The sequence below is a fragment of the Cheilinus undulatus genome, linkage group 14, assembly GCF_018320785.1.
Source record: "Cheilinus undulatus linkage group 14, ASM1832078v1, whole genome shotgun sequence".
Taxonomy (NCBI): domain Eukaryota; kingdom Metazoa; phylum Chordata; class Actinopteri; order Labriformes; family Labridae; genus Cheilinus; species Cheilinus undulatus.
Genome location: NC_054878.1, coordinates 7796544 through 7868632, shown reverse-complemented (window position 1 = coordinate 7868632; position 72089 = coordinate 7796544).

Below are 72089 nucleotides of genomic sequence, written 5' to 3'. Positions count from 1 at the left end.
AAATGAATAAGATAGCTTGCCTTTTGCGTCATCTCTCAGTGATGAATGTGCAGAATTCCTTTATAAAATCCATGCTTCCCAGAGCTCCATGTGGTGTTTGTTTCCCTGTCCCAGGGATGATCAGGGGGATGAGCAGACATGTGTCACATTTTGTTCTTTTTTTTTCACTGGGAAACTGAATGGTTATCCCACTGAGCAAAGACAGATCGATAATCTTTTGTGTGGCTTTGGCATCAGCAGCAAACATGGCAGAGATTGGTGTATGACTGGACATTTAGAGCTCCAATTCCAAACTGCAGGATTTCTGCGGAGTAGTTCTGCAGGAGCAGGCTGAGTGATATGAATAAATAATGGTCCTGCTGGTGCCAACAGCAGGCATTTCTTAATTTGAAGCGGTTTCTAATCCCTCTGTTCAATGCAGCTCGGTTGATTTTTAAGATATCTCACCATGGAAATATGAAAGCGGCAGATGAGTCTACATGCAATATCCTGTCATGAATCATGTGCAGCGCAGAAGCAGAGAGCAGCGCTTGGATTCTGTCTGCACCCAGCCTCCTCTTCCTTTTTTCTCCCTTTGCACCCTATCTGAATTACAATTTCTCCCCTTGGAACATTCCTCTGGTACAGAAATGAAGACATCTTGAGCTCAACTTCAAACACACTCCTCAGTAAACAGCCACTGTGGAGAAAGTGTTTCATCTGTGCCTCTGGGATATTATTAAGCCTCTCTGGTAGCTCAGACTGCAGAGGAGCAGAGGATAAGAGCCAGCTCCTGTCTCTCCACCTCCAGTCCCAGCAAGTACCCCTACCCTACCGCAAACCTGTTTTAGGATAACCGCTCTATCTGAGCAGTATCTGTGATGAGACATGCCGCGAGAAAGGAGTGTAACCAGGAAAAATAAATAAATAAAGAACAGAGAAACGTTTCCAATTTTTTGCCTCATCTAGTTTGATAATCAGGCGGTGTCGGCGTGTTTGAACTGCACAGATTTTGGGCTCACCTGGGCGTCCCCGGTGGCTCTGACCTCTCCCTCACCCCGGTCGGGTTGCACACACCGTGACAGCCATTAAAAACATCACAATCGCTGCATTCATGAGTGTTCATCCTCATCATGCTGTGGTTTCACATTCCTCGTGAAGTAACACAGCAGGATGTTGAATATGAATGATTTGGACGACTCTGATAAGATCATTTACCGAGGATATATATTAGAGGCACTCACATAGTTTTACTCAGTTAAATTAATATATATATATATATATATATATATATTTCTGGCAGAAATTCAAATGTGAATTTATTTGCAAAACAATCCTTTAAATAAGAACACCCGCCTACTGCTTATTTCCCTCTGTGACCTTGCTAACCATCGCTGTTCTGCTGCATGTTTATTAATGATTGTGTTAATCTACCCCAAAACTTTTTCAGCTCCAGACCAAAATGAGAAGTTTGTTCTCTCCCTGGGATTCAAACTTTCCAAAATACATCACGTATCTCCAGAATATCCACAGATTACAAGTCAAACAGATGCACTTCCTGTGACTTTTATGCTATTTATACATTTTTTTAATATCTCTTCCAATCATTTTTATAATTTAACCCTTTAAATCCTGATACCTCAAATAACAGCTAAAAACTCTCATTTTTGGAAGTGAGATATTTATTTATCCTTCCATTTAAATCCAAAAGAAAAAATTCACATTCATATTTTGGTATCACATCTGACAACTGGCCTTCTTTTGTGGAACTGGAGGCTTTTTTAATCATTTATCTGGTTGTAAACAAAAGGTTTTTAATTTCCAATTATTAATCATGTTAATTAGATAGAGCTCTCATAGAATTGTGTATCAAATGTGATACAACAGGCTTTAAGGCAGTGATAATCAACTGGCGGCCTGGGGGCCACATCAGGCCCCGCACAGCTTTCCATGCGGCCCCCTGAAGATGATTAAATTCAGAAAATATGCAGAGGAGAACACGTTATTTATTTAGGTATCTGTTTTTTCTTTGAACCCCTACAGCCATTAAAATAGTCCCAAAAACAACTGTGATTGAAACATTTTTTTTTTTCATAAATGACTTAACATTTGATCCATTTTCTTAGAAATCTACCTGGCAGCTGATAAAAGGCAAGTATCATGGATTACAGCACATTATATTTGTGTCAAACCAAGTTTTGGACCACCCCAGAAATATCAGACCAAAATATTTCATTCACCCCCTTGTGGCTGGCTGCAGAATAGGTGATCAGGAGTGGTCTGTTGCCGAGCAACCAGAGCAGTTGGCAGCAAGAAAGATGCACTCTTGAGTTATAGCTTGTCTTATTCTATAGACAAAAGATGTTAATTGGACAAAAATATTTCTTTTTTTCCAGCTGTTCTATCTTCATGCCATGCTGTTGAATAGCTGGGAAGTTCATAATTGAGAAAAAGAGAGACAGAGAACCCGTGACGTGTCTGTCTGTGTCTCTGCGGACAGGAACTGCTTTGAAAAATGGCACAAATAGAGCTAATACAAAAAGCTTAAGGACTTTTTTTTAGTAAATATGTGAATATTTTGAAGACCTTTTGTCCCCAGATGGTCTTTATAGTCCCATAGCTTCAAAAAAAAAAAAGTAAAATGACATTACTGCAGCACACGTGTTCTTAAAGCCCAGGTTGTCCTGAAAAAGGGATCTTCAGAGCTTGACTGTGCATCACACTTAAGTGTTTAATGTTGGGTAACCACAAAAGAGGCATTAAGGTTTTTCAGTGACTGCAAGGTTTTTGTGGTTTTATGTGCTTTAAAATTAATCCTTAAATCATTAGTCTAAAGGCCCAAACATACTTGGGCGGAACACATGCGAAACGGACTCCACGGAAGTCCACGCGGACTCAAAGCGGATGTCCGCAAGGCCTGTGAGCGCAAAGCTCAAATTTTAGGACCATGCAGACTCCGCTCCGCATACTGGTGTCACACAAAAAACTGCTCTGCATGTTTTTTTCACATCGACCCACATTTAATGTGACACCGACCTGCATTTTGTTCCTCTGTGCAGCGTTGACGGATGAGCGGTGACTCCCAGAGTGGAGAAGGAGTGGGGCTAGGCACCCAACTAGATCATTAAAGTTTTCATGTGTCATTTGGAAGTATTGAAAATGTTTTTCCACGTCAATACTTCGCATGTCCTTCACCAACATGGCATACTCCCCTTCCTTGTCTCTTGTGGCATTTAATGGCCGTGCATACAACCGTCATTAATTTTATTGCTTTGCAAAGCCAGCAGGCTTCGTCAGTGTAGGACGCCATGACAGAAAAATGTAAACAACACACAAGGATTGTGGGAAATGTAGGATTTCATGGAAATTTTACAGGAAACTACTACGTAGCAGTGCGCTCGACTATGGAAGCTCTGATGACTGCGGACAGTACGCTCGAGTATGTTCAGGCCTTAAGAGTTGGACATTATTTTCTATTCAACCTTCATAACTGTGCACCTCCACTCATAAAACACACCAAGTCTTCTCCTCAGCATTTCCAAAGACTTTGGTAAAGCCAGCATTTATGATCTCTTCTTATGCTTTAACTTTAACATCATGGAAAACATCAATTTTATGTGCCATTCGGACCAAGGTACTGCTCACTTTCTCCCTAGAGGGCATTCAAACCAGAGGGCGTTTGAAAGTGAGAGTGACAGCTGAAAAAGAAAAGCAATTTAACCCTATTTTAAGAACGCCAATCCTGCTGGTTTGGAGAAATTAATTTAGTCATTTTAATTTACTCTGCCTGTTGGCAGCCCATAAAAACTTGTCCCCGACCCATTTTGGTTCCTGACCCTACTTGGGAAAGGCTCATCTGGGGTAATTAAAAAAAGACTAAAATTGCCTGAACCAAATAAAGCTGTTTTTCAGTTTAAAAAAAATGCACAGTCACAGCTAAAGACATCATTTGTAGGAGGTATGGCTCCTTAGAAGCTACCATATTGCACAAGGTCAATTCAACTGCACAATATGTGCAGTAACAGTAACCTATGACCTTTAAAATGTAGTAAGGCCACCATCAAGGACAAGTGAAGGAATGTGCCTTATTTTCAAAAAATCCTGAAATGCACTGTTGAGGTCACCATTTACTAGGATAAACTTGTTTTGTGTCTTTTTTTGGGAATGCAAACACATTCTGAATTTGATACTTGTGATGTATCCCTAAAAAGCTGAGACAGGAGCGAGCTGACCAATGTGTTTCATCACCTTTTCTTCTAAGAACTCTCTGTAAGCGTCTCGGGACTGAAGACACTGGTTTTTGAAGTATTGAAAGAGGAAAACAGCTGTGCTGTTGTAACTGTTGCAGAATATGTCTTGCCATTGTCTCACTGAAATAAGCGGGGGTGTTCCTGACAATATGTCCGGATGGAAGCATATGTTAATTTAAAACCTGCATGTATCGCTCGGTATTAATGACACCTTCATAGATGTGCAGGTGACCCATGCCATGGGCACTAAGACATCCTTGTACCATCACAGAGCTTTGCATTGATAACAATCTGGATAGTGCTTTTCTGCTTCATCGCAACGGACATGACAGACATTATTTCCAAAACAATTTGAAATGTGGACTCCTGATGAGATTGGGCCCAGATAGGTGGGCGGTGCTTCTTGATGTGGCAGATATAGGGCTTGTGCTTTGCATGGATTAACTGCAATTTGTAGGTGTCACGATGTACTGTTAACTTACAAAGGTTTTCTGAAGTGTTCACAAGCCAGTGTTGTGATATCCATCACAGAATCATGCCTGTTTAGAATGCAGTAGCATCTGAGGGGTCAAAGTTCATGGGAATTCAGTGGTGAATTTTGGTCTTGCCGCCGTGCAGACATCTCTCCAGATTCCCTAAACCTTTTCATGATATTCTGGACTGTGAAATCTAGCTATTTCACACACGTCTTGTTCATAAACTGTTGGACTCTTCACCCTTACAGTCTTTCACACAGCTTAGAACCTTACACCATTGTTTATTTTAAATGACAGAACCTTTCAGGAGTGCTACTATCATCTGTTACCACCTGCTCACATGTGGAATGTTCCAGGTGGTTTTGAGCATTTCACAATTTCCACACTTTTCTTTGCCACTGTCCCAACTTTTCTGAAATCTGTTAGAGGCACCAAATCCAGAATGTTTGCATATTTCAAAGACAAAAAAGAAGTCAGTTTAAATATCTGTGCTGTCGAAAACTGAATACAGCTTAAGGTGGAACTGCAAATCACTGTTTTCTGCTTAATTCACATTTTACAATGTCTCAACTTTTTAAAGTGCTTTTCTGTTGCAAAATAATTTTTCATCAATCAAGCCAACCTGAAATTAACAGTGTAATAAATTCTCTTGGGTCTTTGATGATCTGGGTCTGAAACAAAGCCTGATTTCTGATTATTAATCAAATCCAGGCTGAGCTAAGATACGTGGCCAACTCTTCCCTGAGCTGTAATACCTGGAATATGATGTCTGTTCCTCTCAGTACACTGGCAAAGCAAGTTGGCAGTGAGCTTTCTATTTCACTGAGTATGTCCAGCTACTTTATTTATTTGCTCCTGTGATGTTCATGTGCTTGGATTCCTTTGGATTTGTGTAGGACTCTTGATAAGTGAGCTTTCTTCTGTTGTCTTTTTGATGGTTTAAGTAAATACTCTTTTGGTTTTAGTATCTGCACAGGTCCATTTCCTTCACGTTTTCGTCCTAACTTGGCACTCAGTCTTGTGACCTGTGTTTGCACACAGCCCTGCAGTCTCATGCCCTTTTTTGGAATAAAATGAGTGTTTCTTTGATCAGTATAAGAGTAGATATGCAGTCAGTTCAGCTGTTTGAGAGCATGGCATGGATCACATATGCAGTGCTGTGAAAAAAGTAGTTGCCTCTTTCCTGATTTCTTGTTTGTGTTTCATTTTTGTCACACTGAATTATTTCAAAACATCAAACAAGTCTTAACATTAGACAAAGATAATTTTAGTAAATATGAAATGCAGTTTAAAGGATAACTTCATTTATTAAGAGAAAAAGCCATCCAAACCTACCTGGCCCTATATGAAAAAGCCATTGTCCCCTAAGTCTAACCTAAACATAATGGGTTTTTCCAACCTGGCTGCAACAACTGCAAGCATTTATGATAACTGACGAGTCTTTTACATCACGGTGGAGGAATTCTTGCCCACTCTTCCTTGCAGATGTGTTTTAATTCAGCCACATTGAGGGTTTTAGACTGTGAATAGCCTGTTTAAGGTCATGCCACAGCATTTCAAACAAATTCAAGTCCAGCCTTAAGCCAGTATAAAACCTTCAATTTGTCTATTAACTCTTTGGGCGCCCGAGTTTTTTCAAGAAAATATTCATTTTTGATATCAAGATTTAAAAAGGGATGTAGCTTGAAAGTAGTTAGAGATAAAGGTGTACTGTAAATGAGAAAAATCTTCAGTATGACCCAAAGTTTGTGATGGGAGTAAATACACTAATCTAATTTGCATATTCTGATATCACCAGGCGGCCTCCACCACCACTGGCTGTGCATTTTCTCCCATGGCTTCTAACATGGTTGCCCCTACCTCCATGGTGTTTTTCATTCCCTACCTCTGTCACTATTTTGAACAACCCAATATCCCCACCACATCCCCTTCTGGCCCTGGCCTCGGTGAGGCAAAGCATCGGCCTCGGTATGTGCTGCTTGTGGACAATCATGGAGCAAGGACGCGCTGTTGGTACTCACAGACGCACTGTCAGTCTCACCCATGGTTTCACTGAATGACTGAACGTCATGTCAGAGGGTGAATATTCCTCTATTCCTCCTGGCATTGTGAGTATTCTCGCTATAATTCACTCTCTTTCTCTCTTCTCGCTCCAACTACAACCACTACTACCACTTCCTAGTCTCCTTGACAGGGGGTGCATCTTTCAGACTCTCTCTCTAAAACCTTGAATAGAAACACACCCACAAATGCTGCTGGGATTGAAGTTACTCATATCCACCATCTCCTGGTGTAAAGTAGCAACAACATTAGGAACCATATCTGCAGCTAGAGGCTGTTTAATTCAGCAATGTTGCTTGTCGCAGTTTTGCAACTTTGGTGCTTAAAGGGTTAAGTCATTTAGAGGTGGACTTTCTGGTGTGTTTCAGATCATTGTCCTGCTGCATAACCCAAGTGTATTTGAGCCTGAGGTCACAGAATGATGGCTGGACATTCTCCCTCAGGATTTTTTGGCAGAGAGCAGTACTCATGTAGCAAAGCAGCCCTAGACCGTCACACTGCCACCACCATGTTTGACTGTTGGTATGATGTTCTTTCAATGAAACGCTGTGTTAGCTTTACTCCAATTGTAACAGGATGCACACCTTCCAAAAAGTTCAACTTTCATCTCGTCAGTCCACAGAATGTTTTCCCAAAAGTCTTGGGGAACATCAAGATGTTTTGTCGGCAACTGTGAGACCAGCCTTTGTATCCTTTTTGGTCAGTAGTGGTTTTGGCCTTGGAACTCCATGGAAGCCATTTTTGTCAACCCTCTCATGAACACAGACCTTAACTGAGGCAAGTGAGGCCTGCAGGTCTTTAGATGTTGTTCTGGGTTCTTTAGTGACCTCCTGGATGAGTTTTTGATGCGCCCTTAGAGTCATTTTGGTAGGCCAGCCACTCCAGTCGGTCCAAGTTTTCTCCATTTGTGAGTAATGGCTCTCACCATGGCTCGCTGGAGTCCAAAAGCCCTGTCAATGACTTTGTTTCTATAGATGGCATCATGATGTGTTGCTGGGTCTGCTTCACTTTGTCAGACAGGTTTTGTTTAAGGGATTTCTGGATTCAACTGATTTAATTTATCAAGGGAGGTTACTTTTTTTTTTCACACAGGGCCAGGTAGGTTGGATGTTTTTTTACCCTCATGAAATAAAATTGTCATTTAAAAACTTTTGTATTTACTCAGGTTATCTTTGTCTCATATTAAACTTTGTTAGATGATCAGAAAAACACCTGTCACAAATTTGAGTGTGCAGAGATTTATAACCATGAATTTTCTTCACCCTATATTACTTGCAAATATCCTGATTTAGATTAAGTTTCTTCCTCTCATGTGTGTAAAAATAACATCTTGACCTGCTGGTGGCGCTGATGGAATTCTCACTGAACGTGTAAAACATCCCGAGTTCTCTGTAAAATGTTGACCCGTGGGTGATGCCGTAGAAGCCGTCTTTTTCAGCCCCTTCTTTGATCTGAAGTCTTCACATATTCCTGCGGCGTACGAGCCATCTCCTCTGCTTTAGACATATTTTTCCTCCCAGCGCTTCCCTCCGTATACTGAAGCGGTATATTCTCTGTGATGAGACAAACAGCTCATCTATAAATGATTCAAAACGTGATGTGTGCGCCTAAGTGGGCTGATGTACCTTTCACTACCTCCGTGTATTGTGCTGGAGTGAATCAAAGCAATGAAAATACAGCCTGGTTAAGATATTTATCACGGCCAGATATTTATTTTTCACACTGTCTGCCTGTAAATCAGGACTTGAAAGGCAATTCAGAGAAACAGTTAATAAGAGAGGGTGAAAATGGAAAATGCAGCGAGTGTGACCGATGTGATTTGGGACCAAAACATACAGTATGAGGCGACATGACAGATTATTTATCCAGAAACAAAGATCATTAATGGTGGCGTTGTTCCAGCCTTTGGGCCTCCCAGCTGCAGTGCACTGTAAGGACATCTTCATTAAAAGCTGATCATCATTATTAGCTGTGATATTGACGCGCGTGCTGCTGTCTGTCAGGCCTTAAAGCTGATGCCTGTTCTGCTCATCCCTAACGACCACGCCATTGATTGTAGCTGCTTGCTATTCATTAGATTAATGAGTGGGAACAGGAGACAGAGAGCGGCAGGCATGTTGGATTCTGCTGCATTACGAATTCTCTTTAACACATCTGTGAACGCGGCCATGTTAGCAGAGCAACAGATGTCACCCTAAGTTCGCCTGTCAGTACAACGTCTTCATTAGGGGTTTCAAAGTCGGTGCACAAACAGGCAGCAGACGAGGCTCTTCAGCTGTGGATAAAACAAGATAACCCTTCATTCCCAGCCATCATATTAGCATAGCCTCTATTATTCATGCAGTTCAGAAATTGCCCCATTTAAATTGTTTTGGGGAAGTGAAGTGTCCTGTGCAGGTATGTGAACTCACTGAATAAAATATTTTCCTTTAGTTTCAGGGGAAACGATGGAGAGCATTTAATGGTGAGAAACATAGTAAAAACAAGGTATAGTTTCAAAGAAGCAAATGAATTCTTGTGATATGTAGAGTACCTGTCTTCAAACGCAGTGAAGGAGATCCTACAGCCTCTACATCAGAGATCATCAGCTACATCTATACAAGGGCCAGCTGTCTTCCTCACTGAAACTGAAGAGGGTGGATTTTCAAAATAAACTACACAATTTTTTTTTTCCGGCATAAAAGATTGGCAGTGGGATCATGCATATCATGCATACTGCAGCTAGCCACAAGGGTTTGACTGAGATATTTATTTCTAGGGCTGTCATGTTGTCCATCACTGAGTTTGATGCTGTTATGTGATTGGTGGATAGAACTGTATATTTATTTATTTATTTTTTAAATGGAATGTATTTTGTAGAATATATATGTACATATGTAGATTATACATTTATACCGTATTATTTGAATTATTTTACATTTTAAATAAATAAATTATATATGTTTTATACTATATACATGATATACAGTGCTTAACAAATTTATTAGACCACCACCCAAAGTAAGGTTTATGCCACAGCTGTCCTAAATTAACAGCATTGGTAATTACCAAAATCATTTTTTATGTTTCTGCAATGGTTAATACACCAATATGTAGAAGCTCTTTAACCCAAATCATATTTTTAATTCTAAAATATAATTATTATTGTTATCCATGAATTTTCAAATTGACTGATTTACAAAAAAAACTGAAAAAATAGTGAAGCACATTATTATTTCTTGATTAATATGTCAAATTATAGTTATTTACTTGTATTCCTGAACAGAAAAATGAGATTTAGTGGTTGAATGTTACACGTGATTAATTTCTGACTTCTCAGAGAAGCCCAGTGAGCCGGCTCAAATTTGGGTGAATTAAGTTTGAAATTCCTCATTCCTGTTCAAAATGGTAAAACGTGGAGAGCTGACTGAAAATGAAAGAGTCTGCATTAAAGCACTTCATGATGCTGGATGGTCTCTGAGACAAATATGACAGGTGGTCTAATAAATTTGTTAAGCACTGTATACTATATAGATATTATGAATTGGATTATATTTTTTTTAAAAAGTTTATTTTATTTTCAATATATATTCAAAGAAAATATATGAATTCTATACATACATAAAGATACATATGGAATCAATCATGCAGTATGGAGTGCAACTGTCTGTTTATTCCCAGAAACTCACAAATTCACATATTCTGATTCCATTAACATGGTGACGATGCACAAAGAAAACAACAAAGAAGACGGTCAGTGTAAGCGACTTCTGGTTTGAGAAGCTGAGGTATGACGGCCCTAGTTCGACTTCCAGTACGAAGTTGAGGTCCTCGTCTACATCCAGGTCCTTCTCCCTTTTTCAAGGGTAATTTTCAGGTCTGCAGCTGCTGCTTGTGTCAGGAAAGGAGTCCTTTACATTATCTGCATGTCTTCTGTTTGATATATCCCTGAAATATGAAAAAAAAAACTACACTTAGAACTATTTTAAAACAACACTGCAGATTTACAGAGGAAAGCGTGATTCAATTTTTGTAATGTGACAACAACAAGCACTGGTAAGAAACGCTCTTGATTTTGAGGTCGGGAGCGAGCCAGTGAAACAAAAGCCAGCACAGCCTTAAAGAACCTAAAAATGAAAAGAGCGTACTGTGTAATCGCAAAGAATGACTAGAAAGGCAGTGATTTACCTAGATGGAGTATTTGGAATTTTAGGGTGAAATAGTGTTTGTCTGTGTTTCCTGATGTAATACCGATACATTCTCAGGGTCTTATTCACCCATGGTGGCCTTATTTCCCCTTTAACAGTCTATTTCAAGCCAGGCTTTAAATATATATTTATTTCTGTTATATAAACTTGTATATGGCATTTTTAGGTGACCTCTGGTGCTTCTGCAGTTCAGCCTCAACTGGACGCTGAAGCTTTTGCTCCATATTGGCGTCACTCTTCAGCCAAAGGAGGTAACCACTTGGCCGGCCTTGCCAGTCGCTCTTTAAGGGGCCGTGATGATTGGCATCTTCTTTGGCTAGGATACTTACGCTTGAAAAGTCGCACAACCCCTTTGAAAAATACCAGACTTTTCCTTTAAAGCATGTACCAGAAGGTTTTACAAATTAGTTGCTAACTTCTAAATAAGATGTAAAAATTGGGGCATTGATTCTGCATGTAGTGACCAACTACTGTGAGCAGTAGGAGTATTTTAGACCCTAATATTATGTTAAATCACATTTTCGATAAACTTTCATTTTTTGGATGCAGTAAACAAATATGCAGTGATATAAGAAAATGTTTTTCAGTGATTTATACAACGACTTTGGTTTCAGGAGCTTCCTTAAACCTTTTAACACTAAGATTGTGTTTGTAGAGAGCTGTAATATTTGACTCAGTATGTAAACAATCAACATGCTTGTGCAGGTGAATGACAATTATATGTAAAGGTAGAGCAAGATTTCCCTAGAAAATGTTTCACATTAAAACCTGATGATTTATGGCCTGTAATAAAATGTGAGGATGGATTTTTCCTCGTTGGGTCTGTGCCAAGCAGCTGTCCTCCACTCGCGTTACCTCATTCCTCCTTCAGTGCTCTTTGGCCGTGTCAGACCACCGCTAATCTGTCTGCTCAATTAGTCAGCACCATCCTTGGCTTTGATGGCAGGGGCTCTGCCAAGCCTAATTATATAAGCTTCATTTTTGAGGCTTATGTCAAAGAGCTTGTCATTTTTTTCTTGCACTTTGCTTAGGGAACAATTTCATCATCCTTTCAGGGAGAACATCTTTCGAATATCCAACTATTACCAGACTAATATAAAGATGAAAGGACAGAACAAACCCAGGCATTGATTTCTTCCTAGTGGATGGCAGTTAAGGCGACAAGTAGTGTGAGGTTCTGTATTTCAACTTTATTACTGGACTGAAGGAGAGCTTTGCACTGGGGCTACAAGCACAGGCTGTGAATATAAATGCCTCCCCCTCCTACAGGCACAGTTATGTAACAGGGTTTAAGAGGTCTGAAGAAGTTGTGTCTGATTTAAGAGCACATTTGAATTTGGCGTCATCACTGAATGACATACCCATCCATCATGTTTTCAGTTTGGGCACCTAGCAGCATTACGCTCAACACTATGTGGACAACAGTCTACACTCTTCTTGGAAGGCTTTCTGCAAGATTTTGGAGTGTTTCTGTGGGAATTTATGTCCATTTTATACGAGAAGGCCTGGCTTGCAACCTCCAATTCAGCTCATCCCATAGGTGCTTGATGGGGTTGAGGTCAGGGCTCTGTGTGGGCCAGTCAAGTTCTTCCACACTGAACTCATCAAACCATGTCTTTATGGTCCTTGCTTTGAGTCGTGTTGGAACAAAAAAGGGTCTTCCTCAAACTGTTGCCACACAGTCGGAAGCATAGCATTGCCTAAGATGTCTTGGGCTGCTGAAGCATTAAGACTGGCCTTCACTGGAGATAAGGGGTCCAGCTCAAATCTGGAAAACTATCTCCATATCATTATCCCTCCTCCACCAAACTTCACAGTTAAACCAATGCAGTCAGACAGGTAACCTTAACCTGGCATTGGCCAATCCCATACAAAATTATGTCATGACTGCACCACTCCATAGGCGACTCAAACAGCTTTTGAAGCCAATCAGTGTCAGTTTCCATATTGAAATCGCGGTCTCAACAGAACTTTGGATCAACCTAATGGCCCGCCCACTAAGCTTGACTTCCTGTCAGCTAGATAGCTAGCATTCCAGTAGACAGAAACGTAATTTCTGCCTGTGAAGCTATCTGTCAATCAAATGAGAATTGCCAATCAGTGCCCAGTGAGGTTTTTCTTAAATATATTCTAAAATGATTCGAAATGATTGTGGTATAAAAATATTCACCCCCCTGTGAAGTGAGAGCACATGAAGACATTAGATAATGAGACATGCTTGGTTATTTGAACCAGGCTGTAAATTAGTTTCTTTCTAGTGTAAAAAACTGTTTTGTTTTTTTTTTGTTTTTTTGACATTTGTTCAGACGGAACTGCCGGTGTTCCTGCAGCCAGCCTTAAGTGGGCGCTCACTGAACTGGAATTATTTGTACTTTCACAAATGGATGTGTTTCACACATCCATCTGGAAAAACCCCCATAGACGGTGTTTGGGTAATGGAAACACCTGAATTTCGAAAAAACCCTAAAATATCACTATAAAGTTTTTACGCTTTCATAAGGAGGTTTCTCAGGCGTTTTGATATAGAAATATATCACAAAAGTCCAATGGAAAGACTTTTTCCGCATTTGCAAGTCACGGGACATGACATACGGTGTCACATGACCAGTCACTCCGAGACAACATGGCGCGGTACGTGGACAGAAGAAGAGACGAGACTTTACTTAACATCATACTTCTACCCTTTTTCGTGGCTTTTGCCATACATACAGACTTTACCTCTGAACTATCATCTGTTGCCTTCTTCTTTTGGTCAAAATTATCAAGGCAACCGCTGTAGATGTAACCAAAACCGTAACAACACGCAAGAGGTCTAAGCGTCAAGCTTCCCTGCAGCGGATTCACACGAGATGAGATTTTACGAGAATTGCAAGGCCTTTGCCCAAAACTCCCTTCAATGGAAACACATTCAAAGCACAATTGTACTTAACTGAAATTTAAGAAATATCGCTTTTATTTTGCGAAAAACTGTAATGAAAACCCAGCTAAAGAGAAGCAGCAAAAGTGTTTTGATTGCATTTACATTTTAATTGTAGTACCAGATTCTCCCTCTGGACACCTTTATGTCTCAGTAACTTACATTAAAACCACGAGTGAACCTTTGGATGTTTGCTGTTGGGTCTGCAAACATGGATGGATTCCAGTAAAAGAATCAAGGCTAGGAGAGAGGAGTTACAGTCCTAATGTTTTATTTCTGTTAAAGGTATGATATGTGAACTAGAGATGGGATTTATGGCTCTTCGAAGGGAGCGGGTTCCTTTCAAAGAGCCGTTCAAAAAACTGGCTCGTTTTATATATTTTTTTTAATTTGAGAAGCTTTAAGAAGGTCTGCAGATTTCCTCAAGAATAACAATGTGAACTTATTGATGATTGAAGATATCCTTGTTGAGTCACAAAATCTGAAAAAATGAGGAGTAAAAATATGTAGATAAGAAGTCATGAATGTGGGGAAAGTAATTGTGTTTTAATTTTATATTTAATTTAGCATCTCACAATTAGGACTCAAACTTAGGATTCTGACTTTTAATTTTATACTTTGAGCATTTCAATTCATAATTTTGACTTCTCATATAATATTTTGAGCTTTAAGATTCATAATTCTAGTTTTAAGTCATATTTTGACCTTTTTAACCAACTATTTTGTATTTTATCTCATATTTTCAACTCTTTCATAATCCCATAGTTTGACCTTTTAAAGTCAAAATTGAACATTCTGAATCATATTTTAATTTCATAATTATAAATTTTATTTCATTGTTCGATCTTTTAAAACCATGATTGATTTTCTAATATAGTTAACATTTAAAACATTATTTTTCAATTTCAGTTTATATTTTGACCTTTTAGACTCAATTTAAAATTTTAAATGTTTTGACTTTAAATTTTTATGATTATAAATTTTATTTCATATTTTGACCTTGTAGACTCATGATTTTGAATTTCTTTCTAATTCATTTGCCATTAAAAACATAATTTTTCAATTTCAGTTTATGTTTTGACTTTTTAGAGTCACAATTAAAAATTTTGGATCATATTTTGACTTTTAATTTCGTGACTATAAATTTTATTTCATTGTTTGACCTTTTAAACTCCTGATTTTGACTTTCTATTACAGGGTTTCTGCAGAAATCAGCCAGTCAAATTTAATGATTTTTAATGCCATTTTAATGCTATACTTTAAAATTTTGAATGCCATGACCATGAACTAAAGAAAAATTACACAGGTTTGTTTTTTTTTGTAAAAGATGATTTTTATATGAAAACTATCACTACAAATATCTCATCTTAAACATATCAGAACTTACGGAGCTGAGAGAGAACTTATATTACACTGGAAGGTGACCACTAGTTCCCCTTTAAGGCATGTCTGCTTATCCATTGTCACTGTGATGTAGCAATGCTCCCCATTCCTCACTGACAAAAGTTAACAAAAATAAAGTCGCATTTATTGCAGAAAGTATTTATTTCAGAACAACCACTGCTGATGCTAAATCAATAGTAATCCCTTGGAAGAATCGTGTTTTGCTATTATTGCTACTGTACGGGAAGATTCAACCACATTTATAGCAGAAGACCCCCCAGAAATAATGTAGTATCCACCTTATTTACTTACTTACAGCTTACAAAACAAACAATGTGAACATATGATTTCAAATATTTATTAATATTTACAAATTTGCAAATTTGCAAATTTACAAATTACAAATTTACAAATTTGAAGGTCTCTGAATCCTCTGTTCCCAGGCTGCATCTGTTCTGATCCATGCTGTCTTCTGATCCTATATCCAGGATGACATGGGATGGTTTTCCGGTCTCAATTGATTGGGTGCTGCGGTCAGCCAAGAAGGGATGCCGCAAGACCTCCAGAGCTGTGATGCGCTGCTCTGGATCCAAATGCAGCATCCGTTTTATAAGGTCCAGCAACTGACCAGGTTTCTGTGGCTAGCTGGCTTGGCAATAAGTACCAAATTCTGGATCCAAATGCAGCATCCGTTTTATAAGGTCCATCAACTGACCATGCTCCTTGCTGGGTCCTCTAGAGTCATCCAGTAAAACCTCCAGATCATCAAGACTTTCTAGTTTAAATTATCTTGTATCCCGGCTCCCCACTTCACCACCATGTCCTGTTTAGTAAATTCCAAGGAATGGATCGAGGTAGGGCTCCAGTGGTCCACAAGGAGACAGGACTGTTGCAATCATTGCGCCTCCAAAGGTAGAACCAATGGTCAAACCTGCTGTCAGTAGAACTCTACCACAGCGCCACAAAAAGCTTGGTTTCTGAACCTTGGCAGGAGGTACATCCACCTGTGGGTCCTCGTCCATCATCAATTGCTCCCCATAAGCCTCTCTAATTTCCTCTGCTAAATTTGCCACAGCAGCGAATTCCTCCTCTTCCTTCCTCATCTCTTGCTCACACATCAATTGTTTTAATTCTTCAGTGTAGTATTGGAGTTCATCTATAATAAGCTGTTTATTTTCAGTGTCTCTTTGTAGATGTTCAGTCTCCTGATTCTTTTCACTGATTAATTGATCAGCATCCTCCAATAAGAATTGACAGTCTCGCAAATCTGACTTTAGCTCTCTAATTTCGTCTTTTTGTCTTATTGTCAGGGTTTTCAGCTCTTCCAGCTCATGCTTATTCATTTCACTTAATTGATCAGCATCCTCCAATAAAAACTGATGGTCTGGCAAAGCTGTCTTCAGCTCTCTAATTTCATCTTTTTGTCTAATTGTCAGGGTTTTCAGTTCTTCCAGCTCATGCTTATTCATTTCACTTAATTGATCAGCATCCTCCAATAAAAACTGATGGTCTGGCAAAGCTGTCTTCAGCTCTCTAATTTCATCTTCTTGTCCAATTGCCAGAGTTTTCAGCTCTTCCAGCTCGTGTGCAAGGATTTCGTTTAGCTTCCTCTGCTGTTGTTTATGTTGCTGAGAATCACACAGCGCTTGCTCCAGTGCTCGGTTCTCTGCCTGATAATTCTTGTTCAAGGATTGTGCACGATCTAGATCCTCCACCAATCCGTCGTAATCTGCTTGGACTTTCTTCCAAATTTTTAGATCACGCTCCATTAAATATACATTTTGGTTTTGCTGTTCATGCTCTTTACGCAAACTTTCATTCCTCTCACTCAATTCTGACTTTTCCTTATTTAGACCTCTGATCCAGACGTCTCCTAACTCCACGGTTAACTCATAATTATTGATGACTTCCTGCAATTCTATTTCCTTAATCTTAAGTTCTCTAACTTCTTCTCTCAGATTCTTATTTGCGGATTTAAGCTCATCACACATAAGCCTACTGCCAGCAAGTTCCTCATTTAAACGTGTAATATCCTGACTTGGAACTAACTTCTCTCGACTTTGCAGTTGACAGTGAAGTGCACGCACTTCTTCGCGAAGTTTTTCGTTGTCCATTTCAAGCTGTGAAAATTTCGCCTGTCCCATCGCAATCTGTGCAGCCATGCCGGGGCGACGTGACTGCTCATAGAAGTATGAAGAAGTATTCGGCAAATCGTCTTGAGACATTTTGCTGAACTGAGCAGACAGCTCAAACTGGACAGGTTTCTGTTGGCTTGGCAATAAGTACCAATTTAAACAGAAGTGTGTCGGCTTTGAATGAATTGCAATTAAAACTAATGTCTGTGTTGTTCAGTTTGATTAACAAAGCCCCCTCTAGACAATACTATCTAAATGTGGGTTCTTTGCTGTCTCGTGACTTTAGTCCTTTGATCTGTGATATCACAGTCTGAGATGGGATGTTTACTCCAGAATAGGGAACTTTCGCGGGGAAGCTAAAGATAGCAAGCTAGCTTCGTTTTAGCCATCAGCTGGGTGCATGCATAGCTATTATATCGTCGCTGTCCGATGAAAAAAACGTATCTCCACTTTTGACATTTTTGACATTTTACAATGTACGGCATGTCCGCATTCCCCTCTAGCAACTGATGTGTTGGGTATCTGCATGACCAATGGAAAAACACTCTATAACGTCATCTATTTAAAACGTATCTCCATTGGATCCCAGAAGTGTATCCCACGTCTGGTCTTGCGGCTCCGCCTACTGTTGTTCCTCTGTGAAAGGGAAGCCGGCCGGCGTCTTTCGCTGTTAAAATGAAGTATAAACCATAACCATAAACTTAATGTTTGACAGTCGTGCTATTTTATTTGCTGCTGTCGACCTCCACTAACGTTGCCTGTAAGTCAAACGATGTGCCATGTCCGTAACGTTAAACACACGCCATTACAGTAGCCAACGCTAGGCTAAGTAGCCTAAGTTAGCTTTGCCATCATAGCATCGTCGTCTGTGTTTGGATCACGACAGTGTTGTTTACTTGTACTTTAGATTTCTGACTGAGATGTCACGTTATTCATCTACGTCATGTGTCTGATGTTTGCACTGTGTTCTCGTTTCAGGATAGATATGTGTCTCTCTTTAGAAGAGCTTTGTGCGATCGCAAACGTGAGATATGATAGGGCAATTGAGGCAGAGAAAATTGAGAGGCAAGAGAGTGTCAGCAGCACAAGTGATGAAGGTTTGTGGAGGAAAAACATAGGTCAGCCACTGCAGAGGATGCAAACTTTTTGCAACACAAAGTTATGTAAATATTGCATTCAAGGTACTAAAACTGTTTCTCTATATTTAAGAATCACTCGAGACTGACAGAGATGATTCTCCACAGTATGTCCCTGAGGAATCTGAAAAAATATTTTCATGTAGAAACTTACCCACATAAAACTGCACTTCGAAGGACTTTACAGATCTAGACGAAGTGTCTGCAAAATAATGTTTTAAATCCTTACGCTGTGTTATGTTAAGCTAGATCTAAAAAATAGTAACTGTAGTAGTTTCATGTCGCATCCGACATCCCAGAGGGGGGAGGGGGGTGTGGGTCAGTGGTGTCAGCAACAGATCTGTGTGTTTCATTTCAGACTCAGCTGTTATCAGTTGTATCGTTCATGCTTAAGTTGCGTATTTAGAATGATGCAGATGTTCTGTTGACTGTGTTTTGGACCCAACGTTAAGTCAGACTTACAGGATTGCTGCTGTATTGCAAAAGGACACTTTTTCACAACATTGAATTATGTAAATTTTTCATTCAGCGCACTAAATATTTTCCTCTTACTCTTTTTAAGATTCACTTGGAAGTGAACAGGATGATGCTGTTAATGGCACAAATCGATCTGAAAATGAAGGTGGGTATTATTGTTAATAATGGCTTTATTTATGTCATACAAAAACACAGCTAATAGGACTTTACAGTGTGAAGCGGCGGCGATGAGCAGAAGAGTCCAGGAGGTTAATTTCCATTTTTTTTTCACCTTCTTGTGGATGGAGGAAAGAAAGATGGAAGGAGGGGAAGAAGGAGGGAATAAAGGAGGAAGGAAAGAAAAGGAGGGTACACATGTACACATTTTGAAGTGTGTGTATAATATCTCACGTGTGCACACCCAGCTCACACACTTATTTTCTTTGTTTTTCTTTGAATTAGAGGGAGAAGCAGTTGAGGTGGTCTCCTCAGGTGGTGAGGCTTGTCTGGGAAAGCAGAGGAGGAGGGCAAATCCTGAGAACTGGAAGACCAACGTCCAGAAAAGGAGGCGAATGAGGGGCCAATCCTATGTTGGGAGGAAAAATAAGGAGACTGTGTTGAAGGAGGCAAGAAAAATGGGCATGCCATACCAGTCTGCAGCCTGCCAAAAATCTTCCAAACTGAAATGTAGACAAATAGACGAATCAAAGAGAGAGGAGATTTTCAAGTATTTCTGGGAGAAATTAGACTGGAAAGAGAGGAAAATTTATGTCAAGTCATTAGTGGAACTGAGCAATGTGAAGAGGCGGCAGACAGGAGCAGAAGAGTCCAGGAGGTCAGTTTCCTTATTTTCTCATCTTGCTGTGGATGGAAGAAGACTTCGAGTGTGTCAGCGCATGTTCCTGTCCACATTGGGGATAAAACAGTGGTTGTATCTGAAGTGGGTGGGGAGAAGAGGGAAAAGTCCTGAGCAGACTGAGAGAGTGAGAGTGAGGGTGGCGACAGAAGAACAAGACTTCCTGAAGACCTTCCTTCTGGACCTACCTAAAGTTCCATCACACTACTGCAGGTCCTCTTCTTCAAAGCAATATCTGGAGCCTGTGTTTAAGTCCATCAGTCACCTCCACACACAGTATAAGCGCTCTTGTGTAGACCATGGTATCCAGCCTCTGTCAAGGCAAGTGTTTTCCACTGTTTTTCACCATCTAAATCTTTCTCTATTTCACCCAAAAAAAGACCAGTGTGATACCTGTTGTGCCTTCAAGGCTGGGAACATCGACGCTGCCACATGGGAGGAGCACTGCCTTAAAAAAGACAGTGCACGAGCCACGAAGCAGAAGGACAAAGAAGAGGCAGGTGAGAAGACCTTGTTGGTGTGTATGGATCTGCAGGGGCTCCTGCTCTGTCCCAAGCTGCAAGCCTCTGCTCTTTATTACAAGACCAAGCTTAGTGTACATAACTTCACCATCTTTGACATGTCATCACATGATGCAACAAATTACCTGTGGCATGAGGGTGAAGCTGGTCTTTCTGCCAATGAGTTCGCTACATGCATTGTTGATTATCTCGAAGCACACCCATCGTATGAGGAGTACATCATCTTGAGTGATGGATGTGGATATCAGAACCGAAACCTCCTTTTGAGCAATGCCCTCCTCAAGTTTGCGACTGAAAAGCAGAAGACGGTGACACAGAAGTACCTTGAAAGAGGGCACACACAAATGGAGTGCGATTCAGTGCATAGTGTGATAGGGAGAAAACTGAGGCACAGAGACATCCATGTTCCAGCTGAGTACGCTGCAGTGATCTGGGGTGCTCGCTCCAATCCCAGGCCATACCAGGTGAGGTATGTGGACCACACTTTTTTCATGGACTTCAGCCGAGTGAACCTCTGTAAGTCCATTCGACCGGTAAAAACCAATGGTGATCCTACAGTGCATGACCTCCGAGCAATCAGGTATTTTATCATACACATACATTCTCACATAAATATGGCCTTCTTGCCTTGTATTTTCAGATATCACATTCAAAGTAATTACGTCATGTACTCCAATTACACATTAATAGATCTGACAGTTCTTTCCTGAAATATACATCACATAACTGTCCATTGTCTGTCTTTTTCTTGTACCATTTCTTCTGTCTACAAGGTACAATGTGGATGGCACAATGGACAACAAGATGTGCCACTCAGATGACTGGGAACCCTATCCATCCCCATCTCTGAGGAGGAAGAGGAGTATCACCACAGTGACCCCACTGTACACATTAGGGCAGAAAAGTAAACAGCTGAAGTTCTATCACCTTCAAGAGCTAAAGAAGGTTTTGCCTCAAGATTTCCACCTGTTCTACGATGGTCTTCGCCCTGAGTGATTTCCAGTGGACGAAACTGACCCACATGCTCTCTCACACGCATTCATAATCCAACATTGTTGAGTTTTTTTTTCCAAGTCATGTTATGTTTTAAATACTTACCTGTTTTAAAGTTAGTAACACGTAAATACTTACCTGTTCTTAGTTACACGTAAATACTTACCTGTTCTTAGTTACACATAAATACTTACCTGCTCTTAGTTACACATAAATACTTACCTGCTCTTAGTTACACATAAATACTTACCTGCTCTTAGTTACACATAAATACTTACCTGCTCTTAGTTACACATAAATACGTACCTGTTCTTAGTTACACATAAATACTTACCTGTTCTTAGTTACACGTAAATACTTACCTGCTCTTAGTTACACATAAATACGTACCTGTTCTTAGTTACACATAAATACTTACCTGCTCTTAGTTACACATAAATACTTACCTGCTCTTAGTTACACATAAATACTTACCTGCTCTTAGTTACACATAAATACTTACCTGCTCTTAGTTACACATAAATACTTACCTGCTCTTAGTTACACATAAATACGTACCTGTTATAATGACACTACCTGGTTTTAAATTCACTGTGAATTTAAAACCAGGTTATCAAGTTAGTTACCTGTAAATACCTGTTCTAAAGACACCTGGTTTTAAATTCACTTGTTGTAACAGTAAGTAACAAGGAAGGAAAATATGTATTAATTGATCTTAATTGTGTAATTTAATTTATTTTAATTGTGTAAATATGTATTAGTTTCTGATAAATAGCCAAATTTCTGACCTAATTTATTGATTTTTGATCAAATACATACTTTGTGATGATTAAATCAGTTTGACTTAATTTGGTCATCATTGTCTGCTGATGTTACAGAGTAAAAGTTGGCAATTGATTAACATGTTTAGCTTATTTTTTAGTTTAGACAGCATCAGAGGATGTGTTGCTGAATAGAGACAATAGTTGTATTGGAAAAAAGCACCCTTTCCATGCACCTCATTGGTTGTGGCATCAGGGGTGTGTTTCATGTCGGGTGTTTTTTTTTCCGGCACAACCGTGTCCTGTAGTTGCCTACTTAGCGGCATTTCAGGGCTCTTGTAGTAGCTTAATAACTCATGGATGCGCATAGGTCACAAGGTAAGATGACCCAAGAGTCTAGAAGGATAATTTGGATAGGCTAGATATTTTTTAAAGCCAAGGATAAACATTAACCCTCTTAGGACTCAGCCATGTTTTGACAAAATTTCTCTCGCCTGGACTTACTGTCTTTAAAGGCTTGTAAAACATCAACCCTGTGGTGCACAAAGTTTAACATCCTTTTTTTATGACAACCTGAGCTTTAAGAATATGAGGGCTGTAATAATGTCATTTGAATTATAAAAAAGTTATAGGACTCTAAATACCACAGAAAAGAAGTGGAATTTGAAACTTAAGGATTTTTATTTAAAACACATAGTGAACATTAGTGACTAAGCCTTGTCTTTACATACTCATTCTCCCATGTCTTGTGGACAAAAACGGGGAAAAAGTAACATTCTGTGACCAAAGGTTTTCAAGATATGTACACAAAAATGTCCATATGTTTTTTTTCCTTCAGATACTCCAGGGCTTGCTCCCTGTTCATATTTCTTCGGTTTGCCATCATTTAATGCCGCCTTCTTTCTCTGTATTGTGACAGCGCTATCTGCTCCCTAGTCCATCTCCAAAACATGACGCAAGAGACGCACTACCTTCTAATTGGTTAAATATCCTCCCAAGATGCATTGTATGACCTATGACCTCACTTCCCAAAACAGATGGCGGCACCCGCAGACAATAATCAAATCGAGATCGAAAAACTGATTAAAAGTTGATAAAACGCAATGTATAATCAGCTCCAACGTGGTGGATTTAATCTATAAAGACCCTGAAAAGTCACCGAAGTTCCAGACTCGCTAGAATGGCGTCCTTAAGGGCTACAAGGGACTTAAAAATGAGACCGGAGGCTCGTAAACGACCGGACGTCATTGGAGTGCATACTTAAAATACCATGTATGTCCGCTATCGCCGACAACGATGCACGTAAGTCCATTTAAAATAATTTCAACAGTTCAGTGATGACTGTGAAAACAAGAGTTTCATTTCGGATCCTAAATGTGTCTATTTAAACAGTTTTTGGGTTTCCTTTATAAGCTAGTTTGTGAGATTAACAGGTTTTTCATGCTCCTGGAAAAAACAAATTTTGGAGATACGTTTTTTTTCACCGGGCAGTGCAGAAATAGAACACTAGATACGCCAGCGCGCTGTAGCAGCCTGCTAAGCGACGTGCTTACATGGTGGCCATCTTGGTGGGGGCGACTTTTTCATTAAAGGCAATGCATGTGCATTGAAAATGAATTGTAACTTGCTCATTTCTCAACAGATTTTCATGCGGTTTGCTTTATTGTCACCGTCAAAACATGTGTTATCAATACAGAACACTTGATTAAAAAAAGAAAAAAAAAACAAAACAAACAAACAAACGAACAAACAAACAAAAAAAAACGGAAAGTGCTTTCTACCAATGTAGCCTACAATTTTACATTTTTTACATTTTTTATTCATTTAGTCCAGAGGTCTGGAAATCTTTTATGTTCAGCCATTATATATTTATAAATGTATATACATAGTTATATGGTTGTATGTATAAAAATAGAAAGAGAGATATATATATATATATAGAAAATGTTTTTAGATCGAAAGATTTAATTGTAAAGGTAATCAGATATTCATTTATATTAATTTATTTGTCTCTCTCCCCCTCCTTATCTCTCTCTCTCTCTCTCTCTCTCTATATATATATATATATGTATATATGTTTATAGAAACAAACACACTCTATGGAGATTGAGTAGAATAGAGTTTATTGCCATTTATACAAGTTAGAAACAATTACATTAAAATTGTTGTGCGTGTCACTGAGTAAATAGTTACACTTCACTTCACCTCGAACATAAATAACGTATATAACTATACATATAACTATAACGTATATAACTTATATAACTACTAGTTGTAGTACACCAACTACTACTGCTGATACTGGCACTACTACTACAACTGGTAATACTGTTACAAATGCTGATACTACTTCTATGACTCTAAAGTCTATTTATACTATTACAGCTACTATTAATTGTCTGGTATTTGGCTGTCAGCTACTAGCTCGTGTTAGTGTTTTGCTAGTACCCAGGTAGTTACTGAAGCTCTCAACAAGATTTAGTAAGGAAAAAAGAACCAAAAAATATTTTTGCCTATGAAAGCATATTTCTAGTTTCCTTGTTTCAACCGTATGGTGTAGTGTGCAACCGTATGCAGCACAATGTGCAGGCATCCTTGTTTTTTTAGTTTTCGTGCCATCTACAACCATGGAATGCCCCAACACTTTTGCCCCCACTAGCTTAGCCTCGCCGTAGGCACGCAGCTCAAAGGGGCATGTCGTATCTACTTATTCATATCTGTGGGTGTATGTATAGTAGGGGTGTGACGAGATCTCGTGCCACGAGATTTGTCATCGCGGAAAAATCAATCTTGCGAGATCAATATTGTGCAGACAGAAAGAGCAGCAGCTCTCCAAAAAAAATACCAAACTGGAAATTATAAAAGTTCACAAAGATGCCATGGAGACTTTAAAACTGTTCGAGAGTGAGCTAATGAAGAAACGGAGCTGATCCGTGACCCATTAAGATCACGCTCCAACCCCCACCCCCTCCTTATGCGCTACGTGGAGCCGCACATGATCATAACGGTCCGAGTTGATGAGATTCTACTGCTGGTAACCTGTGCAGTCTCCATGAGGAGAATACAGCGTTTATTTAGCTTGTGTATGCGCGCAGACTCACTCTTAGTGCCGCTATTTGTGACTTTGTAACTTTGAAACAGTCGCTGCTTCCTCATGTCTCCCTCTCGTCTCACCGTCTGTCAGTCACACATCCATCAGCTATTGGCTGTGGCACTGTGCGAAATACGGGGGGTCTGAGACCCCTTAATTGACACAAGAGACCCCTTGAAACCCTCAACTGCAAAATTTTGGGGGGTCTCTTGAGAAGTATTTATAATGTCATTTTTTCACTTGCTGTTGTCACTCAAATGCCATTTGAAAGCACATCATGTTTGTTTTAATTAAGTTCATTGTAAAGAATTTATTCACATATAAGAATAAGCTAGAATAATGTCTCTGATAAAGCTTCCAAACATGGGGGGCACTGTTTCAAATGCTCTGCAACAATGACCTCGCGTAACCCTGCCATACAGCTTGTGTACTTCTTACCGCTTTGGTTACTCTCCTGAAATTGTGGACTCAGTGTGCTTAAATTCAGCGAAATATGTCAAAGAGAAAGCAAAGTTCTTTGCTTGAAAACTTTGGATTCACATCTAAAAGACTAAACCGAAACAGTGATGAAGATGGAGCAGAGATATCCTGAGCTAATTCTGGTGAGGCAGCTGCTAGCACATCTACTGGTGAGTTGAGGTCTCCAAAAAAATCTATTAAACCCAGACTTAATTAACTGATTGTGATAGACCTGCTGTGCTTCATACTGAAATATATATTTCGCCATACGTCGGTTGGCTGGGTTCATATGTGCACGTATGTGTGAGCGCGCGCCCGCACAAGAGGGGCGCGCGTGTGTCCTATTTGATCACGGAGCAGAGTTGCCCTGTGGTCCTGCAGCTGTGTGCAGCTTTGTTGATAATGATGCTAGACTGGGTGATGTGTGTTTAATGTGCGTGTATGCATTACTTGTGGTCCTGTATACTGCATGCTGTGTAAGACTTCAGCCTGATACTGGAGCACTAGTTAGGGTGGACCCCCCGAACAAAGCTTGGCGGGCCATTTAAATGAACTGCTTAGCCGTGATTTCTGGTAACTACCTACCAAGCCTTTGTGATATTCCTGAGTGGGAAAACATGTTCAGATGTTTCAAGGACAATGTCTATGTTGTAACTTAGCTTTATTAACTTTAAGCATGTAGGAAACTGTATTGTGAAGTATAAAATATCTAAGTGATCAATCTGTAGTCCATACACAATAGCTGTTGCTAGATATTCCAAGCTGCAATATGCTGTTGTGGAGGGGAAACAATCAGAATCGTATTCATCTACTGTATGTTTATAAAAATATGAAAAAAAAAAAAATTAGGGGGGACAAGAAGAAAACCAACCCACGGTTTTGTGTTATTTTATACTAGTTGACTACTTATCCAGATACTTTCTGATAAACAAAAATTAAGCAGTAAAACAATGGCTTACACAATTTCTTAAAAACATTTTATTTAATCCTGTTGTTTCCAGATTAACCATACAGGCCTAATGCAAAAGAGCACTCATCAAAGACATGTAACAAGAAGCAGACCAGTGTTCAACGCCTGTGTAGGCACAGTGGGAATTTTACATGACACCCTCTAATTTAATAAGGAAAAACAAAAAACATGAAAATCTGGAATTATTAATAACAAGCAAAGTGTTCCATTCAATTTACATATTGGGAGACTATCTTCACAGCTGCTGTGGAGCCCCTTGTTGCATCGAGTCTTCCAAGAGCAAGAGAGAAGTAAAGGCTGGCTGTCTTCTTTGGATCTTGCAAGTTTAGAAGATCGTATTTTGAATACTGTGTAGGTACTCCAGGGCAGTATCTCCTCTGTGCAGGCTGAAGCCTCTAGCTGCCAGATGAATGCTGAGAAGCTGCAAAAGACTACACATTTAAGCTAACATTAGACTGCTACTACATCTTATGCCAAATAATTGCTAAACAAGGTATTACATCATCATACATAACCTTATACCTAACATTTAAATAAACTTGAATTGCAACAAACTATGACTATTATTATTATCAAAATGGTTAGCTTACATATAAGAATATGGAGATTTAGCCAAAACAAACTTCCAAAGGCAATAATTATCAACATCATCCATTTACCTCTTCTGAGGCATAGCTAGTGGGGGGTTCATATTTGGGGTTTGAATAGCAGAATAACCACAAACACCCGTCAAACTAAGAAGCTAACACTTCGCTTCAGATGAAACATTATATTAGCGAATTATCCTTAATTAAACGAGACTTTCGGTAGGCTACAAAAAGTCCTGCAGTATTCTACTAGCTAAATTATTGATGGTGATTTCAATCATAGTTCAGCAAAAGCAAAGGTAAGTTACCTGTTGGCATTAGCCATGAGTCTTTACTAACGTAACATTAAAACTAATATTGTGTTTAAAATTGAGGAGCTATCATGCTTTGAATTACATCGTTAATTTGATTCAAATGTGTTTGTAAAACGTTCATCATTAAAATGTCAACTGTAGCTTTCTACCTGTAAATTAACCTTTGATAAATGCGAGAAACATACCTTCGCCATAGGAATCCATTGCATTGAATATGAGATGTCAAACACAATTTTCGCTGAAACTTTTGGGTTTACCATCCTGCCTTGGACTATAAATCCAAACCGTGCCCTTCAGGGATATCCAGTGCTGGTTCCAGGAGTGTGCTGGTCCTTTGATGGTGAGCAGGGTTATATATCCATCGCCCTGTCCCACCCCCCGGTCATCAGTCATGTTTCCTTGGGCCATATTTCAAAGGCCGTGTCCCCAACTCAAGAAATCTTCAGCGCCCCGTGTAGGTCAGAGGAGATGCATGGCTGTCTCCACTGCAGTGTTTGTCATCCACCATTTGCTGGGATTTTCTATGATTCAGATTTGGAAAGTTGACTTTGCTAAATTTGATGAGATTCACCTTCACAGTGGGCAGCACAGTGGGGCAGTGGTTAGTTTCACAGAGGGAGGGTTGCTGTTTATTGGCTCCAGTTCTCTCTCTGTGTGAAGACCACTTTTCTCTTTGCTGGGTTTTCTCCAGGTGCTCTGGTTTCCTCCCATTAAAAAAACAAAAAAAAACAAACAAAAACAAAAACATATGGATACCTGTACTTTTGATACTTTATCTACTTATAATTCCTTTTTCACATAGGGCCAGGAAGGTTTGGATGGCCTTTCCCCTTAAATGAAAAAAATCATTTAAAAACTGTATTTTGTATTTTATTTGACTTCCCAGCCCACTTAAGTGGATTACGTTTAGTCTGTAAAATAATGTCCAACTATTATTCATTTTAAAAATGCATTTAAAGTGACTTTCATTTAGTGTTCAGGTACAGATTTACTGTGTAACTATTCACACTGTAGACAACAGCTTAAACAGCTTCTTGGACTTTCTGTGTTACTGACAGCAATTACACTGAGCTTAATACTGGATCTGGCACTGCTACTGACAGAAAAATCAGGTTTAAAATTGTAAGAATTATTTTATCCAGTCCTCTCTCATGGTTGTGCTTGTTAGTGGTGATGGCTCTTTCACACTTAGTCTGCAGTAAACTGGTTGAGGGGCTGCAGCTGCGACAGAGGGGATGTTTTAGGTGGCTTTTACACTAGGGGCCTGGATCTGAGTGCACTTGAGCCCGATGTCTGGTACTGGGCCCAGGCCCACTTGGGGATGTGGTCTCAGACGCGATTCAAGTGGACTCGGTTACGGATCAGATGAGTTTTGTTTTCACACTATACACAGAGACATTCATGCAGACTTTCATCTGGGCAGTTGGAAACCAGGAAAAAGAAAACATTTTCCTTTCATGCTAAATGTAGGAAAATGGCTGACATTTGGGGACAGACAGGAAAAACTGATTTCAAAAAATTAATGTTTTTTACAGCAATGGCTAGGGGATCAAAAATGGTGGTTTCAAATGGGCATTTTTGGTGACAAGGGTCCGGAGTGTATACAGAAAGTGTACAGAGCTTATTATTGAACCCTTACAGGCTCTGATAGTAAAATTTTAAATGTCTATGAAAAAAAACTTGCCCTCCAAAGTCAATTTTATTGGCACTAACAAAGCCAAATTAATTTAAAATAGAAAGCAGAAAATGAGCAAAAAGAAGCCCAAAAATGGCCTCATGAGTGTCTAAGTGTTAAAATGTGTAGATTTGAAAAAAATGACAACATTTGTAGCTTTGCTAGCCAGCTAAGGGGGCCCTGTGCAGTTTTCTTTCTAGGGCCCCAAAATCTCTAGCTACACACCTGACACTAGCAGTGTGATAACTCTGGTGTGTTAACATGCACAATCAACATTAAAACAAAGCAGCCACACAGCCATAATGTGGCCATCACGCCTTGGTCTGCAACCCAAATTAGGCTGGCGGCCTACTTCGGATTTACTGTTCTGGACAGAGGGACAAAATCCATGGCAGAGAGCAGATTTTTAGACACAATTCAAAGCAGCTGAGCCTAACAAGGCAACACTTTTAAGCAGAAGATTTGAGTTTGAATTCAAATAAAGTCAGTGGTGGTTTAACTTGGGATGTCTCTGGGCTGCAGTGAACATATTCTGTCAGCTGCAGCCATAGCAGTTTGGTTCAGGCCAAATTTGAGCCATTTGGACATGAAACTGGGAAATAACAAAATAAAATGACTCTGTAGTTAACGAAAAGCTTGAACAAATGATTTATCTTTCTACAACATCCTGTTCTGTTAATAAGGAGCCTATCAAGGTTCAAAGGAAAGTTGGAAGCTAACTTAAATTGTATTTCCACCAACACTATACCTTAACATTTATGAGATAGAGACAAAACAGTAAAGGTAGTACTATTTTAGCGGGATATTTTGGTTTTCTTCTAAGGCTGACTGAAAGGAAAGGCAGTGCTGACACAGCATGGCGTGTTTCAAGGTTGTGCTGAAATGCTCCCACCACCGTTTATATTCCTGGAGAAGACGGCGAGAGTGATATTGATTCAAGCTGGGAGGGAACGGAGGAGGTGGCAGGCTGAGAAAAGTGAGAAAACGAAGGCTGAGAGGTGCTCAGCTGGTGATGTACCCAAACAGGAAGCCTGGTGATTGTATAAGTGGATGTGATCAACGTTCCTGCTGTGAAGTCTAATCTCATTTTGAAGTGCTCTGCATTAAACTTCTTTAAGTAAGTGTGTTAAAAGAAGCTGAGAATAGCTCCCTTTGAACTTTTAGCATGACCTTGTAGACATGGGCCTTTATTTATTTAAAATGTATTGGTGCAGGGGCAAGGGTATAGCAAGTAAAGCTTAGCCTCATATTCAGCATTTAAAACAGACAAACCAACATCTGCCATCACACTTTAGTGGTCAACAACTCAGATGGACCAGCATTTTTCTACAGTATTATACTGTATATTTGGCTGCTGTTGGTTATCACATAAAATTAGACTGATTATGTGTACCGAATTTGAACCAAAGTAGAGCATAAAATACCCATTAAAGGTTTCTACAGCTTCTTGATATTTGATATTGACTTGCAGGTGACTTAGAGTAAGGAGGAGGGCCGTATGTGGCCCCTGGGCCACCAGTTGCCCTCCACTGGGCTAAATAGTAACAGCCTTAACAACAACATTGACTGGCATATAAATAGATAAAATACTGACAACATTTTGTGGGTATGGTGCTTTTTTTTTGGCATAGCAATAGGCTAAATTTGGCCCAGCATTGTCCTAAAACTGGGACATACTACGTTCCAAATTATTATGCAAATGATATTTTTCTCTGATTTTCCTAAATATTCAACGCAAATGACAGTCAGTATAATTTTCCATTCATTAACCGTTGGAGCCAATTAAGATTTTATTAAACAAAACCTTCAAATGATAACTGAAAATGGTCATTTGTTGAATTTTCAGCATTAAGAGGTCATGTTTACTGAAATCAAAAGCTATTTCAATCAAGAATATCTTAACAGGCCAAGTTCCATGTTAACATAGGAGCCCTTCTTTGATATCACCTTCACAATTCTTGCATCCATTGTATTTGTGAGTTTTGGAGAATTTCTGCTTGAATTTCTTTGCAAGATGTCAAAATATCCTCCCAGAGCTGCTGTTTTAATGTGAACTGCCTCCCACCCTCATAGATCTTTAGCTTGAGGATGCTCCAAAGGTTCTCAATAGGGTTGGGGTCAGGGGAGGATGGGGGCCACACCATGACTTTCTCTGCATTTATGCCCATAGCAGCCAATGACACAGAGGGATTCTTTGTAGCATGAGATGGTGCATTGTCATGCATGAAGATAATTTTGCTACAGAAGGCACGGTTCTTCTTTTTGTTCCATGAAAGAAAGTGGTCAGTCAGAAACTCTATATGCTTTGCCGAGGTCATTTTCAGACCTTCAGGGACCCTAAAGGGACCTACCAGCTCTCTCCCCATGATTCTGGCCCAGGACATGACCCCCCCCCCCCCCCCTTGCTGACATCACAGCCTTATTGGGAGATGGTGGCCATCCACCAACCAGCCACCACTCCTCCATTTGGACCATCCAGGGTTGCACAGCACTCATCAGTCAACAAGACTGTTTGAAAACAAGTCTTCATGTATTTCTGGACCCACTGAAACTGTTTCTGCTTATGAGCATTGGTTAGGGGTGGCTGAATAGTAGATTAATGCACGACTGCAAGCCTCTGGAGGATCCTACACCTTGAGGTTGGTGGGACTCCAGAGGCACTAGCAGCTTCAAATACCTGTTTGCTGCTTTGTACTGGCATTTTTAGCAGCTGCTCTTTTAATCTGATGATTTTGTCTGGCAGAAACCTTCCTCATTATGCCTTTATCTGCACAAACCCGTCTGTGCTCTGAATCAGCCAAAAATTTCTTCACAGTACGATGATCACGCTTAAGTTTTCGTGAAATGTCTAATGTTGTCATTGGACTATTTGAGGCCTTTGAGATTCTTGTTCTTTCCCATATTGCTGAAACCTGTGGCCTGCTTAGTAATGTGGAACGTCCTTCTTAAGTAGTTTTCCTTTAATTGGGCTCACCTGGCACACTAATTATCACAGGTGTCTAGGGATGGGTACTGAATTTGGTACTTTTTTAGGCACCGAACTAATTCCGTCGGTACTACCGAGTACCGATTCACGTAAAATCAAACGGTACCATGTTTCGGTACCTGAACGCATCCTTGTGACTGCAAAAGAGCAGAAGAGTAGTCAATCTCCCATGCCGGACGCGAATGCAGCATTGCACACACGTGAGTAATGACATCAGTAGCAACTAACTGAATCAACAAAACATTCATGGCTGATCGACTCCGGCTGTTTCCTGCTCGTTCACCTCCCTCCCTCTCGTTCTCTCATAGGGAATCCTCACTTTTAACACCGTGCTTCGTCCGTTTATTATGTGGATGTCAACCACAGAAATATACTTGATAAAGGGATACGTTTGTTCGCTCAGTTACCTAACAGACACTGAATTAAGGCATGGTGGGGACTGCCTAGTGTGACCGCGTCCTAAAACTTGCTCTCCTTCTCTCTTGGCGCAGCTGGTGCCGTATGAAGCGCTCTGTCAGGATGGATTTAGAGCGATTTTGCAGTAGTGACAGAGCCACAGGCTCGTCCTCACTGCTTATTTCATCCCTGAATTAATCCATTTGCCACTTTCTGTTAACTTTTTGCAGTAAATACAAATACAATGTAACAGACCCTGTGTGTGACGTTTATGCTTCTGTGTGGACGGTCACATGATTGATTGAGGAGCAGACTCTGCTCTTACTGGGAAAGATGACATCTTAGTTTTGTTGGAAAAAGAACTCTGCACGAGGAAAGAAGATGTGCCGTACATGTAGTTCATGGTAGAGGAAATGGTTTATTTACTTTCATTTTTAAAACTTTAATCTGTAAAATGTTATACCTTTTGTTTATTTATTTAGATATTTTGACTCCATACTCTATTGTTAATTTGTTTTAAACTTATTCTCCCTCCATGGACCCAACACACATTTTTCTAAGAGGGGAAATTAGAGGAATAGGAGGTAGTGGGCTGGGTTTTCATTTGTGCAATATAAAGAAAATACACTTGGTAGTTACAGTAGTACAGGTTTTCCATGTTGGAGTAATTTTTTTTTAAACACTGATATTTGATAGTGTTTTGATATTGAAATTCAGAAGTTTTGAGGTTATAAATGCATATTATTCACACTCAAAAGTACTGAAAATGGGTACCGTTGTGTACCGGTATCGGTTCACAGGTACCGGGAATCAGTTCCATACCAGTTCAAATGTGAAAGGTACCCATCCCTACAGGTGTCTGAGATCGATTCTAGTGGTCCAAAGAGCCATGAGACACAATACCATCCATGAGTTTAGTTGAAAAACAAAAAATTGAATGTTTATGACACCAAAATCCAATTAACATAATAACTTGGAATGCGGTGTAATTGTTTTTGCACATTTTGATGGGACATGAAGCCTCTAAATGGGAAAGTCTCGGTCCAATCAAGGCCCTGTGGTCACTCTATGTTGTGGACTTTACTGAACACAGTGTATTTTCTTACGGGAAGACCATTTTAAACTGCATTTGAACCTCTAGTAAACCCCAAATAGGCTGCATGTTATATTTGGTTCAGCTTATTTCATATGCATGAGACAGTAAATACATTGCAGGTTATTGCATGTGTTGAAATCCATGTGCATGGAGGAGTTCCACTGCTCTCTGTTTTAGCTGGGTTTAGTAAAGCAAAGTGCTGTGGTTCCATGTTCACTTATCCCCAGATGCTTCGCATATTCATATGTCCCTGGATTTTTTCAACACCAGCCGCAGGAAGAGCAACCTGTTAGAAAGTGGAGTTCTACTTTAAGTGTGATGTCAGATAATGAGAAGATTAATCATCTGCTGGAAAGAGCAGGCCCAGAGCGCCCGTCTCTGGAGGACGAGGAGCTGCAGCGGTCTATAAAGAGAACGCCGGGGTCTACGGGGGGACTCAGTGCTCTCTGTACTCCATGTGTTGGCTAGAGAACGGGTAAGAGATACTTCAGCATCCAGGCTGTGCAACAAAAGAGTCCTGAGACCCGGCCACCACTCAAAAGCAGCGTTGAGAGAAACCAATATCATTACTGGCAATGCAAGAGTATGTGCGCTGAAAAGGCCAGCCGCTGAATGGAGCCCGATGGGTTTTCACTGAGGTCAAGAGGGGCAGCGCTGTAATGGCGTTGGCAGGCTGCAGATGGTGGCGTCTCTTTGTTTTAGCCAGACTCATAACATCATGTGAATGAGACTTCTCTGTTCTACAGCGCTATTCACATACATGAATACCTGTGCTGGGGATAACCTTGTTTGAAAGCAGTCTACTTACAGTGTTTATATTCCCACATACAGCACTTTGGATGATTGCTAACAATGTAGAGCTGAAAATAAATGTTTGGTGATAAAACGGGGAAATAAAAGGTCTTTATACAGCTTACAGGAGAACATACAGGGGCTAGATGCCATGTGGGTGTGATGAATATTTAGCAATATAGTCTGTTTATTTCAGCAACAATATAGTGATGGGAATCTCACATCAGATAAAGTTCTATCTTAGCTAATATCTTTCTATATGCATGTAAATGAGCATTTTAACAGGATATAAAGAGATTTCACACACAGTATAGACTACAGAGTACTGATCTATAAAACAGTGCATGGAGTCTATACTTAAAATGTTTGTGTACAAAATTATTCATATTTATAACTGTGCACATTGGGTAAAATCAAGCCTGATTAAAACCCAACATTTTTTTACAAGTTGGCTTTTACAATTAAGGTCTTAACATTTCTGAGTATTTTTAGTTACAGAAATTGGTTTGAGATGAGATCTGAACAACATGGAAGCATGCACAGATGTGGTTAAGTACAGTGAGGATGAGGAGCTGATGCTCAGACATCACAGTGTACTGAATGCATGGGGTTTTCCATCAGTCTGTTGCGTTACAATGGGTTATTGGTTGTATTGCTTCTTTATTCAGTCCTCTCTCTGTGTGCTTTTAGAATGAAACACACTGGCAGAGCCACTTTTTAACCGCTTTTCTCCCTCATTATGTCAAAATCAGACAATAAATTGCAACAGTGATATAATGTTTAGTAAATGAACCACTTGGAGAGTGGACTTTTTTGCAAGATACATCATGAGTGAACCTGGTCTTGTGATTTGTGCAGTGGGTCTGCACCAAGGGAAATTGTTCTACTGTAGAAAAAAAGGGAAAAAATATAGGACAGATTCTAGAAAACAGCGAGTGTAAAAACATCCTTATGCTGCCATGTCTGACAGAACATCTTTGACACCTCTCAAGCTTAACCTGGTCCAGGCCTTAGGGTAGGAGTTCCCAGACTTTTCAGCCCATGACCCCCCCCCAAATAACTGTGACAGAGACCAGGGACCCCCTCTGTCCCTAAGGGGGATTGCAGCATAGTTGAACATAGCCGTGCATATTAAGTAATATTCATGTGCAGACTAACATTTTTAGGATTTTTTACAACATTACTTTGATTTTAGCATGAATCTCACCAAATGACTATGTTTTTATTTTCAGTTTCATGCATATATTTCTACAAAAAATAGGTAACATATACAATTCAAAACCATTTGAAAATACTGTATGTTTTTGGAAGGCATCTCGAGACCCCCTTATAATGCCTCATGACGTCCCAGTATGTCCCAACCCGGTTCCGTACCAATCTTAGGCTCGGGCAGAGAACCTGTAGTGCACAAACTCAAAGCAATGTTCTCTTTCGACCTTATTCCTAATCAGTATGATGCCTTCTATCACACCTCATTTGGGTTAATGCAGTTTTTCTCCTGCCTTCTTACCTGACAGATGAGAGAACAATCTAACCAAATGGCCTCAGTTAATGTAAACAAGCATATTAAGCAAAATCCATGACCAGTGTTCACATACTTTTAAAGTTTCCCTGTTCTGTCAAACTTTTATGTGAAAAGAGGACTTTCAACCACAAAGCAACAGTCCAAACCTTTTTGCAGTAGCCCTGGTAAGATGCCTATGACATCATCTCTGGTTCAAGAGTGGCTTGACACAAAGAATGTGACAGTTGTATCCCATATCCTGGATCTGTCTCTTAAAGGTGGCTCTTGAAGCACTGACTCCAGCTGCAATCCACTCCTTGTGAATTGTCCCCAAATTTTTGTATGGGCTTCATTTCACCATCCTCTCAAGGCTGCGGTTATGTTTTTCTTTCTTTTCTTTTTTTTTTTACAACATTTTCTTCTTGCATTCAACTTTCCATTAATGTGCTTCTGTCAATTAATATACCAGCACTCTTTGCTGTCCAGCAATGACCTTCTGTGGCTTGCCCTCTTTGTGCAGAGTGTCAATGATCATTTTCTGGACAACTGTCCAGTCAGCAATCTTCCCCATGACTGTGTAGTTACTGATCCAGACTGAGAGACCATTTAAAGTCTCAGGAAACCTTTGCAGGTGTTTAGATTTAATTGGCTGATTAGAGTGTGACATCCTGAGTCCCCAGTATTGAACTTTTTCACAATATTCTAATTTTCTGAGACATAAAGCTTTTCTCGGTGGGGAAGATGTTTTCACTTTTCTTGCATGAGTTTTATCCACCAACAAACTTCACTGTTCATACACTGCTCATAAGACTGATTATTTCCAGTAGCTGCCAATGCCTACAGACTCATTTTGTCTTGTCAGTCTGATTGGCCCAGGAGGAATATGATGGACAAAATGTTCATCCATTTACTGTCTAAGAAATTTTTCCAAACTATTTGTATGGGTATATTAAACAGTCTGCCTGGTTTTATTTTATCTTATTTGGCCATTCCATCTCTGCTTTTTGTGGATGATGTGGTTCTGTTGGGCTCTTTTGCCAGGGACTTCCAGCAGGCACTGGGATGGTTTGTGGCTGAGTGTGAAGCAGTCGAAATTAGCAGCACATTCAAGTCCGAGGCAATGATTTTCTGCCAGAAACACTGGGGACAGTGTCTGCAGCATCTGCGGTATTGCAAACATTGCACCATGAAGAGGAAGCTAAGCTGGAAGGTAAAACTCTTAATTTACCTGCCTATCTTCGTCCCAACCCTCACCTATGGTCATGAACTCTTGGTAATGACCAAAAGAATAAGATTGCGAGTTCAAGCAATCAAAATGAGATTACTCAAGAGGGTGGCTCGGCTCAGCCTTAGACATAGGGTGATAAGCTTGGACATCCAGAGGGATCACGAAGTAGAGACGCTGCTCCTCCGTGTCGAAAAAGAGCCAGTTGAGGTGGTTCGGGCATCTGATCAGGATGCCTCCTGGACGCCTCCCTGTGGAGGTCTCCAGGGCACGTCCAACAGGAAAGAGGTCCTGGGGCAGACCCAGAACTCGCTGGGGGGATTATATATCTTTTCTGGCCTGGGAATGCCTCAGAATCCCCAAGGAGGGGCAGGAAAATGTTGCTGGGGATGTCTGGGTTGACTTGATTAGCCTGCTGCCACCCGAGCCTGGATAAGCAATGGATGGATGGATGGATGGATGGATTACATATACATACCGGAGTTGTTTGTTGAATTCCTTCTCCTTTACATCTCCATGTTAGAGATGATTGCTAAGTTGGTGACATATGAGGACATTAAACCTTAAATTTCTCTAACATCCAAACCCAACTTCATTTAAATCATGTAAAACAAACAGTGATTTCACCTATGTGGCATTGACTGCTCTGCAGTTGAATTTAAGGACAAGCCGGCCATATTTAGCCATCATAATCACAAAGTAAGTCCTCCTCCCGATCTTAAGAGTGACCCTCACACATCGGACTGTCAACTCTGCTGATCTCGGCGTCACTTCTCTATTACAGCACTCAAACAAACAGGTTACAACAGCAAATGCACTGAGAGATGCTGTGGCAGTGGCACAGACAGAAGTTTCTTTTGAAATGAAGATCAAAGCTGCGTCAGGGCTGGTGAAGCACAGAATATTCATGAATATGAGACATCCGTCAGATACTCGACAGCGTCGCAGGCGGGGAGGGAGAGAGGTGACATTTGTCTCCCAACAATGAGGGCCGGGCTTCAAATAGGGAAGTGAATAAACATCCCAAGAGCAAACGCATGGCTTCTTTAAGTTGTCTCAGAGGGAGTTTGGTCTTATCGGCATCTGAAAACAAAAACTCTGAGGCTTCTGGCTCCTCTGTGAATCATGACAGTTTTGCATAATACCCATTTCACTGTGTGATTGTGCCATTATTTATATGACCTCTTTTTTCTCAAATGTTCATCTCCCTGAGTCTGCAGAACATCGTCCTTCCTCCAGGCACCGTGAGACAAATATAAAGTCACCAGCAATGTCATCACAGATTTAATTTTCATATTAATAAAGACCTTTGCATAGCGTCCTCAGCTGTGCCCAGCTTTTGCAGCCAGGAGAGCGCAGTGGAAGGGGAAATAACAACAAGGATCACACGCTCCGGTTACCATGGCGCTTTGGTGTGAGGTTCCAGGGCTGTAATTTATAGAGGAGGGTGGTCACAGGCACAGACCAGGCTACAAAGAGAAGCCCACACCTGCTGCGAGGCTGCTCGTCTGAGGGATGCCAGCGGGTCTGAAGAGGTCACATCTGGAGGAGTATGACATCCAGCAGTGACCGTCCTATTCCAAACACCTGTGATAGTCTAAAAGGAGAATGTCAGCAGAATGGAGATGTCTCTCTTTCTGAGTACCAGAGGAAATCAGAGAGCTTTTCTCAGCCTCAGTAAACACTGAAGTCGTTGTCAGTTGTTATTCGCCTTTTGAGAATGTGAGGGTTGATTGTAAAGAATATCCTGTCTGCTTCAAAATGCTACTAAACACAGTTATTGATTTTAAAAAGATGAGCAGCACTGTTTAAGATGTACTCAGAGAAATTCTTCACCTCTTAAGAATTTAGAGTAAAAGCAACGCATTTATCTCTCAGTGGATATTACAAGAGCTTGGCAATGCTGGTCTATACTCATCATAGCATGTTAATGGTTTTGGATGCTAAATTTTCATTAAAAATGACCCATGTCTGTGTTTACAGCAGAGGACCCTAAATGATACACTTCTTTGATTGGAAATTTGCTGACTTCTCCTAGATTGATCCCTACACTAAAAAAAGTGAAGTGCTGCCTTCATTCATGTTTCCATGTAAGCTGTACAGAAAAACGTACTGCTTTTGTCTTCAGGTCAAGTACAGGTACAGGTGACACTATAGATGAAAGTGTCAAAAAATGCTGGGTACAGCCAGGCTGTCATGATTGAAATATAACAATTTTTGCCACATTGTCAGTGGCTATTCAGAGATTACAAGGCACTGTAGATGACAATACCCCGAATTTAGCGATAGCCCCTGATGCTAGGTGGGGCAAGTAAGAGCAGTTTCACATTAGGCCCAGTTGTTTCGAACCGCTCTTCCCCCCCGCTGGCTTGCTTTCACACTAGCAACTTCGATTCGTGCCCGGGCCCACTTGGGCATGAACTTAGTCTGAAACAGCAGGTGGCGGTATGCACGTAGCTGGTTTACAACCCCGCCAAGGAGGAGAGAGAAGAAGAAGCTACCATGGCAACCACTCGGGTCATGACCTGAGTGAAGATTGTTTTTTGTTTTGAGCATCTATCCTGCAGCCATGGATGATTTAAAATCACTTCTTAAGATGCCAGCAACGTTGATCGTCGTATCTGCACATCTACTAGTAAGTGCAGCTCAGAGCTGGGGGTGGACCCTGGCGCGGTGTGGTTCAAAACAATCAGGCATAATGTGAAATCACCCTAAGTAAATGGGATAAAGTTGTTGGGATGAGTAAAAATACATTTAAATTACTTTTTCCACTGTCCTGCTTCTTTCTTAGGCTATAGAAATACTATTCAATAATAAAGTAAGGTATAACAACTGACAGTGTCATTATTTGAGCATTGTCTCCTGAATAAATGCAGTCTCCCTGCAATGGAAATGGGAACAACTCTTTTATTTACACAGTTTGGGATGTGTGAGAAGTTGTAACTTCAAGTCAAATAGATTAGGTGTTTAAAATTAATTAAGTTGCTTTATTTTGGGTGCTAAGATTAGGCGCAAGGACACAGCAAGTACACAGAATATGAGGATGTCAAGAGGTTGAAATGATGTTACAAGACTCAGGAAGATGGCTGAGAGGATGAGAGGGTGCCAACTTGACCCCCACCCATGGACTTGAATTAAGACTAGTCCTTTTTTTTTAGTTACAACCCAACCATAAAAACCAGTCCCACCTTTCTTCTGGGCGTCTCTTCTTTATCCCACTGGATGTTAAAGCTAGTAGATCGAATCTTTGTTTAGTTACTGGGCTAAGTCCGTAAAAGTCCGATTCTGAGGGGGAACTGAAGGGGATCAGGTTGAGCATTTTAAAGTCATTTGTGATGAACCATTAATATAACAACACTACATAACCAAAGATAATCTAAATAGGATAAAAGACACAAAATAAAAACAGGAGAAGAGCTATTCTGCACAGAATGCACTGATGAATGATAAACCCTTTTTTTTCCCTTACAGTCTTAAGGGAGTGTGTGAGGTGAAGTGTGAGGTGAAGTTATGCTCAGCAGTGATTCTCACAGTGAAACTCCATCTTCACATCAGTTTCATCAATTAGCATTACAAGAGAGCGGTGAACACTGGAAACACGTGGAGCTACTGTGGGTCAGATTATCATTGTGAGAGGGTTTCTGAACCTTGTTTTCAACGACCAATTAGCAGCAGAGCCGTGGTCTAAGTAGAAGGACGGATGAGTCAGTGCAGTGCTAATTAGCCTCTGTGTGTTTTGTTGGATTGAGTATAAATGAAGCAATCCAGCCATGAGTGGAGGAGCTGATTGCATTCGTCCCCATCCTCACCTCCTGCTCTTCTTTCACTACAATAGTTTGAACAGTTATTACTTTTACCGGCAGAGGAAGCTAAACATGACCCAGCGGAGGCCGCTCTGTGGATGCAAAGCATAAACAATTCATTCATTTCTCCTCAGCGGAGACACATATGTTAGGGATGCAAAGGTTTGGAGAAACTCATTTCATGCTCATTGTTTACCTAATCAGAAATTCTAATTGCTTAGTGGGACTAATTAACTTATGAAAAAACAACAAGAGTTCTGTGTACCCCGGTGTCATGCTGTTTGTATACGCCTATGAAATATTCATACCATGACAAGGCAGTTTGGCAACTACTACTTCACTCTGATATGATTTTGTTTGGTCCCAAGCCTCTTGACACTGTCACCATCAATTAGCCTGACGGGAAACGGGAAAGAACGTCATGATAACAACAGAGGGTTTCTGCAGAAAAAACAGAGAGAGATTGAACATCATTCTGCAGGATTAGACTCTGTGATAAAACAAAACATGAGGACTTATAACAGTTCAGACTGTAAAGAGCTTAAGTGTTCCCCAAGTGGTGCAGACAACAACAGAAGTGCTTCTATTAAAGATCATGAACATGGCAGAGACACAGGTAGGGATGTTGTCAATTTCAGCTCCAACCACTTAGCCCTTATCCCTATGATCCCCTATGTTGTGCACCTTCATGTTTAAGGGTAGGATGTCTTGATTCTCACTGGAATTGACGGATGGGGTGAAAAATTCCTTGCCAATAATTGGCAAGATGGTTGCTGGACCCGGTGTTCAGTCTGATTCTGCTACCTACTGAGATCAAACTTTGCATTCCTTCACATGGGTAAATTGTTAGGGTTGAGCTAGGGCTAAGCAGCAGAAAATCATCAGAACATCGGCCCATCCCAGCCAGCATACCCACGTGGGCCCCATATGGTTTACATGCAGGTGGCAAATATGGGTCTCAAGTGGGTTTGTCCCTGGGTTCCATGTTGGTCCCACCTACCTGGACTTCTACTAGAGATTGGCCCAGTATTGGTCTTATAAAGGTTGAAGTCCACATGGGAAATCTGAGGTTGGGCCAACATGGAACCTATATTTCCAGCCAACATGTTCATGCGGGCCTGCCCATAAGGGAATATTGGGTTTAGCCCCCACAGATGAGATACAGGCATCATAGACTGATGAAGCCCATTCTTTAACAGCTTTTCACCCTGATGTGAAAATCTGAGTCTCTACTGTTTTTATAGAGAGCTCCATGGCAGCCTAATTTAATTCTGTGTTTTAAAAGGCAAATAGCAAATCATTATTAAAGGCTTCGCGTTGGTCAATCAGATTTCCTATGTTCCTCAGTACCTGAATGGACTAGATGATGGGATGGGAGACTGCAGATGTCCTTGTGAGGGCTCTAAGCTTGCTGACTGAGGAGGCTGAAGCGTTAGGAATGCACTTCTACTGGGCCAAAACAAAGATCCAGGCATTTGGGGATGCTTTGGATGCCACTATTGATCCTGTCTGTGAATGGCAAGAGCATGGATTTTGTAGAGCAGTTCACTGATCTTGGCAGCGTGAGGCTGAGATCAATCGCAGAGTTGGAGGCGATGTGTTTGCTGAGCAAGACATTGTGATGAAATCTGAGTATTTTGGTTTTAGTCTTTCTGGTTTTACTACTGCTCTTATACAGCCTGGATGCTGACTGATGGCCAGAGGCACCAGCTGGACTTCTTTGTGACAACTTCTCTATGGCGCATCTTAGTGTACGTTTCTTTAGTATTTGGAAGCATTGCCTCTAAGTGGTATGACTTGGGTCAAACTTTTTGGGTATCCTTCCTCACCTTTGCTAAAGAGTTTGCTGGAATTATGGCCCATTCCTACTCTGACAGAACTGGTGTAACCGAGTTATGTTTGTAGAGAGCTTTGCTCACACATGCCTGTTCAGCTCTGCCCACAGTTCAGGACTATGTAATGGCCACACTAAAACACTGTCTTTATTGTCCTTAAGCCACTTTATACTAATCTGGTAGTATTCTTAGGGTCTTGTCCATTTGGAAGACACATTTGCACCCAAGCTTTAACTTCCTGGCTAATGTCTTGAAATGTTGCTTCAATATTTCTACATGATGTTCTTTCCTCATGATGCCATCTATTTTGTGAAATGCACCAGTCCCTTCTGCAGTAAAACACTCCCACAACATGATGCTGCCACCCCCTGAACTTCACAGTTTGGATGGTGTTCTCTGGCTTGCAAGCTTCCCCCTTTTTCCCAAATGTAATGATCGTCATTATGGCCAAACAGTTCAATTTTAACTTCATCAGACAACAGGACATGTCTCCAAACATTAAGGCTTCTGTGTACATTTGAAAACTGTAATCTGGCTTTTTATGCTGCTTTTGGAGGAATAGCACCGTCTTTGCTGAGTGGCCTTTCAGCCAATATTGGTAAAGGACTGGTTTCACTGTGGATAATAACTTACCGGCTTCAGCAAGCATCTTCACAAGGTCTTTACTTTTGTTCTAGGGTTAATCTGTGTATTTCACACCATCATCTCTGGGACACAGAATCCGTCTCCTTCCTGAGCCGTATGATGGCTGCACATTCCCATGGTGTTTATACTTGTCTTTAATTGTTTGAGCAGATAAACACGGCACCTTTAGGCATCTGGAAATTGCGCCCAAGGATGAAGCAGACATGTGGAGATCCACAATTCTCTTCCTGATATCTTGGCTTTCCTTGGATTTGCCCCTGATGTCACACAAGGTAGCAATGTGTTTGAGGTGTGCCTTTAAATACATCTACAGGTGTGCCTCGAATTAACTCAGGTGGTGTTAATTGACCAGTCAGAAGCTTCCAAAGCCATGACATTGTCAGCTGGGCTTTCCCAAAATGTTTAAAGGCATAGTCACCATCATCGGCGAGTGATTGGTCTGGTCATTTGTGGGTCCTCAGGTGGCTATGGAGGCAAATCCTAGATCTACAAACTGTGCTGCAGTGGTGGCATATGCGGATGGTAGGTTGTGGTTTGAGGAGCCTTTTTGGTGGTGGATCTCTCCCTCCTCTGCTGCCTCTTTGCTTCTTTGGCACGTGGAGGTCCTTTTCTTGCTGTGCTGTACTCTCATGGACCATCCTTCTCCACATGTCTCGGTTGAGGGCAGCCTCCTCCCAGTCGTTGAGGCTGAAGCGGCATTTTTTAAGGTGAGTTTTGATGTTGTCCTTGTACCGCTTCTTCTGCCCTCCTTGGGTGCTCTGTCCATCCTTCAGTTGGCCGTAAAACATCTGTTTTGGAAGGGCATACGGATGGCATAGTAATCCCATATGCAAACTTCTTTGTTTTAAGAAAGTAATAAAAAATCTTTAAAAATGTATCTCTCACCTTATTCTGGCATTTACTAAATAGAAATAATTTTGGTAATCCTACTGACATTAAACAGGACATGTTTAGTCTGATTTAATGTCAGACAGTGAGAAAAAAAAGGTTATGCGTCTTTTTATACAGTGTATGTAAACTATTGGTTTCAACTGTATTTGGTACCCAGGACCTGGTGGTCTGGTCCAGATGCCAGGGACAACTGCTTGCACCATGACAGGGTCAGCTGGGAAAAAATGGGATATGGGCCAGGCCTTAAGGATGGCCATCAGGAGGCCAGACAGTACAGGCATATGCTCCCAAACCTGACCTGAACCAGATTTCAGAGGGGCTACCACTGGAACACTGGTAGGTAAACCTTTTGCCTCTATTAATGAGGAGGTTAGAAATCACAACTGTGGTAATTTTGGTTGTCAGTATGTTAACCTGATGTTGTCTTAATTTTGCCATGAAATCGAGGATGCTAACAAATTCCCATCGAAATGTTTGTTTACAGAATTACACAGCAGCACAGTCAAGTGCTGTAGGGCACTTAAATGGCCCCCCTGGCCACAGATGGCCCACAGGACATAGTTTGGGCACCCTGACATAAAGCTTAATGTCTGCTTTTACCTTTTAACCACACAGGAAGATGCTACCATGATGCATTTATCTTCTTTTAGCAGTCCTTCCACCTCCTAAAGAATCATCAAACACAAACCCATGCAGTTAACATCCAAGAATCATAAAGGTGTCTCTTTAGAGCCTCTACAGAGCGCTCCTCTGGCATTTCTGCCTCCTATTTCTTCATCAGACTGATGTATATGCATGAAGACGAGCTGCATCAACCTCAGTGGCAAAATTACCGTCGAGGACCGGGGTCTGATATGACAGGTCACCCATCACATTTGTATTCATGAGCAGGTAAATGAATGCATTGATGAATAAATGCATAACAAGAATACACTAAATTGTCGGGTAAATGTCAGAGAATGCGTGATCTGCTGAAGCTTTGTGATTTCAATCCGCGAGAGAGCGAGCAGCTGATTGGCTGTGAAGTGGTGTAAATAAAACAACCATGGGCTTCAAAACTGCAGCTGTGATGAACATATTATCAGCGGTTATAAAAATGTCTGTACTGGATGTAAAGAGCTGAAGAAGAACGGCTTTGAGGGATCCTTCCTGTCTACAGAGCAGGGTGATGCTGTCCTCTCTCTCTGCTGTTAGTCAGTGTTATCTCTGTGTTTAGTGCTCTGAGGATGGAGACGAAAGGGCTGTGTGAAACATCCAACAGCAATCTGCTCTAACAAGATGGCTCCGTTTGTATACATGCTTATCAGCGAGTCAGGCAGCGGGACCAGCCTTTGACTGTTATTATTCATGATACAGGAAGTCTTTGATGTGGGCTCCAGCGCTCCGCAGAACCCTACATAACCTTCCTGCAACAGCGCTGCTCAGAAACAGCTCACCCATGCTGCCAAGGCCACTCCTTTAACAAGACGGGAGCTTTCATGTTACTCATGGTGGCTGCTGTGTCAGGCTCCGCCCAGGTGTCCTCCCTCTTTGCTGTGAAAAATCATCCAATCTATTCTTGAGAGTTCATTTTTCAGGGTGGAAAAAAGGTCTGACAGCTGAACTGCAAAGATTGTAACGTAATGTAAACAAATTCATGCTCATAAAGCTTGAATGGCTGCACATTTCCTGCAGGAAAATGTGTCAGATCAAAGTAAATCCATTTAAAGACTGTTTTTTCCTGTCAAATTGATCCTTTAAGTAGTACCCAACATCACAACAAAGACCCCTATAGAGTTAGACCATGTTGTTTAGATCTAAGAGGATTTTTCAGACCAGAAATGGCCTTTCATTGAACTCTTAGACCAGTAATACTCAACCAGTGGCTCTGGAGACACACCTGGCTCTTTTGTGATGACTTTTCTGTCTTAATTTGAATTATGATTCCCCCTGAAAACCGTAAAAACAGGAACTTTGACCTTAGAAATAATCCATTGCAAGTCATTTTAATCATTTTTTCCCAGCACTTATACAGTAGGATTTAATTATCAACCTTTATTTTTTGTCTGTTTATGTCGATTGCCCATATTTGCAATCTTTTGCCCCTTTTCTCCTTTTTCTGCCATTTGTAATCAATTTTTACTGCTTTTAGCCCATGTTTACACTTATTCTTTGTCACTTTTAGCCCAGTTCTAATTTTTTTTCTCCAATTTTTGACACCTTTATCCTGCTTTTTGACATTTTTTGCCACTTTTTGCCCATTATTTTGCCAATTTAATTCAGTTTTTTTCTGATTTTGCAAATCTTTGCTGGGTTGATTTTGCCGATATTTCCACCTTTTTGCTGATTTTTACCCAATTTAGTCATTTGTGACTCATTTTTGTCCCTTCTCACTCATTTTTGCCACTTTCTGCCACTTTTTCTCACCACTTTTGCCACTTTTCACCTAGGTTTTGCCATGTTCTGCCTATTTTGCCCCTTTTCACCCATTTTTGCCACTTTTGGACCAATTTTGCAACCATAACTTCTTTTTTTTGCCCCTTTTCACCCATTTTTGCCACTTTTTTTGCCACCTTTGGACCAATTTTGCCACCTTAAGTTATTTGTATTGCCCCTAAAACCCATTTTTCCCCCTTTTCGCCCATTTTTGACACTTTTTTGCCACTTTTGGACAAATTTTGCAATCATAACTTATTTGTATTGCCCCTTAAACCCATTTTTGCCCCTTCTTGCCATTTTTGACACTTTTTTGCCACTTTTGGACAAATTTTGCAGACGTAACTTATTTTTATTGCCCCTTAAACCCATTTATGCCTCTTCTCACCCATTTTTTGACACTTTTTTGCCACTTTTGGACAAATTTTGCAGACGTAACTTATTTTTATTGCCCCTTAACCCCATTTATGCCTCTTCTCACCCATTTTTGCCATTTTTTGCCACTTTTGGACCAATTTTGCAACCATAACTTATTTTTGTTGCCCCTTTTCACCCTTTCACCCATTTTTGCCTCTTTTTGCCACCTCTATACCAATTTTGCAACCATAACTTATTTTTGTTGCCCCATAAACCCATTTTTGCCCCTTCTTGCCCATTTTTGACACTTTTTTGCCACTTTTGGACAAATTTTGCAGACGTAACTTATTTTTATTGCCCCTTAACCCCATTTATGCCTCTTCTCACCCATTTTTGCCATTTTTTGCCACTTTTGGACCAATTTTGCAACCATAACTTATTTTTGTTGCCCCTTTTCACCCTTTCACCCATTTTTGCCTCTTTTTGCCACCTCTATACCAATTTTGCAACCATAACTTATTTTTGTTGCCCCATAAACCCATTTTTGCACTTTTCACCCATTTTGACACTTGTTTTCCACCTTAAACTTATTTTTATTGCCACTTAAACCCATCTTTGCTATTTCTCACCTCTTAGATTATGGCTCTTGCAGATGTATTTTTCAACATTTGGCTTCTTGGTTGAGCAGGGTTGAGTAACACTGTCTTAGACAATACAATGGACTGGCAAACACGAGGATTTTACCTGCAGATGAGAAGGGTCAGCTGTTGAAATTGGCAGCAGCAGCTGGGCTTCTATTCATACCTGGCTTGCTTTCCCAGTCCTGATCCATCTCATCGCCTTCTAGGTGCCCAGCACCTTGTGGGTCCACCAGGTCTCAGGGGTGGTTGCATGCAACATGGAAGGGTCAGCTGGGAGGATACCTGAGGAGATGGGGCATAGGCCTGATGCAGGCTTGGACGATGGCCACCAGGAGGCTGAAGCAGTCCAGGACCAAGGTTGGTGTGGCAAGTCTTAAACCAGCAAGCGCCATACCTGACCTGAACCCAGCCAATCACAGCAGCAGTAAAGAACCAGCAGCTCCAGTGTCAGCATGGTTCTTTGGCTTCTCATGTCTATGCCAGCTTCACCAGCCTCTATTTGTGAACAAATGCTTGTTGTTTATGAGGGGGAGATGACAGTATTATGCGTACTGTATGACACTGAAATTGCTCTCAGAAACCCTCAGTGGGCACTAAAGCTCTCCAAACTGAATTCTCCTATATTGTTGACTTGTCAGTCTTTTTGTCTTGTGCCGCAGCTGAAGAAACATTTCACTTCTTATCTCCTTATAAATGTTCTTGGAAGTTCTGAGACAGTTTTATCAGTACGTCGTGAGTTAGCTGAGTCATTTGAAGAGATTCATTTTGCTGAAGTAGTGACGATGCAAGGAAGCAGAAACTATTTAACTGACACATCAGCCAGCACAGAGAGTCTGAGTGCTTTCCAAAGAATCTGAGCTGTACTTACTGTGTAATATGAAAATCAGAGAACTTGTTAAAGGTCTCATTTTGGCAGTGTTTTTGAATCAACTTAGAAAATAGCTGTAAATTTATAACAAGACAGTTTGCACTCTAAGTGATTGAGGCCTGGGTAGAAATGATGTTTCTGGGGTGCCAGGGCCTGGTAGTTGTGTCCACATGTCCTATGTGCAGAGGCTGTTGCTATGAGGGCAGGTGGTCCAGGCTTGGGTCTGGACTGTGGCTCCTGTCCTGCGTATCGTTCCCTGCTTTCTCTCCTCGGATTCTGTCATTTCATAGGACTATATCTCAAGAATGCTGAGGGATTTCTTTAAACTTTGTACCGAAATCCACTTTGACTCAAAAATGAACTGAGTGGGCCTAGTGTCGGTTCTTTGCTTGTGAACATATCTCACAAATTCTTCAAGGGATTTTCCTCTTCCTTTGCTCATCTGTCCATCCTGAAAAATTATGACCTGATTAGGTTTTGAACTGAAATTCAAAGTCACTGGGCCTCAAGCTCATCCATATCTTTTAAAGGTGATATCTTTGAAGCGTTTCTTGAATTATGTGCACATTTTCTGACTGGTTCTAAGCATAAATGAAAAGATTTTGGATGTTAGATGTCAAAGTCATTAGACCTCATGTGCATCCCCTTCTTGTAAATGTAATATTTTAAAATGCTTTGAGAAAATTACGTGTAAATTGCACACTTGTCTTCTCTGTACAGAGAAAGAACTGATTAATTTTCAGATGCTAAAGATCGGGTTCACTAAACCTTATGTTCATCACTTTCTTGGGTACGTCATTAATCAATGATGCTTAAAGTTGCTTTTTCTCAAACTTTACACAAATATTGACTCTGACATAAAAATGAACTGATTTGATTTTGGAGGTAAAATATGACTGACTTCATTGGGCCTCATATCTGGTCCCTGATTGTGAATGTTTTAGCTCAATAGTGCATGCAGAGATTTCCTTTAGATTTTTAGCACGTCCTTTTTAAGAGAAGGCTTGTTTGAGTAGATTATTGAGGTCAGACTTCATGGTCATTTGGCCTCATATTTAATCCTTACTTTAAACTAGATACTGTATCTAAACAACTTTTGGGACTTGCCTCCTAAATTTGCACAAAGATCCAGGCTGCCCCAAGAATAAACCGATTAGACTTTAGAGCAGTGTTACTAAACCCTGCTCGACAAAAGAGCCAAACTGTTGAAAAAAAAAAACACACCTGCAAGAGCCATAATCTACGTGGGGAGAAGTGGCAAAGATGGGTTTAAGTGGCAATATAAATAAGTTTAAGGTGGAAAAAAAGTGTCAAAAATGTGTGAAAGGGACAAAAATGGGTTTCAGGGGCAATAAAAAAAAAATAAGTTAAGGTGGCAAAATTGGTCCAAACGTGGTAAAAATGGGTAAAAAGAGGTAAAATGTGCATAACATGGCAAAACCTAGGTGAAGAGTGGCAAAAGTGGGAGAAAAAGTGGCAAGAAAGGGTAAAAAGTGGCAAAAATTGGTGAGAGGTGACAGCAAAATCAACAAAAAGGTGGAAATATTGGCAAAAAATCCAGCAAAGATTGGCAAAATGGGAAAATGTAATTTAATGGCAAAAAGCAGCTAAGATGGGCAAAAATGTCAAAAAAATGACAAAAAGCAGGATAATTTTCTTTTTGCCAATGGCATAACTGGGCTAAAAATGACAAAGACTAAGTGGGCAAAATGGGCTAAAAGCAGTAAAAATTGCTTACAAATGGCAGAAAAAGGAGAAAGGGGGTAAAAGATTGCAATTACGGGCAATGTACATATACAGACAAAAAAATAAAGGCTGACAATTAAAATTCTACACTATAAGTGCTGGGAAAAAAATGATTAGAGGTAGTGAACACTTTAACATTATTTTCACCTGCGACTTGAGTATCTGACTGAACAACAATAAAACACATCAGTGCTGCTGTTATTTCTGAAATTTGCACCAAACTGATAAAAATCTGCATTTTATGGCTTTTAATTAGTTCAAATGGACATCTACCTTGAAAAATCTATTCTGAAAAGGCGGGGCTTATGTGACATAGAATCCCACCATTGGTAGGTTTCTACGTCACGAACTCTATATAAAAGGTGGAGCATTACCGCCTCTAACTGACTTTACCATTCAGAGACCACTCCCACTCTCTCCTGGCTGCACCTGCACTGCTTCGACTCCAAGAGCTACGGCCGTAGTAACCCCGGTGCTAAAGCCAACGGCCCGAACAGTCAGCCCTCAGGACTACCACGGTCCACCACCACACTATAGCCTGATTCAGGGGACTCTGGAGGGAAAGCTCCTCCACCTCAAAGATTGCTATGAGGCAGCAGTGCTGTGTCTCTCTCTGACAAGGAGATGTCACTGTCACTCTCGCCTCATCTGGAAAACCCCCATCCTTTTCCCCGCCCTCCTCTCAGTACCAAACTGCTCACTCTCTGCGCATTTTTTTAATCAAGGAGGTGAGCAGAGTTAGCTCTGAGCCGGGGGTTCACTTACACTTTAAAATGACTTGCAATGGATAATTTCTAAGGTCAAAGTTCCCCATTTTTAAGGTTTTCAGGGGGAGTCATATTTCAAATTAAGACATAAAAGAGCCACAAATCATCACAAAAGAGCCACATGTGGCCTGTGGCTCAAGAGCCACTGACTGAGTATCACTGCTTTAGAGGTTAAATCTTCTCCTTTGTAAATGTCGATGCAATATAGGTTAAATAAAGTGAAAGTTCAAGAACCAGCTCATTTCTTCTCCGAGACTCATAACAGTTTTATTTCTGGCACTGTCATACAGTGCTGTAAAAACGCCATCAAACCTTCCTGGCACTTTGTGAAAAAATAATCACCTCTCTTGTGAGATCATAAATTAACCCTGATTAACCACATTTTTCATGAAGCTGAGTTCAGTTTCACTAGCCGCACTGAGGCCTAAATACTGCCTGATCTGTTGAATCCAGAAATCCATTAAATAGAACATGTCTGACAAAGTGGAGCAGGATGAAAGATCTCAAAAAGTAACACATCATGGCGCCATCTAAAGAAATTCAAGAACAGATTAGAAACAAAGTCACTGACATCTATCAGTCTGGAAAGGGTAACAAAGCAATTTCTAAGGGTTTGGGACTCCAGACAACCATGGTGAGAGCCATCATCCACAAATGAGGAAAACTTAGAACAGTGTGAACCTTCCTGGGAGTGGTTGGCCAACTAAAATGACTCAAAGAGCGCCTCAACCAGGCGGTCAGAAAAGAACCCAGAACAACATCTAAAGACCTGCAGGTCTCACTGGACTCAAAAATAAGAAAGAGACTGGTCAACAATGACATCCATGGGAGAGTTCCAAGGCCAAAACCACTGCTGACCAAAAAGAAAACAATGACTCGTCTCACATTTGACCAGAAACATCCTGATGATCCCCAAAACTTTTTTGAAAACATTCTGTGGACTGACCAGTCAAAAGTTGAGTATTTTGGAAGGTGTAAAATTAACAGCGCATTTCTTTCACAGAACATCACACCAACAGTCAAACATGATAGTGGTTATGTGATGGTCTGGGGCTGCTTTGCTGCTTCAGGACCTGGACTTCTTGCTGCAGTTGATGGAACCATGAATTCTGCTCTCTACCAGGAAATCCTGAAGGAGACTGTCTGGCCATCAGTTCATGCACTTAAGCTCAATCACTCTTGGGTTATGCAGCAGAGCAATGATCTGAAACACATCAGCAAGTCCACCTCTGAATTGCTAAAGAATGAAAGGTTTGGAGTGGCCTAGTCGAAGTCTGGACTTACATTTTATGTTGGAAAATTCATGCCGGCTGAATTAAAACTTTTCTGCAAAGAAGAATGGGCTAAAGCTCATTGCCAGTTATCGCAAATGCTTTCTTGCAGTTGCTGCCAAGGGTGGAACAACAGTCATTAGGTTATTAGGGGGCAAACAGAATTTTGTATTCATTCAGGTTATCTTCGTTTACTATCAAAGTTTGATTGGTGATCTGAAACATTTCAATAAGATAAATATGCAAAAAGTAAGAAATCAGAAAGAGCAACTACATTTTCACTGCACGGTACTCGCTGAAGTTTCTCTAAATGCCAGGTGGCTCTTCCAGTTATATTCTTAATTTCTCTTTTTTGGGTAATATTATCCGGTAAAAAGTAGGGAAAGGACAAAAGCAGATTTGAATGCTTATAATTACAGCTGGACTTCAAATATCAAGCCAAGTGCTTGTAGAAATATTTGACATTCAGTGTGCTACCTCCCTGATCTTTTAAAATTAATCAACCTCCTTGGTTGGGCTTTTGTTTGTTTGGATTGCTCCTGGATGGAAATGAGTTTTTCTGATGATTAATGCTGCAGAGGTTTGCACAGTGGTAATAAAAGTAAAGTCTGTTTTATTTTTTCCCTTCAGAGAGCTGGAGCGATCAAACAGCTTGAGGAAATTTAGGAGGTGATGCCAAACATTAGTCACATCCTGATATGAGGGATCCTCCCCTCGGAGACTGGAATGTCCACCGTCTGATAAAAGTGACTGCTGCTCTATAACATCCTCCCCTCTCCTGTAATTGGTCATGGCAGACAGGCCAGACTCACTGTGGGTCTGTGTGGGTGTACACAGCTCTTCAATCAATAGCAATTACACAGTCACATAGCTGATTGCTGACCTCAGTCACTAACAGAGTGTGTGTCGATGTGTGTCATGTTTCCCTGCAGGTCGACACGCCGTCGCCGTGTGTTCAGAGCGGGATCGGTGATAAAGGTACAGTAGAGCTTGTCTCAGCAGTTCAACAGAGCTTTACAGATTAGCATCGGATGAGGATGAAGAATTCATTCAAACATCCTCGGTACACGCGTGTTTAGTCAACAGGGAGGACGGATAGCGTCTTGATTGTTGTGCATCATGCTGCAGTGTGCACAAGCTCATCGCATACAGGAATAAAGCAGATTAGTCCATTAGAGGGAGTGACAACACTTCAAATGGAATTACAGAGATTATCTGCTGAGCTTTCATATCAATACATGTCAGTTAAACAGCTGTGATGAGATTGATGCACAACAGTTAACTAAAAGTGAGTGAGCAGTCTTTTGAACACAACTACAGGCTTCTTGAATACATTTCAACCCAAAATACCTGGATTAATGTAAAACTCCATATTTAGTCCGAGGACAACCTGGTACAATCCATGCAAATCTCTCAGTTTGAAGCATCTGTGAGGATTATTTACACCGTTTATGAACCAAAGCAAATGAGCTCTTCAGCAACCACACTGAATATCATACATGTGCAGAAGAAAGACCCAAAATGTCCCTTATTCAGGTCTTTTAAAATGTGATTTAATTTCATTTTGAAGGAACAGATGTGAAGGTCGATTTTTGTCCCTATCAGAAAAACAAAACCATGGCGGTAAATATGCTACAGATAAAACAAGTCAGCATGCAATAATTGACGTCACATGATAACCTCTATCCTGAGGTCGTCTGTGGCGTTCCGGATGCAGCTGCAACACTCAGAAGAGTGAGGGATCTCTTTACATGAGAGGGAATTTCCAATGCTGCCTGTAAGTGTTTGCAGACAATGACAGAAAATGATTCTGGCTGCAGAAAAGCTGCTAAGTTTCTCAATTTGTGGTTCCAAAGTTAAAACAAGTGTGGGCTTCAAGTCAGTTTGAAATGCATGTTTGAAGCACAGCTTTTGTTATAAATGGTCAAACGTGCACCTAAAGCAGAGGTCATCAACTAACATTTGCACAAGGGCCAGGTTTAGTCTTGACAGAGACTCTGGGGGCCAGACTTTTGAATAAACAAAAGTCTACTAAATATTTGGCCTAATAAACATATGAATGCAATAGTATTTGTATTTCCCCAGTTGGGAGTTAGCACCAATATTAACTCATTTTTTTATACCTTTTAACCCCTTTTTTACTACTTCATTTGGCAATTTCTGCAACATTCTTTTGCTATCCTTAACCCATTTTGATATTTTTTTGCCACTTTTCGCCCATTGGGCCACGCTCTAACCCCTTTTAGCCACTTTCCTACCAATATTATTAAATTGCCATTACGTCAATATTTTTTCTACTTTTTTTTTTCATAAATTTGTTTAACAACTTCAGATCTGCTCAAATCTACCAAATATAAAATAATTTTCGAGATTTTAACCCTTTAAATGCCACTTTGATTATTTGAAATTTATTGATTATTTGGTGCTGATAAGAGTCTTAGATGGGTCAAAGATTAGCAACAAAACTGATCTGATTGCATTTGTATTTTTTATGTAGTGCCAGCTTTTAATATTAAGGCACCCTCTGGACACCTTTGAGGCAAAAATGTACACGTACAAAAAAGCTGCTATTAAATCACCATACATCAATATTTTTTTCTACTTTTTTTTCATAAATCTCAAACAACTTCAGAGCTGCTCAAAACTACCAAACGTTCAATAATTTTCAAGATTTTAACCCTGTACGTGTACATTTTTGCCTCGAAGGTGTCCCAAAGATACAAAATTCATTGAGAGAGTATGAATGACATTTAAGAGTAAAACATGTTGGAAGTTCCTGTAAAAATTCATGCCACAAGCTGTAAAATTGACAAAATGATCACAAATTTAAAAAAAGAGTTGAGAAAAATGGCCAAAAATGCCCAAGGAGGACACAAGCGTTATTAATCACCTATGCAAAATGCCTTGTCATATTTTTCATCCACACTCAACACTGTTTGAAGACTAACGGCGGTTGATTATTTTTAGCCGTTAGCATCTTTTGCAAACTCTGGGTTAAAAATGCTTTTCAGTGATTGGTTAAAATAAGTGAAAACATCATATCTGCCACTGCATTTTGGTTGGTTTCGACGTAAAGTTCACTGTCACTGTGGTGCAAAACAACCAAACAATAGCTGCGTTTCCATTATCCTTAGAAATGCACAAAATCTAAAAATTGTAAAGTGGCAACAGTGTGATTCAAAAAACATTCTAAGTTTTTTAGGGCATCTGGAGACCCCCCTCAGAAGGCGGTCCCAACCCCAAGATTGAGAACCACTGCAGTACAGAGTATGGTGAGGGTCTGGAAGCTGTAGAGCAGTTTACCTACCTTGGAGATGTGATCCATTGATCTGCTAACTGTGGGACTGGTGTCAGCCACAGCCATGGCTCAGCCATACCTCACTGATGGGTTTGCTGGGCAGGGAGGTGTGGCGTTCCCAGTGTCTGAGCATGCGAACGAAAGTCTGTTGGTCTACTCTTGTGGATCCTCGGTGTTTGCTGATGGCCAGGGGCGCAGGCTGGACTCCTTTGAGGCAACTTCTCTGTGGCACATCTTTGGGTGCACGATGCAGGACCACTTGTCTGGTGCTAGGTTGCCCAGTGAGTTGGGGATGGGAAAGGTTAGCTGCCTGGTAGGGGAATGACACCTGCACTTTTGTGGACACCTGGAATGAATCACTGCGTGCTGGGTGCCCAGAGGCCGGGGGTGACTGCGTGCATCATGGAGGGCTCAACTGGGTGGACGCCTGGAGAGATGGGGCCTGATGCAGGAAAGTGCAGGACCAAGGTTGAAGTGGTGAATTACTGAACTGGCATATGCTTCCATCCTGGCCTGATCTAGCCTTTATACCTATGGGGCTAATTAGCTCTGATAACACCCATTTAATCCAGGGAAAATCATTGAAACAGGTGAGTTATGCATGCTTTAGCCTTGTCTCGGATCGGTTCAGTCCATGACAGTTTTGTATTCTGCGTCAAGGCTGTCTTTAGTATAAAAACAAGTTGAATTGTCCAGTCCTGCTTTTTATCTGACATTGTTGAATCATTTTTCTCCCTCCTTGAACCTGAAAGTTTGAAGGCAAACCCAATCTTGAACTGTAAAATACACAAACTGTGCAGAGGAAATAAAATGCCACGGCTGGTTTTACGGGGACACTTTTATGAAGCGGTGGTCAGGGAGGATGCTCCATCATTTTGGTGTGAGGATGACATTTACTGGTCGATAGCTGATGTTAATAAAAGTCCAGTATTGACAAACCAATACATCAGCCCACCTCACATAAGCTGCAGCAGTTTGACAGTTTTTGGTAAAGTCCGAGGCTTTATGTGAAGCCTGTGCGTTCATGATAAACACCGCCGTCTGGACCTCACACAGCTCCCTCTGATGTGGTCAGCAGTGTGGCTGTGGATGTGGGTTGTGCAGCAGTAGCGGCGGTAAAACCCCGGAGAGACATGGAACCTGCTCGGCGTCAGTCCCAGCCCCCCTCAGCTGTCTCTCTTCAGCCTTAGTGGACATGGCAGCCTGCTCACAGGCATTTTCCTCCTCTGGGACATTTACCCCCACCACCACACTAACATCCACACATATATCTGAAGCAGCACTCTCCCAGCCCCGCTCGGATCAAAGCCGTCCACTCAGTAAATAAACATATCAAAATGGCCAACAAAAGAGGCAGTAACTACTCAGGAGACGAGGAGAGAAAAAAGGGCTTGAGGAACATGAAAGTGATGGTGATGGGATCATAGACAGGGCACGGTGTGAAGATGTGAAGGTAAACATTGGAGAGAAGCCGCCAACAATGATGTCATCTATACGAGCACGCACACACCGGAGAATGAAATATATGATGCAGATTATTGATGTATGGGAGCTGCCTTTGAAAAACAGCCTGAAGTCAACTACAAAGGGTCCACACGGAGCTTTTAGTGCTAAATCAGCACATCAGGAAGATGTGACGGACAGCTGGGGGAGGGCTGGACCGACTAAATCCAGAGATCTGATAGCAGATTGAAATGTATGTGACCAAGACTTCACCTCTTTCATGTGCCATACATTTTTATTCATCGACTCGGCTTTATGGAAGGGTTTTATTTTGATGGAAATCTGCTTTATTTACAGAAGAGAGTAAAGCGGGATGTTGATGATCTCAGAAAAGGTTCTACATTATTACAAAAACTCTGTGCCTGGGATCATTGTCCTGCTGCAACCCACCAAGTTCACCTGAGCTTGAGGTCATGAACTGATGGCTGGAGAGTTTCTTTCAGGATTTCCTGCTAGAGAGCAGAATTCATGGTTCCATCAATTACAGGATGTGGTCCAGGTCCTGAAGCAGCAAAGCAGCCCCAGACATCACACTACCATCATGTTTGACTGCTGGTATGATGTTAGTTGGTTTCACACCTTCCAAAAAGTTCAACTTTTGTTTGGCAGACCACAGAATATTTTCCCAAAAGTCTTGGGGATCATCAGGATGTAAGATGATCCTTTATGTTCTCTTTGGTCAGCAGTGGTTTTGGTCTTGGATCTCTCCCATCGATACCATTGTTGCTCAGTCTCTTGTTTATTGTTGAATCATGAACTCTGACCTTAACTGAGTCAAGTGAGGCCTGCAGGTCTTTAGATGTTGTTCTGGGTTCTTTTCTGACCTCCTGGATGAGTCGCCCATGCACTCTTGGAATCATTTTGGTAGGCCAGCCTCTCCTGAGGACGTTCACCACTGTTCCAAGTTTTCTCCTTTTGTGGGTAATGGCTCTCACCCTGGTTTGCTGTTGTCCCAAAGCCTTAGAAATGGCTTTTTCAGGGTCTTTAAAGGTCTCTTATTATTGGTCTCTTTTTCTTTTTGTTGAATCATGAACTCTGACCTTAACTGAGTCCAGTGAGGCCTGGAGGTCTTTAGATATTCTGGGTTTGTTTGTGACCTCCTGAATGAGTCATCAGTGCGCTCTTGGAGTCACTTTGGTAGGTTGACCACTATTCAAAGTTTTCTCCTTTTGTGGGTAATGGCTCAAATGTCAACGGCTTTGCCTCTCATATGTTCTTGAATTTCTTCAGATGGCTTAATTATGTGCTGCATTGTGAGATCCTTTAACCTACTTAACATTGTCAGACAGGTTCTCTTTAAGTGGTCTCTGGACTCAACAGGCCTGGCAGTAATCAGGCCTGGGGGTGGCTAGTAAAATTGGCTTTTTTTTTTTTTTTAGTAAATGAAATAATAATTTAAAAAGTGCTCAAGTATTTTGTGTCCATCATTATTTTTTTTCTCCCTGATCTGCAGAAATGATGTGTAACAAAATAAATAAAATCTAATAAAAGTGGAAGTACTTTTTAAGAAAAAATGACCTCCAAACAACTAACTCCATTTGTATTTATTTATTTATTTTTTTCATAAAACCAAAAGTTCTTTTTCTTAGTATTACATTTAATCATTACAATGGAATATTAGGACCACTCTAAAAGATCACACACAAACAGGATCCTTTTATTTTCAAGAACAAACACTTCACTTTTCACAGTATATGATCACAAAAATTACATCAACAAAGTCTGACATTTTTTAGTTAAAACAAACAAACAAAAAAGGGGTTAGAGTTCTGAATACAGATAATTTAGAAAATACAAACTTGACATATTTGAGAATATGAAGTCAACATTTATGACTTTTTAAACTTGCAAATCCTTTTTCTCCTTTTAAATTTACCATTCAAAGAAAATGTAAAACATTTGAGTTGGTTTCTCTTTAAAATGAATCTTTGTTTTAATGATAAGAATAAATTAGCTACTAACAGGATGTAATCTGCTGATTTCAAAAAGGGCTTCAACATTATCTAAACATTTTTTAGCTAAAGAGACTCAAGCAATGTTTGGGGGGTTTTAACAGCTGGACGACTGAGCATCAACAGTCAGAGCAGCGGTTTAACTAAGTCATCATACTGATTCCTCCCAGCATTATTGCTGATATTTTTCCATCCTGTATTTTCCATTTGTGTTCCATTTCTATTTAGTTTATCTTTGACATCTACACCACTTTTCCCATTTGGTGGGGCTGGAGCCCATCCCAGCTGTCACTGGGCGAGAGGCGGGGTACACTCCGGACTGGTTGCCATTCAAACAGCGGGCTGACATACGGCCAGCTCAAAGCTGATGCCAGAAAAATAAATAAATGAAAATAAAACAGGGGCAACACAGAGTTACTTGCAAACAAAAATACATTTATTTAAGAATTTATTAAAAGGCAGCAACAATAAAAATGAAAAGTCCAGCATTTCAAAGCAACATAACACAACAAAGATTAGGGCCTTTCAGCCTCTCCTTCTCCTTGTCTTTCAATGAAGACCTCAACCCCAACAAGCCAGCTCTCTGAACCAAGGGCCCAGGTGTTCTCAAACCATCTCCTGACCCTGATCACCTGCAAGGCCACACCCACTATTGCCTGAAAACACACACCAACAACTAGCTGCAGGGTCGCCACAACAACCAAGCACACTCACACATATGGCCAGTTCCCCTAACAAGCATGTTCTTGATCTGCAAGAAAGCCAGAGTCCCTGGAGAACATAGAAACCTAACCCTGATGGGGATTTGAACCAGTACCTGTCTTGCTGTGATGCAACAGTGCTAGTCCCTAGGCCGTCATGCAGCGGAGTTTAATTTACTTCAATTTATTTACTTTTTGTCTGAGCTGTCCTTGTTTGCTTCATTTAGGGAATAGAGCACATTTGCTGTCTGGTGTCACTTCAAACTTGAAAAAGTTTCCTCTTCCTCTGAACTTATCTTCACATTGATGGAGCCACACTCATCAAGAGTGTACAGCTCTGAATAAAGGTGCAGTTAGCTTCTCTCAACAATCACGTGCAAAATGAGAGCAAACTGCATAGAGAAGGACAAAACTTGGGGCACATTTGCATCTGAATATAAAACCTTGAGGCAAAGCAGATAGCAAGGCAAATGATGCACAACTTTTTGACCTCTTGTCCACTGTAATCTGTCTGCTCTTAGTTAATCGGATCCCTCCAGACTTTGACTGTTAAAGTTCTATATCACTGATCCCCAAAGCTTCATATCCGGCCCCAAGAAGATCATTAAATTCAGAAAAGGAGGAAATAAGATGTTGTGGTTTAAGGGTATGGTTTGGCTTTAAATGTCTGCAGCCAACCCACCCCAAAAACCATCTAATAAAACATTTTAGAATGACAACATTTGATCTGTTTTTACAGAAATTCACTTGTCAGCCATTATAAGTAAATATTTGTAACATGTATTTTAAAAAATGGGTTAAGAAGTGCATTAATCATAGGTGTAAGTTTGGGGGGGGGGGTCCCCCCCCACTTTTTGCCAAGGGTCATTTTGTCCCCACCACACACAAATCCTTCACGTGTAAGCCATTGTAACTCCAGTTATTTTCAGTAGTATAGAAAATTCCAACGCTCCTGAACGCACCACCCACACGCGAGAGTTGTAAAGAGACCCAGCAGACCTCTGCGAGGCAACGGGCCGTGCTGCTGCTGCAGATTTGTGTCTGTGCCAACCAGAGGTCGCATTAACCAAATATTCTCCGTCACTGAAGGATTGAATTAAAGGATGATTTTGAAGGCTGTCGGTCATTTTGACGGACTGGAATGATGAGGATGAGCCTGCATTTCAGTGCACACACAGAGACAAGTGCATAGACCTTTTCCATTTAGCACACATGGACTATCAAGGAGGTTATTTAATCTATTAAAAATCTTGTAACCAGTGGGCTCTCTCACTGACTTCAACACCATAGTTGTAAAAGTGCGTTGGTCTCCATGCTGACAGCACTGAGAGGTTACCGCAGGTGTCTCAGTACACAGGTTGGCATGCAGAGTATGAAGGCTTTCGTACAATGAGCCTGTTTCATGTTGTTCTAATCATGTCTGCACACTGATGCCCAAATTGTCGTTTTGTTTATTCCGTTTTTTTTTGGAAAAGGTTCGATTTTATGCGAAACTTCGTATGTGTCCAAGGTGACTGATGATTCAAAACAGTTCCCGCTGCTTTCACCTCGCTTGCTCACCACTGAAACATCACTTTAAACACCAATGTTTGCTCATTTATCATGTGGATATCAACCATGGAAATATAACAGAGAGATGGGTGAGTGATGATTCAGATCAGTGTCTGTTGCTTTATTCTGTCTTGCTCACTCAACACTGCCTGACCCTCTCTTTCTCTTTCTCTCTGAAACTTCACTTTAAACACTGCAGTTTTCGTGTGTATTATGTGGATATCAACCATGAAAATATTACAGATAAAGGCATTTTTTTGTAGCCTACTGACGGGTTATAACAGAGACAGAATTAAAAAGTTGTTCTCCATCTCTCCAACTTGTCTCTGCGCTATGACGCATGAGCGTGTGCTGTATGAAGCTCTCTGCCAGGATGGATCCAGCGGGATGTTAAAGAAATGACAGAGCCACAGACTCGCAGTATAAAACTATTTGCCACATTCTACAAATTTTCGCAGTCAAGGCCAAACGCACCTGACTCAGTGTGCAAGGTCCGAGTGCGTGACGTTTTTTCAGATTAGACTCCTGTGGAGCAGACAAAAATGCGCACAGCTCCACAGCGCAGCATTTTAACAACTTGTTACCAGCTATGGTCGTCAAACTGCAACGTCTTGGTATAAAAATATCCTCAAAACTGCTCGTGACATCTTAAATGACGCAATTCATATTTGCTTGTTTAAAGACAGGGATTGTTGCTCCACCGTCACTGCGTAAAAATGACGAGGAGTAAACCCTGCTGTGTTCATCTTTCTCTCAGTGCCATTAAAATGCAGAACCTCAAAGATTGTTTTTTTAATATAAGTTTAGAAATGGTGCTTTATTAATTAAACATTAGAAATAAAGCCACAATCACAACTGGGGAGGACATATTCTCTAGGATTTGAAAAAAAAAAAAAAAAGTACACTAATATGTTCATTTGGCCAAAATATTTATTATATTTTGGTTTATTTGAAAGTCCGGCCTCCAGGGTCTCTGTCAAGACTAAATCTGGCCCTTGTGCATATCAACTTTTTGACTCCTGGTCTATATGAGTCCATTGGAGAAGTTAACATCAATGTTTCACAGGTTGTGCAAGAGCAGTCTCCTGCAATCTAAAGCTGGCAATCTTGTTGACAAGAACAGCCCAGGAAGGTCTGGAAAACATGAGAACAACACACTTTATCCCCTTTCCAAAAGGTTTAACATTACACTGGCTACAATATGAGGCTTATTTTTTACAATTCCTTTGACTACTTTATCTAAATTATCTACCACAACCTTTAGCACTGGAAAGTAGAGAGACAACAAAGTCTTGGCTTGGATATCCAAATTTCCGCTGGTTATGCTGCAAGCCCTGATATCTTGGCTGTGGCTCCACGAAGCTTAAAATTGTAACATGATAGCAACTGGTGCAGAGATCTGGACATGGGTAGTAATACTCTTGCCATTTTATCATAATACACACGGCTGTCCTCTTTTGTTTGGAAAGACTTAGTTCTCTTTATGTGCTGTGTCATATCTCTGAGAAAGTCATATACAGCAAAGCTGAAGCATTAGATAGTTTTGAAAAAAATCTCCTTTACATGGCTGTCACAGTGATCCAGACTATGAAAAACTGTTTGAGGCACCACCCGACACTCTCAGCTTGAATTTGCAGTCACAAGTGGTGCACAGTTTTGCTCTCATTAAAGTGTCCGACTTCACTTGATGGATTCATTACATCATGTAATTGAAAGGAAAGCCACTCGGGATAGCTGACCTAAAGCGGATGCATATGTGCAGCACACATCAAGCTTCATTTGCATCATTTTAATTGAAAACACACGGCCTGCTTTTATCCTTCAGTCTGACACAGGTTGAGTAACAGCATGAATTCTTCTGCTACATGAGGATTACCGTGGATCTCTGCTTCCCACTAAGGACAGATGTGTTATTCCCACTTTGTCACTGAAAGGTCTGCACTTCAAAGAGCTCACCGGAGCAAATTACTCTGACATTAGTTGGTTATTTGCTGCTTTTATAGCTACGTATGAACCCAAAGAGATCTGTAATGTCTGTAATTTCAAAGCAGAAAGTGGCAGATTTTATCAGTTGGATCTCTGCTGCTGTAGTTAATGTTAGACTGTGAGTAAATCATATATAGAAACCACTGATTTAACCAGAACGTCACTTATACTGTGATTTAAAGGCAGGAGCAGTAAGAGTCAGAGGGGAGGGTTTTAATTGATCAGCTAAAAAGTTCTAATGTGAAGTTTGACATTAAAGAAGATTGGGCGAATGGCAAAAGGGACTTAATTTACTGGAAAACAACACTTACTACAACCCTGATTCCAAAAAAGTTGGGGCGCTGACGGGAGCCTATGTTGCTTAAAACCTCTCTCTACATTTCAGCATTGATAGTGCCTTTCCAGATGTGTAACCATAGGCACCAATGCAAACCCATACCATTAGAGACGCAGGCTTTAGAACTGTGCACTGAAAACAAACTGGATGGTCTCTCTCCTCTTTAGTCCAAAGATCACAAGCATCCAATATTGACCTTTGGCCCTTGGCTCTACTTGGAGCTCCCTCTAGATGTCCTCACCCTATCTGTAAGGCCAGCCTGCTTCTCATTTTAACTGCTTGAACCTGTTATCTCATTCTTTCAGTTATTATCCAAAGCTGCTGACCATAGGTGAGGGCTAAAACAAAGATGAACCAGTAAATAGGGAGCCAGCTCAGCTCCTACAACGACAATCCAGTACATCTGCAGATTCTGCAATCTGTCTGTTCATCTCACGGTCCATTCTACTCTCACTTGTTTATTAAATTCCTTCAGTTTGGCTTGAGACTCACTCCCCACCCGGAGAGAACAATTCAGCGTTTTCTGGCAGAGAACCATGGCCTCAGACGTGGAGGCACTGGCGTTTGCAGCCATTAGAGCTGAGAGTATGGCAATGAAAGATATGGTGTAGATGAGGCAAGTAAGGCGCCTGAGAGCGCCACTGATTTGGGGATTAACACAACCCTAGTCATGCTCTGGGTGTCTTTACATATTACCAGGGGCATGAGAAAATAATCTGTAGAAATAATAACAAAATCCACACCTTTAGGTCAGAGTAAAGGGCCTACATTCTTACATGTAGGCCTTAAGAAACACACTTTGATGTGTTTTGGCACGCCTGTCAAACTGGGAAAAATAAACGGCATGACTCTTGCACAGTGTGTGCTTTTAAGGCTGTTCATTTGCTTACTCTGACATCAACGTGATATCAGGGAAAGGAAACATAAAACAAATTTTGTCATTTTAGCTGGGATAGCTAATAATCTGCATTGTAATTCTTGGTTTAACTTGAATTTGTGCCACGACACCCTGGTTGAGAAAGCCTGGCCTAGGGTACTATCCAAGGGTGTAGTAGGGTTGCCACAAGCCCACAGTCCTGCTGTGGATGTCCCAAGACCTCCAGCAGTCTCCAGGCATATTACCAGGGGAGAAGGGCCTGGACAAAAGAGATGCCGTTCAGCTCGAGTTTGGCTGCCAAGTGACGGACGTGTTGAGGTTGACTCTTGACCCCGGGTTCTGGCATGTCAGGCCCCACGATGAATCATTAGCACCCTCCATGCCTAAAACTTAGGCACTAAAACAGGACTGTACCTCCCCAAATTGTCACATGTCAATTAAATATATCAATTAAATAGGTTTATAGTTCGGGGAAATGATTGTTGTATGCTCAAACTTGCTTGAGGGAGAACCTTCATCTTATTGTATAATTCTTGCTGTGATGAAAAAAACTCTGTGGAGCTCAGAGAAAGTTTGAGCAAGAAGACTACTTCTCCTCATTCATATCCCTCCTGTCTTCCATTCTTTCTCTCTTCCCGCTCTGGTGATCAGCTGATTGTGGGCGTTCAATCTCTCAAATACTCAGCTTTTCGGCTTCTGCCACAGCCTGGTTCGACCAATAATCATGCACCTGTCATATTTTTAATCTTTCTCTTTCTCAGTAACCTGTTGTTTCAGTGTGGATGCTGCAACCCTCCTCCACCCCAGCCACCTTCATTCACTTCATCAGCATCTTTGTAGCAAAAAGTGTCAATTTCATGGTTAAATAAGATTAAGTAGTTGCAAAAGTTAATCACAAATGTTGTCTTTATTGTTTTGAACTGTGTTTAAGACATAAAATAGGGCTTAGTGCTTTTAAACTCCAACGTTATTGAAGATCTGAACAGTACTGAAGGGTCCATGAATTGGACATAGAATAAGAGCTAAGGCAGCACTCAGGGCTTTTCCCTGGTTCTGGATCATTTGCAGTAATGTAGGTGGATCTAACGTGTCAGATGGAAATATGTCTTTAAACCAGGCCGGTATTTCATCATAAGCGAAGTGCATTTTCCAACAGGCAGTCTCCTCCTCTGCAGGGAGCGGCTTCTGCTCCATTAATTATTAAGGCAAATTCTTTGCAGCAACGAGTCGAGCCACTGTTTCTGCCTGGCTGCAGCCCACCTGCCCTGTAATTATGAAGACCTACCATTTAGTACAGCACTCCATCTCGATCTTTGATTTCCCTGTCAGAAACTATTAAAGCTGCCGCTGGTCTCCGCCACGGGCTCGGCATGGGGGCCGCGTCAGGATTGAATCAACCGGATTTCATTGGCATATTAAAAAGAAAGGCAACATGATGCTCTGAACAATGGAGCAGACTGATGGGATTTTGAAGGCTGAGACAACCTCATGCAGGGCTTTGGTTCTTTTACATGGCTCTGAATGTGATGGATATCATACATCCACGAGGACTTCTTTCTGCTAAGCTGAGACATTTTGTCTCACTATTTCTGTCTGCAAGTTCAGACCATGTGCAATTACTCCCCATTAACAAATTCTGCTCATACATTGATTTGCCTTCATGGTGAAATAAAGTGCTGAACACAGAAATTCTATCTGCTCTATTGACAGTCATTACTTCTCTCAAAACGCCTGATTCTTTCTTGTTATGATAAAAGCACCGACTCTTGAATATTGGTGCTTATAATTAAAAAGATGACATGTAATACTGCTCTGCGTGCTGCATCAGTCACAGTATTGATCACTCATGGTAAACAGAAGAGCTATGATATGTTACTGCAGTGATTCTGGGAGAAAACAGCTGTGTCTCAGCTGTGGATGGATGTAAATCTGCAACAGAACAGGATTAAGACAGAAGTCAGCTGGCATGTTGTAAGAGTGGGATAGAAGAAACATGTTTATCTGGATACGCACGACAAAGAAACAGATCATAGAAAAGATTATGCTAGCTTATATGAGAGACCAGAATTCAAATCTGAATCCAGTTTGTTTAAATCAGTGGTTATCAGTCTTGGGGTCGGGACCCCCTTTGGGGTCGCCAAACACCAAGAGGGGGTTCTTAGATTCCCTTAAAAAGAAGAATATTTTTCAAATTCCACGCTGGCCAATTTACACCAATTTTGCCAAATTTTAACCAGTTTTCATTATTTTTTTTTCCCACAAATTTTTACAGGTTTGCCATTTTAACCCTGACCACCATTGTTTTCTGCCTGTTTTTGCCTCTTTTTGACCCATTATTTGTACTATTAATCCCATTTTACCACTTTTGATGCCCAATTTTTGCCAGTTTGACCGATTTCTGCCAATATTAGCCTATTTTCTTTCTCAGTTAGCACTTGCAAGTTTATATCAATTTTTCTTCCCAAATCACCAGATTTCCACCATTTTTTTTTTTTTTTTTACCAATTTAAAGCCTTTACAGCCACTTTTTAATTCCCTTTTACCACTATTTATGCCCATTTTAGCTGCTGTAACCCATTTTTGCCTTCTTCTGGTGATTTTTTCACCACTTCTAACCCATTTCTGCTACTTTTAAGATCCAATTTCAACACTTTTCACCTTTTTTGCCATTATTAACCTTTTTTTTTTCAATTTTTAACCCATTTTAGTTCTGTTTTTTAACAAAATACATTTACATTTTTAAGAAGGCTATACCCTACACAAATGATTTAAAAAAGACACTTGTTTCATTGATAAGAGTGGTTATTTTTCAGGTTAAATATAAAATATGGATATCACAGATTAACTGTGCTATAGACCATGATTTTGTTGACCTCCATGGGCCCCCAGTTTGGCTGGGCCCCACAAACCTCTCCCCTTTATCCCCTTATGGACAGCCTTGTCCCCACATGACTGTTCTTGAATGTGCATGGCTGTGTTCAACCACCTTCAGGTACTGTGGGGGTCCCCGGTCTCTGACACCTTCATTTTAGGGGTCACAGGCTGAAAAAGGTGAGAAGTCCTGGTGTAAATGTCTCCAGCGTTAGTCCACTGACAGTGTAAAACCGTCGTCTTTCTGTTACAACAAAGATTCGCTAAAAGTGAATTACAGTTCCTAAAACCAGAGGGTTATTTTTTCCTGCATCAGTATTTGATCTATCGGCGCCTTCACCCACTGGATGCATTTCTGAAGTGCAGCACAGCCACGACCAGCTGGAGACAAGAGATCACCAGAACTATGAGCCAAGTTTTGATGAGCCTTGGGAATATGTTCAACCATACATAATTCCCATAAGAATACAATAATTTAGCTCAATTAGGAGTGCTTTGTTGAGGAACATGATGTGTGGTTATAACTAGTTTTCTTTATTAAAGTTTTGAATTTGAACTCATTGCTGTTATTCATATAAATTTTCTGGGGTCCCTCTGTCCTTCCATATGCAGACATTGAAAGCTTCATGCGGGTATGGCCTGGGGCAGGGAGAGAAAGCAGAGCAGCCATCATGACACAGAATGACACTGATAAAGTCAGAGGTAGAAAAGAGGAGGAGCTGGGGTGGAGGAGGGTTGTAAAAAGCAACATGCAGAGGAGGAAGTAAAGCGTAGCCAGGTAAAAAACGTTTAAACATGGCAGCATGAGTATGGTTGGCTAACAGTGTGCTTAGAGTGAATCAGCTTGCAGTCAGCTGAGAACTTGTGTGAAATCAGATCTCAGTTGTATGGTGGCACTTGACTCCTTGCCTGAACTAGTGCTATACACTTGGTTTGCTGTTTTGTTTAGACATGGTTTTGGTGTGCCATAAAATTTAGGCTTGATCTTAGGTGTGCCTAAGAGCTAATAATTTTAAGAAAAGGGTTGATGGTACTATTAATATCCTGTGTTTTTCCACGTCAAAAGTTCACTTTCCTTTGTCCATGGTGTCATGCCACCCCTGTGACCCAGTGACTGACTGATAATTGTGGCTTGTGCCACTGCAACAGATTGAGATGCAAGAATTCCTGTATGAAAAGCTGGTGTTTTCACCATTTGCAATATGTGGTAAAAATAATGTAATTGGGAAGGGAATCCTAGAGAGCAGACTTAACACCCCACACCTAAAAATGAAGTGGAGAAAAGAGAATGTTTTATACTTTTCATTCAAGCAGGATCAAAAATAGTGACTTGAATGGGTTTCAATCTGCACATTTTTGTGTGTGGGGACATTAACGTGTCTATTTTAGTCCACGTTGTTCACATTAGGCCAAGAATTAAAAAATACATGAAAATTGAGAGCACTCAAAAATGCAGAACCTTACATAAATCATCTACAATATACATGAAAAAAAAAGATAAAATATGCTAAAAATGAAAAGCCAAAACCACAAAAATGTGCTTGGGTGTATCAAAGGTTAAGGTCTTTTCACACTGAGTTTGATGTGTTTATTTTTTAATTTACTGCAAAATTCATATAATACGGCAAATGTGCTACAAAGAGGAAAAAAGCAGTGAAGACTATTCAGTGGCTCTTTTATCCCTTCAAAAAACATTTACATCCTGGCAGAGATCTTCAGATGACGCCGGCTTGTGTGTCATGTTGCTGTGCTGAGTTGGAGAGATGAAGGGCAACTTTTTAATCTAGTCTTTGTCGTGTGGCTGTGACCACAAATTTTAGTCATTATCTAAAGCAGTGTAACCCGACATGCTCAACCCAAGGGCAAACATTGATGAAAAGGGGCAAAAATGGGGACGGAGAGTGGCAAAAAATGTTTAAAGTGGCATAAAGGGCAGCTAATGGCAAAAATTGAGCGAGAAGAGACAAAATGAGGTACAGGTGTAAAAAATGGTCAAAAGGCAGCAAAAACGAGGCATAAAATGAGCGAAACTTTTGCAAGAAACTGCAAAAAGGAGGGAAAAATGGGCAAAAATCAGCAAAGAGTGGCAAAATAGGAAAAAAGTGGCAAAACGCTGCTTAAATGGGCAAAAAAGGCAAGAATACCTTAGAGAAAGGCAAAAAAATAGCCAGAAAAGCACGATAAAAGTGTCAAAGATGAGCAAAAACAGGATAAAAGTGACAAAAAAGTGGCAAAACGATGCTTAAATGGGCAAAAAAGGCAAGAATACCTTAGAGAAAGGCAAAAAAATAGCCAGAAAAGCATGATAAAAGCGTCAAAGATGGGCAAAAACAGGATAAAAGTGAGAAAAAAGTGGCAAAAATGGACTAAAGGCAGAAAAAATAATTGAACATGGCAAAAAAAATAGAACAGGGGCAAAAAATTGCATATAAGAGCAATGGAAATATTTAGACAAAAAATAAAGGTTGATAATTAGGTTTGATGATTAAAACGTACTGTATAAGTGTGGCGATTAAACTGATTAAAGTGACTTGTACTGGATCATTTCTGAAGACAAAGTTTTTAAAGGTTTTTCTGAGGGAACAGTATTTCAAAGTAAGCCATAAAAGAGCCATAAATCATCACAAAAGAGCCACATGTGGCTCAAGAGCCACACGTTAAGTATCACTGATCTACAGTGTTCCACAGCTGATTTCCAATAAGACATTGACAAATCACAGAGTTGGTTTCAGCGCAAGGACGCAGTGAAAGAGAAAGGGAGCTGAGGCAGCTGCTTTGATGTATCAGTTACCCATTCAAATCATTTGACCAATGCAAAAAAGAAAAAACAAAAAGAAAAAAGATGCTGTTAAAAAATTAATAACATGAACGACACAGGAAAGTTTTGGCGTCAGTGTGCAAATATGATAAGTACAACATAAAATCATATTTCTCTTTAAATGTACTGCATTTTTAGATGCAAGAGAAGGACTCAGGTGCAGAGACACAATGAATAATGCTGCTTTTGTGCCTCATGAGGTTGTGGAAAGAGCAAAATAGATCGTCTATTAGACTAACTGCACAGGAAGTAACAGTGATGCAATTTAACATCCAATGAAACAAGGTATTAAAAACAGCGCTACCTGATCGATAAAACAGCTAGAAAGCTATTTGATTCAGAAATGAACACAAAGCCACTGCATTCTGTAGTTAAACAATAAAATCTTCTACTTGTAATATGTTGCATAAAACTTTATATTGTTTTCTGGGGCACATTTTCTTCTAGTTTTCAGTTAAACTAAACTCCTGCTAAAGCAAATGAGGGACATTTATTTGCAAATGACATCAAGTTAGAACCCATTTTCATTTACAAAAGCCGTGTACTGTTTGTTTCATATTTTATGAGTTGTTTTCTGTCTGCTAATGGATAACAACTCTCACCCCTTCCTTATTAAAATTCTTGTAGTATATTTATTCCATTTCTTCCCTCACTAAGCAGCAGGTAGCTGCTCTGAGGCCGTAATAAGGATCAGGTCTGAGTCAAACAGGGTTAACTTCTGTACAGACAGGAGCTAGGAGGCCACACACAGGTTTGTTTGACCTCTGACCTCTGGGCGTTCTGTCCAGAATGAGGGCAGCTCTGCAGCTTTCTGCCGATCTGCTGAGAGTGGAGGAAACATTGACCCTGCAGCTTTAGGATGGATTTTCCTCTGTGCTGAGCTGCAGCTTCCTGACTGATTACTGCGGAGTGAAGGAAGGCAGGCCGACCTTTCACTCCAACGTAAACACATATGGTGCAGATTTGTATCATAGAAAGGCATGCATTCTTCGCTGCTTAACTTTTGGAGACGGCATTATCTTAAATTCTCCGACCATAGAGTATTTATGTCTGGAGGGCCACAGAGGATCCGATGAAATGACCAGAAAGTTCAAACAGCTTCTGTCCTGTGAGTGGCTGCAGACAACAGGCTGCCCCAGTGGCTGCTGGGTATGTGCTGTTTTTAAGAAAGAGGCCGCTTCATCTTCACCTGCGGGAGAGCGGGGGGATGACTGTGGACTCTGCCGACTTCCTGTTTGTGTCACGCTCGCCATCCGCCGAGAACCGCACACGATTCACTCTCTCTCCAGCGGAGGTGTCCGTTTGTGTCAAGCAGAGATGTCTGAGGGTGACAGATGAGACGACTAGCAGATATTTCCTTTAGCAGCTCAGCAGACAACAACAGAAACCTGCTGCTCTGTTAGAGACTCTCACAGCTCTGATCCTACTTCAGGTGTCAGGGAGATTCTTGAGTTTGTAGTTATTTACTCACAGCAATTCCAAAAAAAGTTGGGACATTGTTAAAAATTTGTTAAAAATGGAGTACAGATTTGCAAATTCTTTTCAATGTAAATTCAGTTGAATACAGCCTAAAGGCAGGTATTTCATGTTCAAACTGATAAACATTGTTGATTCTTTGGAAATGTTTACACACTCTGAATTTAATGCCTGCTAAATGTTCCAAAAAAGTTAGGACAGGAGTAAGAAAGACAGGAAATGTTTTGGAATGTTCAACAAAACCTGGAATGTTTTCGTTGGTAGTTAGGTGTAT